The sequence below is a fragment of the Castor canadensis genome, chromosome 3 (assembly GCF_047511655.1).
Source record: "Castor canadensis chromosome 3, mCasCan1.hap1v2, whole genome shotgun sequence".
Lineage (NCBI taxonomy): Eukaryota > Metazoa > Chordata > Mammalia > Rodentia > Castoridae > Castor > Castor canadensis.
The window spans coordinates 27452542-27524630 of record NC_133388.1 but is presented as its reverse complement, the minus strand read 5'-3'; the positions used below and the strand labels follow the sequence as shown (position 1 = coordinate 27524630).

Genomic DNA, 72089 nt, shown 5'->3' with positions numbered 1-72089 from the left:
TTATTATCTCCTTTAATTTCTCATATCTCACTAATTTTTAAGTGATCCCTTATCTCTTTCATTCTCTGAGGGTATAAAGAGATTTGACTGAAATTTTCTTCTATGTCTTAGGAGGTATGTGTTATTCTAAAGTGTACTTTCATCTGCCATTGTAATGTTATTCACCTTTGGACATTAGCAGTTCTAAACTTGCTTACTTTTACCAAAAGAATACAATAAGGAAGGTCCAGATGTGTGACCTGCATCGACTGGTTTGTCACCTCTGAACTCTTTCTCACCAAATCTGCTCTGTCTTCTGTCCTGAGGACATCTTTCCACAGTGGATTATCCAGAATTTCTATGTGACTTGCAATGAAGCATCTTATCACAAAGATCCTATATTTGATAATTAATGTTCTTCTTCGGTCAGCAATCTTTACCAAAAATCCTGTTCCTCAGGTTTCTCAGGGCTATTAACATCTTTACTTCTCTCTGTCCCAAGTTTAAAAAAAAGTCCACAGGATGGAACCATGAGGACACTCACTTACTTTGAGAGAAATCTAGTCTGCTTAAGGGTCACAGATATGTGTTACCCGTTTTCATTGTCTTCCCTCCATTGATCCTAGTGATCCTGTATTTGAGGGATAGTTACAACTGATAGGTTTTTGTGTGCTTCATGTTTTTGGCATAAGGTCAAAGTAAAGAATAAAATAAATATGCCTTTATTCTACCATATTTTGCCAGATATCTTTCCTTTTTAAGTTACTTGACAACAATCTGTTTCAAGGAAATTATCTTCATACAGCATTCACAAGCTGTTGTATTTAATTCAAATAAATAAGAATAGTGTTAAGGGGTGTTGTTTAGTGGTAGAGTGCTCATCTAGCATGTGGAATGCTGTGGGTTTGATCCCCAGCACTGAAAAAAAGAGATGAGTATAAATTGCTGATGTCTCTCCTATCTATATTTCTAGGGTTAGAGATGCTCTAAATACTTATAACACTTAGAAAACCAACGTTTTCTGAGGACAAAGGTAATATACTCCATTGGTTTAAGAATTTAGAAATATGTTCATTTCATAAAAAGAATTTAAACCATGTATAATTCTATTACCCTATAACCAGTACATTTCATTTATCATAAGATGGGCATTTGTTAACATTTTAACATTTCTGAAATGGTTTGCCTTACAATTGGTGGCTTGTCATAATTTAATTGAAAACATATTTTATTTTTAGTGGCATATGGAAAAATCATGTCTTACTACTGTACCACCTAATGACAGGATACATTTGATAGAACATGGCACTCAACATGTTATATTTTCTTCCATACATATGTAGTACATAGATTAAGCATCCCTAACCCAAATATCCAAAGTTAAAAATACTCCAAAATCTGAAAATTTTTGAGAGGCAACATAACATTCAAAATGTTTTGGATTTTGGAGAATTTCATGTTTGGGATTTTTGGATCAGTGATGCTTGTGATGCTCTTTTAGGGAGTAATCCCTTATGCATTATCTACAAAAGAAAAATAATTGGTTCCATTCCATTAAAATGACCTACTATTCCTATGCCAAACACTTGCTAGCCCCTGGGAATATATCACAACTCTTGCCCAGAATCTTCTACAAGTCAATTATTTTACTTCAGCACCTTGCCCATCCTCACCAGTTGAGCAGATCAATTTTCCTCTTAATATTCATTGCTGTCCACCAGCCACAGGCCAAATGTCTTTCATACACTCTATACTCACACACAATACTTGCCACTCTCCTTAGTCACTTTGGTTACTCTATTTCTACAACTCTTAGAGTTCCTTCATCATTTGGAATTCTCTTTTCCTTTCCTTTTTTTTTTCAAAAGTCTAAAACTTTTCTAACCCAAAGAATATTTTAGAGTTCAGAAAGAAGTTCTCTATAATTACATTCTGCTCAACCAAAAGGGAAGGAATGAGAACAGAAAACAAACCAGTTCACACAGGGTATTGGGCAATGGTATCCACTTGCAGCTCTCCTTGTATCTTCCCTTAATCCAGATACCCTGACATCATTGCCTCTGTGTCCATACTCCCCAGATCATTATTTGCAACATATCTTCTCACTTTCTACATCATAGATTTCTGTATTTCTCTTATTTGCCCTAAATTGTTATTTGTCTTTGTTTCCATAGCATGTAGTAGACAGCACATGTTTAATAAAATACTTTTTGTGATACTAGAGATGGAATCCATGGCCTTGTGTATGCTAGGCAAGCTGCTCATACCACTTGAGCCATGTTCCCCAGGCCTTTTGTTTATATTTGTCCTTGAGATAGAGTCTTACTATGTGTGGGCTGGCTAAACACTGGATCTTCCTGCCTCTGCCTCCCAAGTAGCTCGAATTCCAGGTGCACACCTGAAATTAATATTACTTTTGTCAGCTAACTCTTAAGACCTAACTATTTATCCCTTGAAGCAAATTACAGTATTTTATAAGTGCATATATTTGTGTATACACACCCATATGCTCATACTATATATATACAACTATATAGTTGTACATATACATAATTTTAATCTATGTTTTCCAAAGTTTCAAGAAAAAACCCAGCCATTTCTTTGTGTTCCTTCTACTTTTCCACCTCAAGTCTCATTCTCAGTAGCAAACATTTTGACTTCTGGTAACTATTCCTTCCTACTATCTGTTTCTGCATGTACAAAAAGTACAGCATGATCTTTCATAATCTTCCCATATTTTTAGGTGGAAGATGAGCATTGAGCTTTTCAGGCTTTCCCTTCCCCCACACCTACTTTTCCAATAGTTTCACTTAATTCCTCCTCAGGTCATCTGCCCTCGTGTTGCAATTAGTATTATTGTTCTTGAGGTCATAGCTTCAAATCTAGGATTTTTGCTCCACTGTCATGTATGGTCATCCTATTTAGTTCTCTCCTGTGTCAGTCAATTTCCAGTTTCCTGAACCTTAGTATCTTTAGTTTTTTCCTTATTTTGGTACATCACATCTTCAGCAGTTTTTTCAAGAAACGTTTTATCAAAAATAATATTTAGCCTTTAGGGTACTAACATTTTTAGAAACTTGGTGTCTTTTAAAAATCTTTATTGCACTTTCACACATGTTGGAAATTTGACTTAGAACGGGAATTAGAATGGACTTTAAGTTAGAGATGACTACTTGCCAGAATTTGGAAAGCATCATCTACCTAAAGAGGTCTCAATGAAGTATAGGTAAAGGATCCTCAAAGATTATATAGAAAGGTGAATTATTGCTGTCTGTGAGATAGGCACAAATCCAAGTAAGGTAACAGGAGAGCAACATTGGAGGAGAACAGGAAGAGAACAACACTGACTTGAAAGAGGCAGATTTCCCAAATCATTTACCATGACAGAGCAGGGTAAAAACTGAGGAATCCTCCTAAAACCAAAATGATAAGAACTAGAGACATTTCTGTGGTATCAGAAAAAAATGTCTTGGATAAAAAAAAAAATCAAGTAAACCATCCCGTCTCTTTCAACTTGGCACCAGCAGCTGGCTAAGCAGGAGTCTCTTCAGGGTCTGCCCAAAATTTTGACACCTGGATATTCTCTCACCCCAAATACATTTCTTAGATGAGGATAGCTCAGCTCTCATGCATTCCTATATGACTCTGAGACATGAAATCACACCAGACAAAAGGCCATTTGTGTTTTCTTATGATTGATAATCTTTTCAGTAACTAAGGCCAAGAACAAAATGGCTCACATGCTTATTCAAATTGCCCTGCTGAAGATGGCCCTTTAGTTCTGTAACATTAGGCAGCTGCTATCTCTAAAATGGGAGGATTAGAAATACTAGCCAGGTCAGTAACAACCTGTGTGCTACTGAAAGACCTGGACAGTCAATGAGTGCAGAACTGCATGAAGATACAGAATGACATCTGAAGCCTCACAACTTGAAGCTAGTGTGCACTTTTGCCCATGTCTTCCTTGATGTGTTTCTCTGGAATGGTGAAAAGTTTCTCTTCAGCATTGGTATGATATAAATATAGCTTGATCTCATGATAATTGTAGGAAGGATTCAAGATAATTCCCTAAATGGTGCTCAATGTATCCTTATCATACTGTAGTGTAATTCAACAATATTTCATACTATTGGACATCAGATAATATTAACAGTCTGAGGCTATCACCTACTACCAGCTAAAATGTACTTATTATACACTGGAATTTTAAAGTGATGAGGGTCCTTTGTTCTGTGCTTAGATGGAAAGCTGCACTTAGGCAGCAAAAATCAGAAAGTTTTATTTGTAGAAAAGAGAAACGAAAGACTGCATGCGGGACATCCAGGGGATGCTGGAAACCAGTAGACCCCCAAGTCAGATTGGAGGGCAGGTTTTATAGTTTTTTATTGCCAGTGGAAGCAGTATGTTTCCTCACAAAGATTTTGGCACAAACAGGTGTTTCTTGGGAAGGAGGGGGCATTTCTCCCCTACTAATCACCTTCTTTGGGGAATACATGAACCTGCCACAGTCCACCCTTTACTTAGATTGCTTGACCCCTCCCAAAACAGATCTACTACATACCTGCTACAAGAAACCAAAATGCATACTACTTACAAGTCTCTCACTGACAGATTTTTAGCTTATAAATACTATTTATTCGAGTATGATGCTAAGGCAAAGAAAAATCTGGGATATGAAGGGATATGAAGAACCACTTCCAACTTTTCCTATGCTGAAAGGTTGTAGGATTAGTCAACAGGACTTGATTTGCAACATGTGGCTTTCTGGACAGCAGAAGCAAATCAACAGAAAACTTAATAGAAATTCAGACTCTCAAGACCTAACCCTCCTTGGTCAGAATCTTCTGTTTAACAAGACCTCTAGGTGATAAATACAAATATTCAAATTTGACGGGCACTGCCTTTGAAGACACATTGCAACATATTAGAAGGGCCAGGATGCCAATATATTTCATTACTGGTGAAATGATTGAGGTGATCATTTGGCTACAGTCATGGTCACATCTGCAAGGTTTCTCCACTACATCAGATTTGCAGTTTTGATTTCTGTTTTCAGTAATTCTCAGTCAACCATAATCCAAAAATTTAAATGGAAAATCCTAGAAACAATCTACTTATAAGTTTTAAATTGTGTACCATTCTGAGTAATGATGAAATCTGGCTCCATCCTATTCCCATCTCATCCAGGAAGTGAATCATTATCCTTTTGTTCAATGTATTCAATTATCCACCTGTTAGTCACTTAGTAGACTTCTCAGTTATCAGATCAATTGTTACAGTGTTGAAGTGTGTTCAAAAAAGACCCCTTTTTTATTTAATAATGCCCTCAAGGTGCAAGGTAGTGACACTGGCAATTCAGTTAGACCAAAAAGAAGTTGAAAAGTGCTTCCTTTAAGTGAAAAGGTAGAAATTCTGTACTTAATAAGGAAAGAAAAAAGTTATGTGCTAAGGCAGATAAGATCTATAATAAAATACTTTGAGAGAGAGACTATATTTGCATATTTTTTATAATACATTGCTATAGTGATTCTGTTTTATTATAAGTGATTGTGTTAACTTCTTGCTGTGCCTAATGTATAAACTAAACTTTATCATAAGTATGTACAAGAAAAAACATAATATATGTAAGATTTGGTACTATCTATAGTTTCAAGTATCAACTGAGAGGTCTTGGAGCATATTTCCAATAGATAATGGGGAACTAGCGAACTTTGTGATTAGTTAAGAATTTTATGCTGAGATGTTTTAATCCTACGTAGATTTTAACAACCATTAATGGTTCTTGACTGCACCAATTATTACTATGGTATTTGTCAAATGGTGATTAAAATAATTTTAATAGAGTACTTTACATTTTTTTTCATTTTTCTTTTATTATTCATATGTGCATACAAGGCTTGGTTTATTTCTCCCCCCTGCCCCCACCCCCTCCCTTACCACCCACTCCACCCCCTCCCGCTCCCCCCCTCAATACCCAGCAGAAACTATTTTGCCCTTATCTCTAATTTTGTTGTAGAGAGAGTATAAGCAATAATAGGAAGGAACAAGGGGTTTTGCTGGTTGAGATAAAGATAGCTATACAGGGCATTGACTCACATTGATTTCCTGTGCGTGGGTGTTACCTTCTAGGTTAATTCTTTTTGATCTAACCTTTTCTCTAGTACCTGGTCCCCTTTTCCTATTGGCCTCAGTTGCTTTAAGGTATCTGCTTTAGTTTCTCTGCATTAAGGGCAACAAATGCTAGCTAGTTTTTTAGGTGTCTTACCTATCCTCACCCCTCCCTTGTGTGCTCTCGCTTTTATCATGTGCTCATAGTCCAATCCCCTTGTTGTGTTTGCCCTTGATCTAATGTCCACATATGAGGGAGAACATACGATTTTTGGTCTTTTGGGCCAGGCTAACCTCACTCAGAATGATGTTCTCCAATTCCATCCATTTACCAGCGAATGATAACATTTCGTTCTTCTTCATGGCTGCATAAAATTCCATTGTGTATAGATACCACATTTTCTTAATCCATTCGTCAGTGCTGGGGCATCTTGGCTGTTTCCATAACTTGGCTATTGTGAATAGTGCCGTAATAAACATGGATGTGCAGGTGCCTCTGGAGTAACAGTCTTTTGGGTATATCCCCAAGAGTGGTATTGCTGGATCAAATGGTAGATCGATGTCCAGCTTTTTAAGTAGCCTCCAAATTTTTTTCCAGAGTGGTTGTACTAGTCTACATTCCCATCAACAGTGTAAGAGGGTTCCTTTTTCCCCGCATCCTCGCCAACACCTGTTGTTGGTGGTGTTGCTGATGATGGCTATTCTAACAGGGGTGAGGTGGAATCTTAGTGTGGTTTTAATTTGCATTTCCTTTATTGCTAGAGATGGTGAGCATTTTTTCATGTGTTTTTTGGCCATTTGAATTTCTTCTTTTGAGAAAGTTCTGTTTAGTTCACATGCCCATTTCTTTATTGGTTCATTAGTTTTGGGAGAATTTAGTTTTTTAAGTTCCCTGTATATTCTGGTTATCAGTCCTTTGTCTGATGTATAATTGGCAAATATTTTCTCCCACTCTGTGGGTGTTCTCTTCAGTTTAGAGACCATTTCTTTTGATGAACAGAAGCTTTTTAGTTTTATGAGGTCCCATTTATCTATGCTATCTCTTAGTTGCTGTGCTGCTGGGGTTTCATTGAGAAAGTTCTTACCTATACCTACTAACTCCAGAGTATTTCCTACTCTTTCTTGTATCAACTTAAGAGTTTGGGGTCTGATATTAAGATCCTTGATCCATTTTGAGTTAATCTTGGTATAGGGTGATATACATGGATCTAGTTTCAGTTTTTTACAGACTGCTAACCAGTTTTCCCAGCAGTTTTTGTTGAAGAGGCTGCTATTTCTCCATCGTATATTTTTAACTTCTTTGTCAAAGATAAGTTGCTTATAGTTGTGTGGCTTCATATCTGGATCCTCTATTCTGTTCCACTGGTCTTCATGTCTGTTTTTGTGCCAGTACCATGCTGTTTTTATTGCTACTGCTTTGTAATATAGTTTGAAGTCAGGTATTGTGATACCTCCTGCATTGTTCTTTTGACTGAGTATTGCCTTGGCTATTCGTGGCCTCTTGTTTTTCCATATAAATTTAACAGTAGATTTTTCAATCTCTTTGATGAATGTCATTGGAATTTTGATGGGAATTGCATTAAACATGTAGATTACTTTTGGGAGTATAGACATTATTACTATGTTGATTCTACCAATCCATGAGCATGGGAGATCTCTCCACTTTCTATAGTCTTCCTCAATCTCTTTCTTCAGAAGTGTATAGTTTTCCTTGTAGAGGTCTTTCACATCTTTTGTTAGGTTTACACCTAGGTATTTGATTTTTTTTGAGGCTATTGTAAATGGAATTGTTTTCATACATTCTTTTTCCGTTTGCTCATTGTTAGTGTATAGAAATGCTAATGATTTTTCTATGTTGATTTTATATCCTGCTACTTTGCTATAGCTATTGATGATGTCTAGAAGCTTCTGAGTAGAGTTTTTTGGGTCTTTAAGGTATAGGATCATGTTGTCTGCAAATAGGGATATTTTGACAGTTTCTTTACCTATTTGTATTCCTTTTATTCCTTCTTCTTGCCTAATTGCTCTGGCTAGGAATTCCAGTACTATGTTGAATAGGAGTGAAGATAGTGGGCATCCTTGTCTGGTTCCTGATTTTAGAGGGAATGGTTTTAATTTTTCTCCGTTAAGTATAATGCTGGCTGTAGGTTTGTCATATATAGCTTTTATAATGTTGAGGAACTTTCCTTCTATTCCTAGTTTTCTTAGAGCTTTTATCATGAAATGATGTTGGATCTTATCAAAGGCTTTTTCTGCATCTATTGAGATGATCAAGTGGTTTTTGTCTTTGCTTCTGTTAATGTGGTTTATTACGTTTATTGATTTTCGTATGTTGAACCACCCCTGCATCCCTGGGATGAAGCCTACCTGGTCGTGGTGAATAATCTTTTTGATGTGTTGCTGAATTCGATTTGCCATTATTTTGTTGAGGATTTTTGCATTAATGTTCATTAAGGAGATTGGCCTATAGTTCTCCTTTTTGGAGGTGTCTTTGCCTGGTTTTGGGATAAGTGTAATAGTGGCTTCATAAAATGTGTTTGGCAGATTTCCTTCCCATTCTATTTCATGGAACAGTTTAAGGAGGGTTGGTATCAGTTCTTCTTTAAAGGTCTGATAGAATTCAGCAGAGAATCCATCAGGTCCTGGACTTTTCTTTTTGGGGAGACTCTTGATTGCTGCTTCAATTTCATTTTGTGTTATAGGTCTATTCAGGTGATTAATTTCCTCTTGGTTCAGTTTTGGATGATCATATGTATCTAGACATCTGTCCATTTCTTTTAGATTTTCAAATTTATTTGAATATAGGTTCTCAAAGTAGTCTCTGATGATTTCCTGGACTTCCATGGTGTTTGTTGTTATCTCCCCTTTTGCATTCCTGATTCTACTAATTTGGGTTTTTTCTCTCCTCATTTTAGTCAGGTTTGCCAGGGGTCTATCGATCTTGTTTATTTTTTCAAAGAACCAACTTTTTGTTTCATTAATTCTTTGTATGGTTTTTTTGGTTTCTATTTCGTTGATTTCAGCTCTTATTTTTATTATTTCTCTCCTTCTATTTGTTTTGGGATTTGCTTGTTCTTGTTTTTCTAGGAGTTTGAGATGTATCATTAGGTCATTGATTTGGGATCTTTCAATCTTTTTAATATATGCACTCATGGCTATAAACTTTCCTCTCAAGACTGCCTTAGCTGTGTCCCATAGGTTCCGGTAGGTTGTGTTTTCATTTTCATTGACTTCCAGGAACATTTTAATTTCCTCTTTTATTGCATTGATGATCCATTCTTCATTAAGTAATGAGTTATTTAGTTTCCAGCTGTTTGCATGTTTTTTGTCTTTACTTTTGTTGTTGAGTTCTACTTTTACTGCATTGTGGTCAGATAGTATGCATGGTATTATTTCTATTTTCTTACATTTGCTGAGACTTGCTTTGTGCCCTAGGATATGATCTATTTTGGAGAAGGTTCCATGGGCTGCTGAGAAGAATGTATATTGTGTAGAGGTTGGATGAAATGTTCTGTAGACATCTACTAGGTCCACTTGATCTATTGCATATTTTAGATCTTGGATTTCTTTATTGAGTTTTTGTTTGGATGACCTATCTATTGATGATAATGGAGTGTTAAAGTCTCCCACAACCACTGTGTTGGCGTTTATATATGCTTTTAGGTCTTTCAGGGTATGTTTGATGAAATTGGGTGTGTTGACATTGGGTGCGTACAGATTGATGATTATTATTTCCTTTTGGTCTATTTCCCCTTTTATTAGTATGGAATGTCCTTCTTTATCTCGTTTGATCAATGCAGGTTTGAAGTCTACTTTGTCAGAGATAAGTATTGCTACTCCTGCTTGTTTTCGGGGGCCATTGGCTTGGTAAATCTTCTTCCAGCCTTTCATCCTAAGCATATGCTTATTTCTGTCAGTGAGATGAGTCTCCTGTAAGCAACAAATTGTTGGATCTTCTTTTTTAATCCATTTTGTCAAACGGTGTCTTTTGATGGGTGAATTAAGTCCATTAACATTAAGTGTTAGTACTGATAGGTATGTGGTGATTCCTCCCATTTAGTTATCTTAGTTGTTTGAAGGTTTGATTGTGTGTACCTAACTTGATGTTACTCTCTACTGTCTTGCTTTTTCTTATCCTGTTGTTTGGTGCTGCCTGCCTTTTCATGGTTAAGTTGGGTGTCACTTTCTGTGTGCAGGATCCCTTGCACTTTACATTTATTTTTAAGACAATTAAAAATATACATATATACCATACCATCTTCTACTTTCACTAATAAATCTTATATTTTTGATATATCTGTTACATTTAAAAAGTAGATATTGATACATTATTATTAATTAAAGTCCATAGATGATGATGTTTCTTTACTTTACATAATTTCCTTTTCTACTCCCAAATGCCACCCAGAACACTACATTAGTTGCCATGTCTCCTTTGTCCCCTCTGGTTTGTGGCAATTTCTCTGTCAACCCTTTCCAACACTCTTTTCTCTTTTATTAACTAGAATTCAATTTAAAGAACTATCCCTTTTCCACTACTGAAGCAATTATTTCTTTATAGCTGCATGGACTTGTGGTCATTTATTTTATTCTATATGATTTACCACCATTAGCCAATTTTACTACATAAATTGATTTCACTGTATTATTTAAGAATGCCTTCAAATTGGTTTATTGAAATCCCTCTGTTATTTCTTTAGAGCTTTCTTAATTTTGGGAATCATAAAATGCCAGAAAATCATCATGTACTTTCCTAATTTCAGCCCTTGAATCAGACATTTCCCAGAGAAGTGTGAATCCCCTAGCTGATGACAAGTATTTAGAAACCAAGACCTGGCAGGTGTTCTTTTAGCTTTTAGGATATCATTACTTTAGGCCATCTCAGCAGCAGAGATAGAAAGTATATGTATGTGTGCTAACCCATGCATACAAATGCATCTGTATTTCCAAGAACATTAAAAACTATGAATTTACATTGATACCTCTGAATTCAACCCAACAGCATGAAATTTTCCTTAAACTTCCTCTTTTATTTATTTGCAAGGTCTCTCACAATATATCTAGGTGCTTATGATCTATAAGATATTTGCTTATTTATTCAACTCTAGAATATAAATGAAGAAGTTTCAGAGTTGCTAATTCATATCCTTGTAAAAACAAATTGACTGAGTAGATCATATTTAGGTAAAGTTCTTTTCATTTCTAACTTTTAGGTCTCCAGGTGAAATTCTGTTTTTCAAGGATAGGTAAATAGACTGTTTTCTACCCCAATCCTTTTATTGTGGATATGTGGTTCATCTGTAATACAATGAGGTTCATTTACCATTGTTTGTATTCTGTCTTGGATTCCAGAGAAGGCAAATATTTTGATGACCAAAGGATCCCATCTCTAGCAAATTGCTGCAAGCAGAGCAGCCAATATTCCAGTATTTTGGCATTATGAAGCATTAGATGGCCAGTGAGGGATACTTATAGCTCTTTGATCAATATCAATATTTTTAAATTCTTATTTTAATGTAATTCTAAGAAGAGAAGTATAATCTCCTCCAGAAAAGAGAGGAATTCTTAATTTAGGCTTGCTCTAATACAATTATGCATTTTCTTTTAGTAACTTGATAGAATTTCTAAACTGAATTTATACATCCACATAAAATTTGGTTGGAGGAATGGAATGACATTCAGTAAACCATCATATTAAGCATTAAATACAATGAGATAGAAGTCAAAATGAATATAGGGAGTCTACAAGATACCTAATATTGCATGTGGCAGGCAAGGGATAAATAAGTAATAATAATAATAATTATTATTATTCAACAGATTCAGAGTCCTAAACTCTATTGAAGTATTAATAGTTATTTATCACCTTTTCCACTTAAAGGAGCTAGAAAAACCTTCCTTGACGTGGGACTCAACAGATAATGCACCTGCTACTAGAGGAGGAATGAAGGAAGTTCCATCAGCTCCCCAGTTTCCAGGCAAAAATTACAGCAACTTGAAATTCACAATGAAAAGAATTTCAAGGAGTCTCACAAAAAGAAGTCTCACAAGGTAGAAATTTTTGCACAAATTTGGTTTAGTGAAACATTATAAGCAGGGAGAAGTGGAAAAAAGGGTGAGAGGGCTGGTGGATTTGTTCAAGTGGTAGAACACCTGCTTAGCAAGCTTGAGGCCCTGAGTTCCAATGCTAGTACAGCCAAAAAAAGATGACAATTAGCAGTCATCTCCAGTTAGTTATGTTGGTCCCAACCAGTATTTGGTGCTCTTGTTTTTTTACTGTTGAGGGGGTCAAAGAATGACCTGCCATAATATAGTTCTTCAGTTGCACTGTCTCTTGCCACTATGCAGTTTGCCTCTTTTTCTCCCTATATGTATCTAGCCTATCTCAGAATGAGTACAACTGAGTATTGCCAAGAAAAGAGCAAGGGTTTGGTCAACAGCCAACCTGCCTCTACCATAGCCAACAAATTCCCATCTAATGGATTCTTATTTTTCTTTAAATTAATTTGATTTGGCTATTGCACTTGCAACCAAGAATACAGACTATATGACTCTTAGGTATAATAATATAGGATTGGTCAAAGACAAACCCTAAATCCTTCAAGTGAAAATTCAGGTAATAACAATATAGATTTTATTCATCTTCTTTTTTTGTTGTTACTATTAAAAAAGGGGGGGAGCAATGATTCAAAACATAAAGTGGTGAAACAAGTGGTACATACCAATGAGAAGGGTCACAATATCTAGCAAAATATTAAGGACCTGTAATGTTTCTGAATTAGGGTTTCTCTCTAACCTTTAACATACAATTCTGTCTTATGAAGTGACTTATTTTTGTATCACTTTCTAGCAAAATTTAAACTTAGGCACTCAGACGTTCTATAAACATTTCCTAGTCATTCTCCATAAGCTTCCTAATACACCAGTTGTTCTTAGATTTGGCCATGAATCAAAACAAGGAACTGAATTAAAGCACTAATATCTAGGCCAAAACTCCAGATACTACCAATCATCATCTAGGTTAGGGCCTGTAGGTGTGTATTTATTTAATATCACCTGTCATTCTGAGAATCACTATCATATGATATCATAATAAATGTGAATTGTAGCAGCAACCATTTATTTCCCATATTTCAAGTTAAATTTGTGATTTAAATGATTAAAAAATGGGTTCATAAGGACCACATGGAAGATGTCCAAAAATATCTATGAAAATAGTTTTCATAAGACAGATGGTAGACATTATGTATTTAAAGGAGATCTCCTTGTCTGAATGTACTTGGATCCTGACTTCATGGATAGACTCTGATAAGAGGATAGGAGAGGCCATGGCAGACAGATGAAAGAAGCAAAAACTGGGTCATATTTGGAAGTGCACCAGGCTTTCTGTGACTAGAGCAGAAACAATGAAGGAAAAATCCACAGCAGACTAACTAAATGTTAAACTGTGCACTGTGGGCTCAAAGTGCTATGGAAATTCCAAGAGAGTCATTTGGTTAGAATAGCCAAGAAGACTTCATGAAAAAAACAGAAATTGAGCTGGGTCATAAAGGACAAGTTAGATTCTGTAAACCAGAGAGGAAAAGGAAAAAAAATAATTTTTATTTTGATATTCCTAAAATCCAGCTGACAAAATGAAATACTCCATCACTAAAATATTTTTTTTCACAGATGTAATTGGGTCTTATGTATACCCTGCAAAACTATTGTCAGTGTAATCGCTAATTATTTATTTAAATGTTGATTTGCCACATAGGACTTGAGTCCAATTTGAAGAAATAGATTACATTTTTAACTATAATGTATTATTTTAAAACTAAAGCCAGGAGAAGTGACATAAAAATAGGCATTAAACAAATAGAGGGAAATTGAACACAAATATATAATAAGCATATAAGTATAGATATATAGCATAACAGGTTTATGTTAGACAAAACTTTGCTCAGGATAGTCAGAAAATGAAAACAAAAACAGAAACAGGAGAAGTTACAGAGTTTCAACATCCATGAAAAGAAATCATACTAATTTTTATGGTAAGGAAAATTTTTTAGCCTGTACCTAGCAGTAAAGGAAACACATCAATTACATTTTAAATATTAAACCATATCCTCACCAGTGGAATTGTGTATATTTTCTTTATTGCATCTTCAGAAAATTAGTGAATCACAAAAGTTGCTCAATAGATAGACCCATTACAGTCTCTTTGTTGAACTTCATGACACATCATAAGATGTAGCCCATAGAGAGCCAAAGCAAACTTAATTTTCCAAATCTTCCCTGCTGCAAGTTCTAAAACCCCGGAAGAACCAGGATCATCAGAAAGGAATGTTTCTGATGTGTCTATACAGAGTTGGTTCAGCTGCTTTGATTTAATTAATAGTAGATTCAATCAATTAACAATATTATTCCATGAAAAACATTCCATAAAAATTCAGTAATATGAGAATGAAGTAACTTAACATCTTAGATTTGTATCTATTCAGATTGCTCTGTAGGCCATGCAAAGAACAGCTTTTTTTTTTTAACTTCTTTTTTTGGTTGTTGTTGCAATTATATTCCTGAGGAGCAACTAATTATCTGATGAGAATACCTTATATTTGCACAATGCTTTCAGAATTTTTTTCACATGTGTATCCACCCTGTGAGTTGTATTTTCTCATATGAAACAGGAGATTCAATGACTTGATCCATGTCTAAGATGTAGTTATTAATAGAAAGTAGAAAACATAGCGCTATACAAAGAGCTTTGGAATCATGTTAAACATGGGTTTATCTCTAACTCCTGCATTTACTAGTTGGGTGGGTTGATGGCATCTGCTATGTTCCAAACTGTTGAGTTTCTACCCTGTTGGAGGTATGGACCAATGCTGAGTGGTTCCCATCTTTGCCCCTTCTAGAATTAGTTTTTACTTTATCACTTGAAATGTGGTTCTTGATTCTCTTCTTATGTTTTTGACTAAGCCAGGTCCATTGGACTTGACAGTTTTAGCTGCCTTGGATAAGAACACCTGCCCCACTCTCCAGCAATACAGAGCTCAACTCTTACACTGGTTCTTTGGCTGGACCAACCCCAAAGATTTCCAGGGTATCCACAGGCAACACAGCTTGCAATTCCCACAAACACTAAGAATTCACAACAAATGACAGACTAGGAGAAGAAAGGGACAGCAAACAGTATTAAGCTATATAGAGAGAATGTATATTAATAAATACCAAATACAATATAAGTCCCTTACCCAGGAATGGGTGGAGGTAGGGAATGTGTTTAGATAGGTTTCAAATGAGAGTCTGTAATATCTCATAATAAATAATATAATATTCTCTACACCTATGTTTATTGTCTCAAACAGGCAAATCATTTTCCATCAGAAGGAAGTACAATTTTAAATCATGCTACAAATTGCAGTGAAAAAATAGAATCATACAAAATTCAGTCTCTTATTCTTATACTGCAGTCCTATCTTTCCCCCTAAATCCATTCACAAGATTAGATTAAGAATATTTTTAATTAAAGTGGTAGGAATGAATAAATAGACTGGCACTGGATGATAGTGGACACAATTAAAGTAAAATTACTTTGGTGTCCTATTTATTTACCATATAGACTGATTTATGAGCTTCCTAAAAGAAGTAATTTAATGGTTCTGTAATAGAAGACTTGATAAAATACCAGCAGATGGTATTGTGGATAATGACCCAGATCATAATGATTTTACTAACGGCTTATCTTATCTATTTACCTGTACTCAAAGACTGAACTTGCAAATATACATGTGCATATGTGCACACACACAATCTTCTAGTGGATAAGGTCCCTGAAAGCTTTTATTAAAGAGAATGTTAATACAAATAATCAAAATAGATGTAAAACTCAAGAAAGGAACAGAAATGTAGATGATGATTATGGTGATAATGATGACGATGATAAAATAATAACTAATAATGATGAAATCCAAATCAAAACTACTTGGTACTCCCAATTGGACTTGCCTTGGCTTTCCATCAAAAGGTTATAGCAACTCTTATACTCTGTCCTATAGAGAATATGTCTTATAACCATTCTTAGAAAGCTTCACAGGGATCCGAAGTTATCTATTGGCAAGAAGGATGAAGAAAAAAAGATTTATTCCATCAAATAGCCCATTGACATCCATACACATTGTAGACAACTCCTATAAGCAGTAATGTCTAGCACAGGTCTCATACCAAATAACATCTCATTTTCTGATTAATTTCTCTTGGTTTCTTTTGTCTTGATTGCATAAACAGTAGCTACAGTCATGTGCTGGATAGAGTCTCCTGAACTTGCAAGAGTAAAAGTAAAATTGGGAACGTTCCATAAAGAAGATGAGCAGGTCAAGTGCAATGGCATCCTATCTACCATTTCATTTTAATATTGGCAGGGTGTGAGAGCCAGAAGACTGGGTGGAACCTAGGTGGTCAGTCAAGAATAGAAGCCAGGACACAAGAAAGAAAGTCGATGAAGGCTGGCTTGGTTGGCCATCCTAGACAATGGGATTAAGGACTCTGAAGGATTGGTTCTTTCAAATGCTTTGGCCAAAGCTGAGTCAGTTTTAGGCACCATCTATGACTGCACTTTGTGAGTGGAAATATCAGTGCATTATTTCAGGGAAGCTAGGCTGGCTGCTGTACCCTTCTCCTGGTGTCCCAGACAGTACTACTTGCCTCTGGCCATGATGAGAACGTCTGTGAGCTCATTTCTGGGCAATGTTTCTATGGAATGGAAACTAGGTCCACTGGGGCTAATATATGAGGGAAACTTCAGGGCCTTGTTTCCTAAGAGAGCTGGGAAAGACATTATTAGGTGTTGAGAAGAGTAGCCTGTGGGCTTTTTAAATAAAATAATAAAAGGAAAGCAAAATGAGAAATTCCCCAGGAAAACTTGACTTCAACATGCTTTCTATGGGTGGAGTAGCAGACACCAGCTCTGACCTTGCTGGATAGCTTTGGATAAAATCAGGAAACACAAAAAGCTTGTTTCTGGGCTCTTGCTAAGCATTATTGATCTTGATATACCCCCTTGCCTCTCCTGTGTACCGATCCTAGGTTTGTCCTTTCTGGAGGTATCCCAATCTGTCTCCATTCTCACTAGTAAAAATTAACACTTTGGTTATCTAAGCCACCCATTGCAATTGCCAATATCCACATATATCTATGGAGCACTTGAAATATTGCTAGCCCAAATTAAGCTGTAAATATAAAATAGATAACATATTTCAGGGATTTAGCACCAAAAAAGTAAAATGCCACATGAAAATTTTGTTGTGTTGAAATTAAAACATTTTGAATATATTAAGTTAGGCAAACTATATAATTAAAATTAATTTTAACTGTTTCTCTTTATTTTTTTAAAAACGTGGCTACTACAAATTTTAAAATATTTGTGGTTTGCATTTGTGGCTCACACTATATTTCTATTGGACCCACACAAGAGTCCTCAAGACTCTTATTTTTAATATATCAATTTACCCCTGACAATGATGAGTGGAGCTTTCTCATATAACAGACTTGATTTTAATAGGAGTCATTGGAAAACAGGACAGGTATGTGGAAGGACAAGTCATTCCCTTAGCCTAGAATATTCCTCCTTCTTTATCTTGGTAAACCCTTATTTATTCATCAAGACCCAGACCAAATGTCTTCTCCACCCAAGATTTCCCTAACTCTTTCAGGCACAGATAGTTACTCCCTCTTTTACTGGCTTAGCACTCAGTTCACACTCTGGCATATCACTCAACATCAAACTGCAATGTACCTTCATATACATGACTCTCCTTCTAAGCTGTGAATTCCTTCAAAATAAGAAGTCATTAATTTTAATGACATAATGCTATAGAAGTCATACTAAAATGTTTTCTTGTTCCTTAATTTATTCATTGATAAATTTATTCATTCATCCTGATATATAATCTTCTGTGCTGTTCAGTTAGCTATAGGATCTTCCCATATCCCTCATTCTTCAAATAGCCCATAATTATAGACTTTAGAGTGACATTTCCCCATATAAATTATTAGCACAGCTTCTTACAATGAATTCATCAAGAAATAACTGTTTCAATAATAAGCAAAGACAGAGGTTTAGCTATGTCTTTGACTCTCCTGCTCACATAAGGCTCCTGGTTTTATTTCCTACTACTGGTAACATATAATCTAATTTAGGCCAGCTAGGTGTCCATTCTTGCATTATTCCCTGCTCCCTTTTTTTCTAGTACTGCTCTAAAGGTTCTGTTCTACACTCTCTTTGCCTCACCCCTGTGAATACACTCCTGCTTCCAAATGGAATGTTTATTCCATTGACTGGGTGTTCACTCTCCTCAAAGCCAGTAGAATATGGGATTCATTATGAAGATGATGACTTAATGATTTAGCAAGGATTATGTCTTGTCCTATTTCCTGACAACTGCCAGCCTGAGGACTGACAAAGTCAACTTTCTATTGAGTTCAACCAGGCTGTCCTTTTGATCTTGCCTGTGGCTTTGTTGGTCTCTGTCAGGTAGAGAAGTCAAAGTCTTTGCTTAGCTGGCTAAAAGTATTTCCCTTCTTCATACAAGCCACATGGGATACCTAAGAGCAGACCTTTCTTCAGGAGCCAGCATCCCCTTTCTAAGGACTGCTGTGTAGATAATTCCTATCACCTGGCTTTTGGAAAAATAGGTTCCAGCCTTTGCACAAGAGTGATCTCAAAAGAGGAGGCAGCTTTGCTATTCTTGTGAAAGAGATATAGTCAAAATTCTGTCTTCAATTATCAAAATAAACCAGATTGCCAAGCAATTATTATGTTTGTACAAACAAACCCAATGCCATTTTGAAAAATGTCAAATTTTCTTTGGTCTTGAGGACACACTCAACATGAGTCTTAAAAGAAAAAGGAAATCTAATTGCTGCATATCTTCATCTTTTAAATATGAGATTGCACAATCATGGAACTTTAATTCTTAGCACCCTTGAGTAATTTCAACTTTTCACAACCACTGGAATAGTTTAAAGATAAAACTTCTGTCTGCCTGGAATGCTTCCAGACCTCCCACTTTGCTTGAATAACATCTATCACTTCTTCCTTCCTCAACTTGGACTTCTCTCCTTTTGGGAAATCGCTGATCTTCCACAGTGGAAAAAGAAGTTCACTACTGTATGTCTGGCTCCCAGTATAGTGCCTAAACCAGGTAGTTATTCAAGGAATGGTTGTTGAGAGAATGAAGATATGAATGATTAAAAAAAAATCTCCTACTTACAAATTATCCCTGTTTGAAGGTGATATGATTTTATATACATCAAGACCTAAAGACTCTACCAAAAAACTGTTAGGACTGATTAATTAAGTAATTGAAGGATACAAAATCATACAACAATCAATAGTGTTTACTTATATCAATAACAAACTTACTGAATAAGAAATGAAGAAAGCAATTCCATTCAAAATAGCTATATAAGTAGTGAAATAGCTAAAATAAATTTAACCAAGGAATTGAATGATCTCTACAATGGACATTATAGAACAATGACGAAGACCTTTGAAGAAGACATCAAAAGATGGAAATACCTCCCATATCCATGGATGAGAGAAATACTAGCATTGTTAAAATGTCTATAATACCCAAAGTAATGGAAACATTCAATATCCATCAAAATATTAGTGGATTTTTTTTACAGAAATAGAAATATATTCCCTAGAATTCATCTGGAACCACAAAAGACTCATATTGGCCAAAGTAATATTGAATAAAAAGAACAAAGATGGAAGCATCTAAAAACCTGACTTCAAAGCCTACTACAAAGCTAAAGTAACCAAAACAGGTTAATACTGTCATAAAAGCTAACAAATAGACCAGTTTAAAGAACAGATAATCCAGAAATTGTCCACACATCTACTGTCACTTACTACAACGGTGCCAAGAACGTATTGGAGAAAGGACCGTCTCTTCACTAAATGGCACTGGGAAAACTGGATTTCCATCTACAGAAGGATGAAATTAGACCTTTATCTATCATCATACATGAAAGTAAACTTAAAATGGATTAGTAACCTAGTTTTAAAATCTGAACCTATGAAACTACTAGAAGAAAACTTAGGGGAAATGCTTTAGGACATCAATATGGACAATGAGGGTTTTTGTTGGCTAAAGTCCCCAAAGCATAGGTAGCAAAGCAAAAATGTCTATTGGTATAATGGAATTGTATCAAACTAAGAAGCTTTTGCACAGCAAAGGAAAAATTAGGAAAGTGAGGAGAAAGCCCAAAAATATGAGAAAATATTTGTAAGCTATTCAGTTGGCAAAGGATTAATACAGAATATATAAGGGACTCAATAGCAAAAAAAAAAAAAAAACCAAAAAACAAATAATGCAATTAAAAATGGGCAAATGATCTGACAAGACATCTTTAAAAAGAAGATATTCAAATGGACAATAAGTATATAAAAATGCTCAAAATTACTAATCATCTGAGAAATGCAAATTAAAACCACAATGAGATAGCTATCAACTTGCACCAGTTAGAATGACTGCAATTAAAAAAAATTCAGTAAATGCTGGTGAGGATGCAAAAGAAGATGAACCCTTATACATTGATAATAGGAATATAAATTAGTATACTCATTACAGAAAACTGTAATGAGAGGTTCCTAAAAAAAAAATCAAAGTAAAGCTATCATATGACCCACTATCCCATGATTGGATGAATACCCAAAGGAAGTTAAATCAGTATTTCAAAGACATATGTGCACCTGCGTGTGTGTTGACTGTAGTACCATTTACAATAGCAAACATATAGTATCAACCAAGGTGCTGATTAACAGATGAATGTATAAAGAGAACATGGTATAACAGTGGTACAATTCAGCCATAAAAAGAATCAAATTTTGTCATTCATGGCAATATGAATGCAACTAGAAAGCATATTAAGCGAAATATCCAGACAAAGAAAAGTAAATACTGTGTGATCCCATTCATATGTAGAAGATTTTCAAAAAGGTGATTTTACAGAAATACAGAGTAGACTAATAGTCACTAGAGGTTAAGGTATCTAGAAGATAGATAGAGGGACATCAGAAAATGGCTACTGAAAGGTAACTAAGCAGGAGGAACAACTTCTAGTGTTCTAGAGTTTGCAATGTATCATATATTTTATAAAGAAACTGAAGAGAGGAGTTGAAATTTTCCCAACACAAAGAAATGATAGTTAAGGATATTGAAATGCTAATTATCCTGACTTGATCATTGCACATTGTTTACATACATTGAATTACTGGACTATACTCCATAAGTAATGTACAATTGTTTGTCAATTAAAAATTAAAAAACAAACCTTGACCTTGAGATCAAGTTCTATCTCTGCTATTTATCAAAGTCATTAATAAATATTACATGTTCTCTAGACCAAATAAAAATGACATGAGTGTAAATTGGGGATTGTTTGGATGGTGGCAGGTGAATGGAGAAGGTGATGGGGGTATTTGATGGGAGTGATTACAGTTGAAATACTTAAGGTGTATATGTGAAAAGGAATAATGAAAACTATTAAAATTGGCTTAAAACATGGGGGAGGGACAAGAAAGAACAACGAGGTGGTAAATTCAATCCAAATACATTATATTCATGTATGGAAATTTCACATTGAAACCTCTTTGCACAACAATTAATATACACTAGAAGCAGAGAGAGAGGAAGTGGGGAAGGGAGGGAGGGCAAAGAAGGGAGGGAAGAAGGGAGGGGAGGAAACAAAGGAAGGGGGGAAGGGAGGGAAATAGGGAAGGGAGGAAGCAAAGGAAAGGAGGAAACAAGAGAGGGAGGGAAGGGAGGAAGGGAGGTAAGGATGGGAAGAAGGAAGGAAGGAGGGGGAGGGAAGGAGAGAGGTAGGAAGGAAGGGAAAGAAAGGGAAGAGAAGGGAAGGAAAGGAAAGGAGGAAGGAAGGAAGAAGATAGGGAGAGAAGGAGGAAAGAAGGGAAGGAGGGAGGAAGAAGACAGGAAGAGAGAGTGGTGCCACACAAGAACAAGAGGTAGAACTGTAAAGTCCAGGGTGGGAAGTTTCTCTTGGATACCATGGCCATCTGTCTTGGTTTCTCTGCCTCCTCATCTTTTTGGACCACCTTTATTGCATGTGATCCAACATGACATCTCAGACAATCTACCATTCACTACTTGCTAGCACGTGAGAACACTGGCCCTGGTGCCTCCCCTTGATCCAGCCAGCTACAACCATCAGATGCAAGGCCACATGATAAACAGTGAAGTGGTGTTGCAAAGGTCACTTAAATAGCTAACTCTACCCTTTGAGAGCAATGATGAAGATGTGAAAGGAAGCAGGGATGGAGACAGAGCACGGGAGCAATGTTCTTTATTTAGTTACCATGCCAATAGAGCTGAAAACCAGGGTAGACCAAAGTGTGATACATCTCCTCCCATTTCTTGTGTTTCTCATCAACAGACTTCCAAAAGAAATGGTGATTTCAGTTTGCTGTGAGTCACAAAGGGATGGGAAGATTTCTTATGTGAGCCTCTAGCTGTGGTTTGGGAGAAAGCCTTGTTAACAATCTGTGCCTCATTTTCCCCTTGCCAGCCAGTATGCTCAGCATATTAGCACCCGTAACCAAAATATTAAAATACTTCTAGATTTCGAGTCTCCTTTCACTGCCTTGCTTATTGCCTCTTTGTGCCTTTGCAGGGTGGAATGACCCTTATGGATTGTGTGATTCAGAGCAATCATTTAAATGAAAGCACCACACTGTGGGCCACCCATGTTTTCCTACACCTGCCTCTATCTTTCACCACAAAGAACTTTAAGTACATGCAATAGACTCCCAAATCTGTCTCAAACCATATTCCTCCTCCAAAATAATCACCTCTTGGCCTCCCTGTGAGTCGAGAGAGATACAGCGAACATGTATCTCATTCTTGGGAGCATAGTTTGAGAAACAGTGCTGAGCAAGCCCAGAGAATTGGCTTCTACATCTTAGCTTCCACAGCACTACGGAAGTGGGGGTAGGAGGTGGCTCTGAGGACTCTTTACCTTCTGGGAGAGGCCAAGGTTTAGAAGTGCTGATCCCAGGGCTGCAGCTTTAGTTGCTAGAATCTAAAAGCAGACCTTGCTGAAATGTCGGAATTCACCAGTGAACTCATCGACCTACATAGAGTCTATGGAATGGGAGCCAGAGGTATGTTTCCAATTTCTTGATGAGGCAGGAAGAAAGCATTGTGTGGGTCGTTGGCCATGGAGAAGTGGAAAATCTTTGTTTTTCCTGCTCATACTCTATCAAGGAAGGGTAGAATCATTCAATGAGAACATTGCAGGTCCAAAAGAGTATTTCCCAGGTGGAATCTAGTTACAACATGAGGTTCAAATGTGCAGCTGTTATTCCATAAAACCTCCAAAGTTGTGCTATCTCTTCAGTATCAGAGATTTAATGTATTAAAGGATATCACTCTCCTATCCCCAAATTTTTGACTGCTGTCTCTTTGGCTTCTCTAATTCCTGCATTCTCTGACATAGAATATTGTTACCAAGTCCCCTTGACTGTTCTTCTCCATCAAGTATCTACTCTCTCCTTTCCCTGCTGCCAAGATGTAGTTCAGGCTCTTATCACTTCCTGTCTAGACCATTACAATAAATTCCAGTAGATATTTTATCCACATCCAACCTAAACAATAACAATACTCCTATCTTAATTGTCTCAAAATACAATTCTGTTCACACTACTTCTCTTCCTTAAAAGCTTCAGGGGTTTCTTGTTGAATAAATCATATATACAAATCCCTTAACCTGGTATTCAAATCCTACCCAACCACAGCCGATCCACTCTCTCCATGGCATTTATTTATTGTTTGCTTATTTGGGTTGGTTGTTGTTATTTCTGAAAATAACTCCAGGTAATTGCAAAAATTTTGTGTAAAAATATGAAAACAACATAAACGTTCACCCTACTTTTACCATTCAAGGATATTTTGGTCTGTCTACATAATCCTTATTTACTAAAGTAGAAACATTCTGGTTTTATTTTTCTTAATAATATTATCAATAACATTTCTTCCATGTTTACAAAGAATTTTTTACTTGTTTTCTATCATTTGCTCCCATAACTCAAAAATATAAGTGGTGTGTTTTTTTTAAGCAATTAATGCTTATTTATTATTAAAAGTATGTAAGAAATAGACAAGCATATATAAAAAAGCAAGTAAACTTACTCCAAACTTAGAAAACATGAAACTAACCATTGTTGACACTTTAGCATATATAGTTATTGCTTCTTTTTATTTAATTATTGTCATGACATTTGTTTTGATATCTTTTCTCTTTTTCTACAGTGATTTCACAGGTTTATTTCATGTTTTAGCTACTACATTAAAAATATATTTGCACCTAATTTCTCTAGTTATTGGTATCAAGAATGAAAAGTATCTATTCTCACAGTATGTGATATAACACAATTTTATTTATCACTCTTCCATTTCCTCATCAAATTATAGTTTTTGTCAAAATAATCTGTGCTGAATATTTGAACTAAATTTGTATTTTTTATATACAAAATGTTTCATTACCCAAGAAATAATTTCTGGTGTTCAAATAGTTCTATTGTTCAATACCAAAAGTTTTTATCTTTAATTATGAATTTCTTATTTTTGAGTTAATGGTCTTGTTTTTCGAATTGCCTTCCCAGAATTCATGCTCTCATAAATTTTTTAAAGAAGTATATAGAGACACTATGTCATACTCTCCTAGATACTGCAAATATGAAATATTTTTTCTTTCTCAGACATATATATGACAATTTTGCTGTAAATAGGATTCTTGAGTAAAAATCTGAAAATTCAAAACACTTTTGCTAATTCTCTATCTTTATTATCTTTAGTATTTTAGAGAACTAAGACAAAGTCTCTTCTGATTTTTTTTATCTAAACTGTTTTAATGTTTCTAAATTTATTTTATCTTTGATTTAAAATTTTTCAATATAGATGTTGATAAACAGCCATTAAATTTAACTGAATAATTGGTAAATCCTCTCAATTGAAGACAGATATTTTCAGTTCAGAATAATTTCATTTTTTACTTTTTTAATTTATTCTTTGTTATGTCACTCCAAAATTTCCATTCTATGTGTAGATTTTTTTTTTAAATATGGAATGCTTCACGAATTTGCGTGTCATCCTTGCACAGGGGCCATGCTAATCTTCTCTGTATCGTTCCAATTTTAGTATATGTGCTGCCAAAGCGAGCACTATGTGTAGATTTTTATTCCTAAATCTACATTAAATTTTCTCTTTTTTTCTCTCTCATATATTTCGTTTTATTACTCCCTATGTTCTTGGGGAATATGTTCAAACATCATTATTCAGTTTCACAGTGTTCAATCAACTTTTCACTACCTCCTCTTAATCATTTTATAAAATTTCTATGAAATTTTTCTTAATTCCAGAATATTCCCTTTTCACAACTGCTTGCTCAATTTTCTTATCTATGACAACCAATTGAATAAGGTTAATACTAAGAATGAGAATACTTCAAAAAATTTTTCTGCCACTCAAGAAAAGGTAGTCTTATCTTTTTGAATTATAATATAATTTTTATGTACCTATTGATCTATCCTTATTTATTTCTCCTCATAGAAGAAGAAATGAACTCAATTCTACCCAGCTTTTGTAGAATACTAGAAGCTAAAACAGGTGTGACTTCCTCCATTTCTCTAGGATGAAAACTTTTAACCTTCTGGTTTTAACTTCTTGTTACTGTTGACCCAACATGCCATTCTTCTGAGTTACAGTTCCATCAATATGCTTTGCCAGGGTCTCTTTTAATCTCTGTTTTCCCAAATATACATCACATGATGCTCCTTATAGGATAAGAAGTTGTGGGTCACTCTTCTAGACTTTATTTAATCTGCCCTTTTTGAAATCTATTTACCTAAAATTTCTTGTTTACTTTTAGAAGGTGGTATGTTGATCATCTTTCCATTGCTATAACAAAATACCTGAGATAATTAACTTATAAAAGATTTATTTTGGCTCATGGATTTCCAAGGTTCCATTCCATTATCAGTTGGCCATACTGCTTCAGACTTGTGGTGAGGCAACATATCATGGCAGGAGCACACAATGAAGGAAAACTGTTCAACTCATGGCCAGGAGGCAAAAAGTGAGAGAGGAAGAGGACAGGGTCCCACAATCCCCTTGGGGGCACACTTCCAGTGACCTAAGGACCTCCTACTAGGATCTATCTGTCAAACTTTTATCATCTCCCAATAGCACCATCATGGGGATGGAGTCTATGACACATGGGCCTGTGGGGGAGAGATATTCAAGGTCCAAATATAGCAGGTAGATTTCACAATTTCTAGTTTTCCCACATTTTTACATAATCTTAGCTATCTCTTGAAATGTAGTGATGGGGGGTGTGTATTACTTGTGCTAATGCCACCATTTTTCCAAACTCTTTCCTTCCAATCTTTTTTTAATCTCCTCCATCATTTTCCATCCGTGTCTTCACTATATAGTCTATGCTTTCTGGTAAATATGCATTTTCTCATGCCACTTCCTTCTGGAAGTTCTTTCAAACTATCTCCTCTCAACCACCTCTTCCTATTGAAATAACAAAGACTCAAACAACTACCAACTATAACAAAAGTGTCCATGAAGAAGGCAATATGGAATTCTTTCTTGTACATGCTTACATGATTTCTGTCTGTTAATATTCATTGTGGTGTACCCTGAATCATAGTCACCACTTAGAGCATTAAATATTGGAGAGCAGGATAATGTTTTGTTCATGCTTATTTCCTTTGCAGAGCACAAAATTTCATATAACAGGGCCCCCAAAAAGAAGTGTGCTAAGTTTAGCTTAAGTGTAGTTACCTTTTTTATAAAAACCATATCAGTATATGTACTATTCCCATACCACTAATGAACCTCAGAAGTATTATTATTTTTTTGGTAAAATAGCTATATGAAACATGAGATTAACAACTTTAAAAGTCATCCAGTTAATGACAAAATTGGATTCATGCCCAAGACTGATTCGAATGTTCCTGTGTTCTGGTTTTTTTTTTTTTTTTATTTGGCCACACCATTCTGATTCAATTAGATTCTAAGTAAGTTGAGATGACCTCACCAGGGATAAAACTTTTAGAATGAATATAATTGAGTTAGGTGTGAACCAGGATCTCATCCTTAAGTTTTTATCTTCTCTCTCTGATTGAGAATGGGAATGGATGTCAAGGTTTCCACTGAACAACTGGCCTCATCCTTCTGAAGGACTTTCCAAACATCTCATTTCTTCTCCTAAATAATATGACATTTTCTGAAATTTTTTTCATGCCTTGGAAATCTGAATCAAATTTTACTAAGAATATAGTTTTCCCCATGTTGGAGTTATAGTTTCATCCTATAACACCTAACCTACACATTGTGTAAACCAGTTCTGCTGGGCACAATCTATCCTTTGTGGAGGCAATAGAGAAATAGTGTGCAGCATCCATTGTTTACTGACCAGAAAAGTAGTAATTGAAATGGTAAGGGTGAAAGAATAATCTTTAAAGCATGAACTGACAGCCCCGTGAGCCAAACTCAATTCACATTTGTGTTTTGTTTGGATCGAACAGAACTTTAAAGCTATTTGACTTTATAGCCAATATTTAAAAGTTTGAAATCCTATAAAAGATCCAAATTTCTGACTTCTTTGAAAAAAATATGAAGGTCTGATCACACTGGACTTATAGTCTTGCATGAAAACTATCTACTCTGTGACTATGGGCCAGGGAATTTAGAACAAACAACAAATGTGGAATAAATATCAACATGAGAGTGGGAAGGAATCTTAGCAAAATTAACTCAACCTTGTTCAGTTTTGATCAGGGAATTAGACCAGAAAGATAATGTAAGATACACCAAGGTGATGGTTAGTAGCAGAATGACATGAAGCTAGATTCTGACCACTCAGGCCATTATTCTACTTATCAATAAGCTTTAATATGCATAAGGACCTCTCATAAAATCCTACCCTTGGTAATTTTAAAATACCTGTCTTCTGTTCCTAGGTTCTCTTAACTCTTCCTTTCCTCTATATTTACATTCACACATTACCTTATTGATGAACAAATAAATCTTTTGAGATAAGGGTGTCAATTTACCTGAATGACTATATATCAATATTATTCTGAATGTGAAGAAATATACAAAGTCCACCTTGTATATACATGCAACCTTATCATAAACACATTATTCTACTCATTTTTCCAACAAATATTTATTAAGTACCTACTATGATCGAGAAATTGTATTGGGCATGCTATAGATAAAAAAAAATGAACTGGTTAAATAAGGTTTCTGCTCCTGCAGTTGTAAATTAGCAGTGTTATCCTCAATAGAACGTCCAACTGTTAATAATCTAGACGTGTTTCTCCAGCCCTAAGACAGAATTTCTTATGGTTTATAGAGTACAGAAAATGCAATATGCATAATCCATGATTTTTAAATTTTTCAATTTTAATATTATTAGTGGTAAATTAGAGACTCAAACGAAGTCAGTAAATTCATTAATCAAATAATAGAACTTTTTCTGGAACCAAGTAAAAACAATAACTTTTAATGATTCATGTTCCTTGCCAACAATTAGGTGGTTTTGTTTGAAGCATATTTTATAGCACACCTATGACACAAGAATATGTATATTTGAAAAAAAAGTTGCTGGCCACCATAAAATCACAAACTGTCTTCCAAATAGTTGTTTGAATCAGAAACTACACTGCAGTTGGTGGCAACTGTAGGACAAGTGAACAACTTTTTTTCTCATTTCCCAGGGAACAGTCCTCTCTCAGAAAGTTCAGTCTAATAAACGTGTATTAAACACTATCAATTAAGCATCATCTTATCACTGGAAGGATAAAAAGAGGATTATAAGATTTTACTTTCTCATATTAAGAGTTCATTAAAGGTAGGAATTAAGAGAGAGAGAAAATAATTACTGCTGTGGTTTTATTTTGTGGTTGTTTTCTAAAAAGTAGAAAACAAATTTAGTAGCTATCCAAACAAGGAAGCTAGCAGTAAGAGGAAAGAAAGCTAACAACAAAAAGAGTCCAGACAGGCTTCAAAGGGGCAATGACTCTTTGGGAACCTGAAGTAACCATAGAAGACAAGAGGAAGGACATGGGCACTCAGGGTACAGCAAGTTCAAAAAAAAAAAAGGGAGAAGAGAACTGGGATTCTCTTTATTATAGATATTAAATCCCGACTAGAACTCTAACAAGGAACGCAAGATAGCTGGAATTAAATATTTGATTTTAAAAGGAGAAAAGGTTAGCAAGAATACATTAAAGAAAAAGAAAAGAAGAAGAGAAATTTGTTGCTATATTTATCTAGACTATGTTCAAGCTTGGACAGATGTAGTTCTAAAATGATGTCATCAGGAATCCCTCTCTCCCAGCTCAAAGTTCCACTTTCCTTGTGCTGTCTTTTTTTATTATTATTATTTATTTATTCACATGTGCATACATTGTTTGGGTCATTTCTCCACACTGCTCCCCTTCTCCCCCCACAAGTTCCAGGCAGGTCCTGTTCTGCCTTTATCACTAATTTTGTTGAAGAAAAGACACAAGCATAGTAAGGACTGCTAGTTGAGTTAAGGATACCTATACAGAAATATTCCTAGCATTGCTATTGTGTACACATGTGTTATAACCCATGTTGATTCATCTCTAACTGATCTTTACACTGGTTACTGATCCCCTTCTCATGATAACCTCTGTCACGTTAAGGTTTCTGTATTAGTTCCTCTGGAGTGGAGACATCAAACGCTTTCATGTTTTGGGTTTTCTACCTATTCCTATGTCTCCCATATGTGCTCTCCCCTTCTCTTGTGATCCAAGTCCAACCACATTGCCGCATTTGCCCTAGATCTAAAGTCTACATATAAGGGAGAACATATGATTTTTGGTCTTTTGAGCCTGGCTGACCTCACTCAGAACGATGTTCTCCAGTTCCATCCATTTATCTGCAAATGATAAGATTTCATTTTTCTTCATGGCTGAGTAAAATTCCATTGTGTACAAGTACCACATTTTCTTGATCCATTCATCAGTAGTGGGGCATCTTGATTGTTTCCATAACTTGGCTATTGTGAATAGTGGCGCAATAAACATGGATGTGCAGGTGCCTCTGGAGTAACCTGTGTTGAATTCCTTTGGGTATATTCCCAAGAGTGGGATTGCTGGATCATATGCAGGTCTATGTTTAGATTTTTAAGAAGTCTCCAAATTTTTTTTCCAGAGTGGCATTCCCACCAGCAGTGTACCAGGGTTCCTTTTCCCCACATCCTCACCAACACCTGTTGTTGGTGGTGTTTTTGATGATGGCTATTCTAACAGGGGTGAGGTGGAATCTTAGTGTGGTTTTGATTTGTATTTCCTTTATGGCTAGAGATGGTGAGCATTTTTTCATATGCTTTTTTGCCATTTGAATTTCTGCTTTTGAGAAAGTTCTGTTTAATTCAGTTGCCCATTTCTTAATTGGTTCATTGATTTTAGGAGAGTTTAGTTTCTTAAGTTCCCTGTATATTCTGGTTATCAGTCCCTTGTCTGATGTATAGCTGGTAAATATTTTCTCCCACTCTGTGGGTGATCTCTTCAGTTTAGAGACCATTTCTTTTGTTGTGCAGAAGCTTTTTAATTTTCTGAAGTCTCATTTGTCCATCCTTTCTCTTAGGTGCTGGGCTGCTAGGGTTCTATTGAGGAAGTCCTTGCCTATACCTATTAGTTCCAGAGTGTTTCCTGCTCCTTCCTATAGTAACTTCAGAGTTTCAGGTCTGATATTTAGGTCCTTGGTCCATTTTGAGTTGATACTAGTACAAGGTGATAGACATGGATCTAGTTTCAGTTTCTTGCAGACAGGTAATCACTTTTCTTAGCAACATTTGTTGAAGGGGCTGTCTTTTCTCCATCGTATATTTTTGGCACCTTTGTCAAAAAGGAGGTGGGTATAGTTGTGTGGATTCATATCTGGGTCCTCTAGTCTATTCCACTGGTCTTCATGTCTGTTTTTGTCCCAGTACCATGCTGTTTTTATTGTTATTGCTTTGTAATATAGTTTGCAGTCAGGCATTGTGATACCTCCAGCATTGCTCTTTTTGCTGAATACTGCCTTGGCTATTCACAGTCTCTTGTGTTTCCAAATGAACTTTAAGGTAGATTTTTCAATCTCTGTGATGAAAGTTATTGGGATTTACTTTTTTATTAAATGTTTTTATTTTATCAATTGAGATCATTATATAATTTTACTCCTTTAATCTGTGAATATTATATTGATATTTAAAAAGTCATTGGGATTTGATGGGAATTGCATGAAACATGTAGATTGCTTTCGGTAGTATAGCCATTTTTACTATGTTGATCCTACCATTCCATGAGCAAGTAGTTCTTTCCATCTTCTGTAGTCTTCCTTGATCTCCTTCTTCTGGGGTTTATAGTCCTCCTTGTAGAGGTCATTCACATCCTTTGTTAAATTTACTACTAGGTATGTGATTTTTTTTTTTTGAGGCTATTATAGATGGAATGGTTTCTATGGTTTCTATACATTCCTTCTCAGTTTGTTCATTGTTGGTGTATAGAAAAGCTAATGATTTTTGTTAAGTTGATTTTGTATCCTGCCACCTTACTGTAGCTGTTTATGCTGTCCAAGAGTTTTTGGGTAGAGTTTTTTGAGTCTTTAAGGTATAGGATCATATTGTCTGTAAGTAAGCATATTTTGACCATTTTTTTTACCTATTTGTATTCCTTTTATTTCTACTTCTTGCCTAATTGCTCTGGCTAGGAATTCCAGTACTGTATTGAATAGGAGTAGGGGTAGTGGGCACCCTTTTCTTGTTCCTGATTTTAGGGGGAATGGTTTCAGTTTTTCACTGTTAAGTATGATGTTGGCTGTAGGTTTGTCATATATAGCCTTCACAATGTTGAGGTACATTCCTTCTATTCCTAGTTTTCTTAGAGCTTTTATCATGAAGTTGTGTTGGATCTTGTCGAAGGCTTTTTCTGCATCTATTGAGATGATCAAGTGGTTTTTGTCATTGCTTCTATTGATGTGCTGTATTACATTTATAGATTTGCATATGTTAAACCATCCCTGCATTCCTGGGATGAAGCCAACTTAGTCATGGCATATGATCTTTCTGATGTGTTGTTGGATTCAGTTTGCCATTATTTTATTAAGGACTTTTGCACTGATGTTCGTTAAAGAAATTGGCCTGTAGTTCTCCTTTTTGGAGGTGTCTTTGTCTGGTTTTGGGATGAGAGTAATATTGGCTTCATAAAATGAGTTCCTTCCCTTTCTATTTCATGGAACAGTTTGCGGAGAATTGGTATTACTTCTTCTTTAAACATCTGATAGAATTCAGCAGTGAATCTATCAGGTCCTGGACTTTTCTTTTTTGGGAGGCTCTTCATGGCTGCTTCAATTTCTTCTTGTGTTATAGATCTATTTAGGTGATTAATATCTTCTTAGTTCAGTTTTGAGTGGTTATAAGTTTCCAGAAATCTGTCCATTTCTTCAAGATTTTCAAATTTATTTGAGTATAGGCTCTCAAAGTAGTTTCTGATGATTTCCTGGATTTCCACAGTGTTTGTTGTTATCTCCCCTTTTGCATTTCTGATTTTACTAGTTTGGGTTTTTTCTCTCCTCATTTTAGTCAGGTTTGCCATGGGTCTGTCAATCTTATTCATTTTTTCAAAGGACCAGCTTTTTGTTTCATTGATTCTTTGTATTTTTTTTTTCCTATTTCATTGATTCAACCCTTATTTTAATTATTTCTTTCCTCCTGCTTCTTTTGGGATTTTCTTGTTCTTGTTTTTCTAGGCACCTGAGCTGTAGTTTAGGTCGTTGATTTGAGATCTTTCTGTCCTTTTAATATATGCACTAGTGGCTATAAACTTTCCTCTTAGGACTGCCGTTGCTGTGTCCCATAGGTTCTGGTAGGTCGTGTTTTCATTTTCATTAACTTCCAGAAAACTTTTAATTTTCTCTTTTATTTCATCAATGACTCATTCGTCATTGAGCAATGTGTTGTTCAGATTCCAATTGTTTGCATGTTTTTTACTGCTGCTTTTGTTGTTGATTTCTAGTTTTAATGCACTGTGGTCAGATAGAATGCATGGAATTATTTCTATTTTCTTATATTTGCTGAGCTTGCTTTATGCCCTAAGATATGATCAATTTTGGAGAAGGTTCCATGGGTTGCTAAGAAGAATGTATATTGTGCAGAAGTTGGATGAAATATTCTGTAGACATCAGCCAGGTCTATATGATCTGTGGTGTGATTTAGTTCTAGGATTTCTTTATTGATTTTTTATTGGGATGACCTATCTGTTGGTGATAGGGGAGTATTAAGGTCTCCCACTATCACTGTGTTGGAGTTTATATGTGTTTTTAGGTCCTTCAGAGTATGTTTGATGAAATTGGGTGCATTGACATTGGGTGCTTATAGGTTGATAATTGTTATTTTCTTTTGATGTATTTCCCCTTATATTAGTATGGAGTGTCCTTCTTTATCTCTTTTGATCAATGTAGGTTTGAAGTCTACTTTGTCTGAGATAAGTATTGCTATCCCTGCCTGTTTTGGGGGACCATTGGCTTGGTAAATCTTCTTCCAGCCTTTCACTTTTAGCCAGTGCTTATTTCTGTTGATGAGGTGGGCCTCCTATAGGCAGCAGATTGTTGGATCTTCTTTTTTAATCCAGTTTGCCAATCTGTGTCTTTTGATGGGAGAATTAGTCCATTAACATTCAGTGTTAGTATTGATAGGTATGTGGTGATTCCTGTCATGTAGTTGTCTTTGTTGATTGTTTGATTGTGTGGAGCTGAATCAATGTTACTCTCTACTTTCTTGCTTTTTCTTCTCCTGTGGTTTGGTGCTGCCTGCCCTTTCATGGTTTTGTTTGTTTTCATTTTCTGTGTGCAGAATTCCTTGGAGAATTTTTTGTAGTGGTGGCTTGATGGTCATATATTGTTTTAGTTTCTGCTTATCATGGAAGACTTTTATTGTTCCATCTATTTTGAATGATAATTTTGCTGGGTACAGTATCCTAGGATTGAATTTATTTTCATTCAGTGCTTGGAAGACCTCACTCCATGCTCTTCTTGCTTTTAATGTTTCTGTTGATAAGTCTGCTGTGATTTTGATGGGTTTACCTTTGTATGTTATTTGTTTTTTTCTCTCTTACAGCCTTCAATATTCTTTCTCTAGTCTCTGTACTTGTTGTTTTAATGATAATATGCTGTGGAGTAGTTCTATTTTGGTCTGGTCTGTTCGTTTTTCTTGAGGCTTCCTATATCTGAATGGGCATAGTTTTCTCTAGATGTGGGAAATTTTCTTTTATTATTTTGTTAAATATATTATGCATTACATTTGCTTGCACCTCTTCTTCTTCTTCAATGCCTATGATTCTCAGGTTTGGTCTTTTGATGGAGTCAGTGAGTTCTTGCATTTTCTTTTCACAGGTCTTGAGTTGTTTAACTAATAGTTCTTCAGTTTTTCCTTTAATTGCCATTTTATCTCCAAGTTCTGAGATTCTGTCTTCTGTTTGTTCTGTTCTTCTGGAATGGCCTTCCATTTTGTTTTACATTTCTGTTTCATTGTTTTTTCTGAGGTTTTCCATATCATTGATTACTTCCTCTTTAATGTTGTCAATTTTTGCCCTTAATTCATTTATCTCTCTGTTTATGTTGATATAGTTTCAGTTTGGTGTTTATTTAGGGCTTCTATGATTTCATTTATTTGTTTCTATGTTTTCTCATATTCTCTGTTTTTGTTGTCTTGGAATTTCTTGAGTGCCTCCTGTACATTTTGGTTGACCATTTGTGCTGTCTTTAGTCTCATTTTCTAACCCAAGGAGATATTTTAGTCTCTTTATTGTCCTCATCCATACATTTCCTACCTGACCCAGACATTTAGGATATTGATTATACTTAGCCAATCCTTAATTAAATAACAATACATATGAATTCAATAGGTAATCTCTTTTTATTTGTCTTGTAAAACCAAGAATCTTAAGGAAAAGGCCAAATAATATTTGTCTTTTGTATAATCTGTAGCAAGCTTGTATATTACCTTTCACAAAGCAGATGATCAACAAATATTAGCTGTGTTACAATTACAACAAATCATAAGTGAGGTGGTTAGGGTGTTATATTTTATGTAAGGTTAGAAATAATCATGTAGAATACAGGTAGTAGGGCAGAGAGGACCCAGTGACAGACAATGATAAGAATATGAAGGTGCAAGAATCTTTTCCAGCATTTTCAAAGCTTACATGCTAAAAACTAAGACTAATACTGACATGTTTTAAAAACAAAATAGCAACATTTAATGGAAAATCAGTAAAATTAATTTGTGGAAGAAGGAAAATTCTGTTTTGGACACCTTGAGCTTTAACTGCTGATGAATGTGGCTGACTCACATTTCCAAAGGCCTATAGAAAATAGAGAGCAGGTAAGAATTTAGGCCTGAAGGTAAGGATTCAGGAATCACTGTCATTAACATGGAATAGGTGATCCTTAAATGGAAAACATTCCAAAGAAATGATTGGCAGCAAGTCCACTTTTCAGCTATAAGATGGATTAACTATTCTGAAGAAAACAATAAATTCTGTATAAAATAAAATTAATACACTTTAAAATACATACATGATGGAGGGGGTGAATTCTACTATGATATATTTGAAATATTGTGAGAACTTTTGTAAATGCCACAATGTAATCCCAGTGTAATGATATAAAAGGATTAGTTTTTCTAAAGAAAAAAAATACCTAGATGAACAACAAAGAAAATAAGATAAATTTACATTTTTAAAAAAATGTCTAAAAGAGCTGAAACTGAATATAAGCAAGCTCTAAAGTCACTTAATGCCCAAGGGCATCTCTGCCAACAGGCAACTAGATGATCAGGTTTTAATGGTTAGGACAAAGGAAGATGGGATAGACCTCATTCTGGCTCAAGGTAATAAGTCAAATCTGAAACACTGATAGAAAGTCAGGTTACTTAGAGAGATAACTCCTTCATAGAAATGTTGTCAGAAAAGAATTCATCTACTGAGAAAGAGAGCCACAGAGAAACCAGTTTACCTTAGGCCTTGGTAGAGAAGGGAAAAATGAGTCTCCCCTGGAAATTCATCATGACAAGCCTGCCCTCACCACAGTAGGGATGTGAACACTGTTATCTTTGCATTCTAGTAGATTGCAAGCCGAATTACTTTTTAAAGGCTTCTAGGCTGTGAGTGATACCTAGCAGAAAGAAATATAGATTCTATCTAGAGAAACATTTCATTCATTTAGATTTCAAAGTAACTCCTTAAATTAATATCAGCCAAAGGAAGAAAATAGTAGAAATGTATCAAAAAGATAATTAAATAATGCCCTAAGGATAAATCAGCAGAAAAACCAACTTCAGATTTTCCAATGTTAGAAGAATCAGGTACAAATTATCTAAAGTTATACTTTAAACATTTTGGGGAGAATTAAAAATAAGAGCATAGAAGATAATTTCAAGGTTTGACCAGGCACATCTGAGAAGGACCTCAGAAGAATTTTCACAGATGAATGATTTAAATTTTAAACTTCAAAACTCAGTGATTAGCTAAACAGAATAGATACACCTAAGGAGAAAATTGGAGAACTCATTAAAAAAGATCTAAAGAAACAATAACAAAAAAAAATGCAAGCTTTGAAATAAAAAAAAAAAAACAGTGTAAGACTTGGAGAACAGAATGATAAGGACACACACATACCTTTTTGGAGTTAACAAAGAATAAAATACAGAAATTAAAGAGAATTGACATTCAAGGAAATAATGGCTTTGAACTTTTCAGACTCCATTAAAAACATGTATCTTTGATTCAGGAAGCACAATAAACACCAATAAGAGTAAATAAAAGAAAGGTCAAACTCACACTTTAGTACATGGTAGATAATAAAATTTCAAAATAGACAAAGTACAATGTAGTCAGAGTAAGAGGAGAAAAAAACAATATACAGAGGCTTAACAGATTCAACAGTTTCTCAACAGCAACCTTGGAAACACCAATAGAGGAGTATCTCCAAATGATTCTGAGAAAATAATGGTTAATCAATTATTTTATCCCTCTCTAAACTTTAATTCATGAGCAAAAGTGAAATGAAGATATCTGTAGATTTAAAAAATAGATGAGAAAGAAACATTTGTTATCAACACACCCTCACCAAAGGAAGACATGAAAGAATGTACTTGAGGAAGAAAGAAACTAAGTTCACATCCAAATAGAACTGATAAGCAAGTGAATTGGTAAGAATGTAGGCAAATATGAATGACCAATGATTGCATATGAAATAATTTTGTAATCTGAAAACCATGAGACTAAAATATTGCACCAAAATAGTGTGTTTGAAGATATGGAAGACATGTATTAAGGAAATGGCATAACTTCTTGAAAAACATTACAGAATACCTAAGTAAATAGAAATGTGCACTCAGAAGACTGAGACAGGAGGTTAAGAAGTTTGAGATCAGCCTGGGCTACATCATGAAACCCTGTCTCTAAATTACCTCCCTAGCTACTTTTGCATAGGAGAGAAAAGTAAGGTTGTCTTGTTTAAGTGCCTATCATATTAGGTCTTTGTTTCTCACAGTCAAACCTAATGGTAACTAGTAGAGTTGCAGTAACATTCATTCCTCATTTCAAAAGAACTGCAAGAAAGAAAAAACAGAATACATAAACATAACTCTATAAGAAATTTTTAACAGAGCACATTTAATGGAATAACTGGAAAGAGGGTAAAATAAAAGAGAAGCTGTAAGAGTTAGAAATGCCAAATTCTGTTGAAATATGGAGAATGAGGACAGAAAATAATCGTTCCTAGGTTGGTATAGATTAGAAGGAGGTCATTTATGACTTTACAGGGCTGTTTTCCAGAGTACGTAAGAAGCCAGTGAAGCAACCCAGCATTCAAGGGACTATTGCCACTTACATGTTACTTGGCCTACCAGCTCCACATCAAGCCAGAACAGAAGCACATTTCATTTTTCTGGGCTATGGTGTATTTAGATGTACTGAATTATCAAGAAACAGAAATAGCCCTTACCCTGGATAATTTCTTGATATTTTTTCCATAATCATAGCACACCCAGTAAGAATATGTATGGCCTACTCTATCTGGTCACTAGATTCAAGGCAATTCAATTGTAGTCCACCCCAACTTTACCCTAAACTACATGAAGGAATTCCTTTTCTCTGTAGGCTTTAGATGGACAGACCTTTGCATGCCTTGGAATGAACTACATGTACTACTATCAGTGATATATTTTTGTAAGCATATACAAGCATTTAACATGTAATAAAAAATGTCAAATCTCCTAAAGATGCAACTAGAAGGGGGGCTATATATTAATCAGCAGTCTCTGTACAGAAGCTATGAGCACCAGAACACAGGAAGCAGAAGTGGATGTAGGTCAGAACTTTGAACTTTGTGATGTCCAAATACAAGGATGAATATAGAGTTTATAAACTTGTTGAAACCACCATAACAAGGGGACTAATGTAGAAAGAAAAAAAATCGAGGAGATGAACCAAGTCAGGCCATAATACATAGATACATGAAAATGTCACAGGAAATTCCCTGTATAGCTATCATAAACAAACAAAAATTTCACTTTTTTTTTCTTTTACAAAATCAGAGAACACAAAGGTGGAACAGGTCCTGCCTGGAGGGGTTGGTACCGGTGGGAGGGGGGAGGAGATGGAGAGAGGGTATGGGAAGGTGAATATAGTGTAAATACTATGTACTCATGTATGTAAATGGAAAAATGAGACCTGCTTAAACTATTCCAGGAATAGGGAGTGGGGATAAAGAATAGTGGAAGGGGTGAATTTAAGTATGATTTATTTGATATAGTATAAGGACTTTTATAAATGCCACAATGTACCCCCACCCAGTACAACAATAAAAAAATAGAAACTCTTTGACATACTCAAGAAAGGTGCTTTTGAAAAAAAATGTACACAAACTAAAATGAAACATACCAAAATAATTTTTTCATAAAAATAGCTACAAAAATGAATTCAGGAAATTTCAGCCATTACAATCTATAATAGCTTGTATTTATTTGTCCAATTGAAAGCACACGTAATTTGGTAGCTTTAGTAATGCAGTTGTAAAAAAAGGAAATAATTGTTGTTGGGTTTCAGAGAGGAGACTATAACAAAAGCAGGGGAGATTTGTCTCCTCTTACAGAGACAAACAAATTCTATTGATAGCTATTAGAAATGAGGGCCAGCTTCCCAATTAATTCTCAAAGAGTGGTAATTACTAAAATTTTCCTTGGGATTTTCTTAAAGTCCTTTCTATGTCACACATTTATGAGGCCTCCCTCCCATTAGAATTGGCAGAGCCCTTAAATTTCAAACAATTAAGGTAACACATGCAATCTACATGGTACAGACAAAGAGAAACACAGGAGGGAACACCTAGTAGCTAAAGCAGGAACATTTGATGAGTAACTATACTGTGGCATTAAGAGAGAGATCAGTCTTTTCTGGGACTGGTGTTTGAGGATACCTAGGCCTATAGACTATACAAATTATTAAGTTCCTTAAAATGCCTTATGTGTTGTCTAAAATGAATGAATTAAGAATTTTACCTACAGCTGGGTGTGATGTTTCTCGTCTATAATCCCAGTTACTCAGAAAGGCAGAGATAAGGAGGGTCATGGTTTGATGCTAGCCCAGGCATCTCAACAAACAAGTTGGGTGTGGTTACCTGCCTATAATCCCAAATACACTGGAGACAAAGGGAGGACAATCATTGTCTGAGGCCAGCCTTGGGCAAAAGCAAGACCTTATCTGAAAAATAATTAAAAACAACCAAAAAAAAGCTAGGGAGCATGTCTCAAGTGGTAGAGTACTACCTAGCAAGTTCAAGGGCCTGAGTTTAAGCCCCAATACTGACAAAAAAAGAAAAAAAGATTGCATAAACTCTATTGAAAATATATTCCACTCTATGGTATCCAATCTCCATGATCACCTAGAACTGTCCTTTTCTTCAAGGGAAAATATGTAGGGGAGATCAAAATCAAGAGGAGACAGACTTCAAACTTCCTTTTCCTGAAGCAAGAATTAGAACTCCAGCCCTTCAAAATCTCCATCTTCTACTAGTTAAAATGACTACAATTTATCAAAAGGTATCTGGAGTTAACCCCTACGTGGAGACAAAGGCAGCTTCAGGAACTAGAATTGTTCCTCTAGATATTTAAACTACAAGGTTACAAATATCCACATACTCCACATGAAGAAAAACTGCAGCCATTTTGCTCTAGCCAGCCTGTGATCATTCTGATAGATATCTTGAACTCCCACAGGTTAGATATGTAGGCTCACCCAGAAATCTCATGAACCTCACAGTAGTAGAGTCTGCATTTACCTGATTGACAGTTTCCAAAATTTTGCACTAATATATGGGAAGGATGTATTCTATGCCTCTTACACTAGCTTATTTTCCTTTTGGCTATTGAACAAATCTAAGACATATAGTTGACTAAGTTGACTAAACCACAATGAATCCTTACCTATGTGAAACTGGAAAAAAAGCTTGTGGATGCCCCCAACACAATGCATTATGCTAAGGAATTTTTTAATATAACTGCCTGGGATACTTAAGGGCTCAATGCTAGGCAGAAGACTCCTTTCCTTTTTAATGACTTTTTCTATATGTTTCCTCTCCATTTTCTTTTAAAGATTTTTCTTGATGGAGTTAAATGTCAAAACATCAAGGTTTTAAGGCACTGTATAATTGTAAACCTATATCTGGCACATTCAAATGTAAATCTTTGGATTTACATTTTTTATTTTTCAAATAGAATGTAAAATCTTATATTGTGGGAAACTTTATCTGTATACCATCTCATACCATCCACTGAATGGTAACTTATAATGACCAGTGGTTTATTTATGAGCTAATAGATCCTTGAAACATTCATTGTTGGTTGTACTTTAATTATTTAAATGTTTTCTTACCCAAGAGATATAGTAATACAAAGAATTGTAACACAGTTCATTCATATTCTTGGTTCCCTTAACTTTTACTGTATTAAATTCTCCATTATAAGGTAGTTAACACATTAAGTATCATTGTCTTTTGATTTATCTGGTCGCTTTAGTCACAACCAATGAATACTTGGTAAATACATGTTGACTTTCTAAATGGAAGACAGTGTATCTTTTCTATCCACATTTCATAGGTGTATTTGAGTCCCTTTAAATTCTATACAGTCATCTCTGAGAGATTTATCCATATGGCCCTTCCTTTCTTTGGAATATATATTGATTAAATATATATTTATTTAATTGCTTGTCAAGGTACCCCTGTACTCATTTAATATTTATTATTAAGCAGCTAAAATAATGACACCTGTGACTTATCCATAACTGAGATATGGACACAGGGCAAAACACTGTCCCCAAGACTGGAAGGACAGACAAGCAAATACAGAGTGCCACAACTTACCAGAAAAGAGAGTCGCAAGTAGAAACGACTGGGGACCACTGCCTGAGCATGAAATCCTAAACTGTAACTGACTAGTTGCTGCAAGCTCAATGTGAGCAAACCTGAGGTTTAAAATTTCCAGGATGACCCAGTAATGAGGTTCCTACGCTTCTGTGAGCTTCCCTTGAAGGAGGTGGACTATGTGCTCAGTACATACTACAGAGGAATTCTCTCCAGCAGGAGGAAGGCAAAAGACACAAAACACAGGAAGCCTGTTCTTTTAACAAGGCTGCCCTCAGGAGAAACTAGTTAATCAGAAACTAACCTGCTACAGTAGTTTCAGAACCCAAATGACTTCAGGAAAGGAAAATATACAACTCCAGTCAATTCTAGTTATCCTGTCCTAGCTAAAGGGAGAGAAAAGCTGGAAAAATATTTGAGACGTTCACAGTTGAGACCCATTCACTCACTAAAAGACTGAGGCCTAATAAAAGTACTTAGCACACTTTCCCTCCTCCATAACTTGCCACTATATCACTATAAGTCTATTTACACTAATTTTTTTTTTACCTGCTACATTATGTCTGCCTATCGAGAAAAAAAAATTACAAGTTATGGTAAAAAGTTTAAAAAAAAAAAACCCACAATTTGAAAAGACATAACAAGCATCAGAACTAAATATGGAAAGAATGTTGAAATTATCAGACTAGGAATTTAAAACAACCATGATTAATATGCTAAAATTGCCAATGGATAAAGCACACAACACACAAGAAAAGACAGGCAATGTAATCATACATCCTAAGAAAGAACCAAAAATAAATCCTAGAGATCAAAAACATTGTAATAGAAACGAATGGCTTTGTTGGGCTTATTAGTAGATTGGGCACAGCCTGAGAAAAGAAGCTCTGAGCTTGAGGAAATACCAATAGTCAACCCCAGAACTGAAAAGCAAAGAGAATAAAGTTAAAAAAAAATGCCAGAATAGAATATCCAAAGACTGGGGAACAAATAAAAATTGTGTAACATATGCAAAATGGGAATACCAAAAGGAGGAAAAGGAAAAAAGGAAAGAAGAAATGTTTGATTCAACAACAGAAATTTTCCCCAAATTAATGTCAGACACCAAAATACACATCTAGGAAGCCCAGAGAACAACAAATAGGATAAATGAAAAAAAAAAAAAAGGAAAACTACATCTACATTTACATTTTCAAACTACAGAAAAATCAAGGAAAAAAGTCCAAAAGAAACCAGAGGTGGGAAAATATCTTACCAGTAGAGAAACAAAGATAACAATTATATCTAGGTTTTCTTCAGAAAATATACAAGAAAAGAGCAGAGTGAAATATATCAAGTGTTGCTAGATATCAAAGAAAACATTAACCTAGAATTTGAAACTATTCAAAACTGAAGAGAGGTGGGGTGCAGTGTCTCATATCTATAATCCCAACTACACAGGAGGCAGAGGCCAGGTAGATCATAAATGAAGGCCACACAAGGCAAAAATTTAGTGAGACCTCATCTGAACCAATGAAGCTGAGTATGGTGGCAACATATGTCATGCCAGCAACAAGGGAGGCATAAATAGGGGGACTGCAGTCCAAGACAGTCAGAGGAAAACTGCAATGCCCTGTTTGAAAACTAACACAAATGAAAAGGTCTGGGGGAGTAGCTCACGTGGTAGAGCACTTACTTAGCAAGCACAAGGCCCTGAGTTCAAAAACCCAGTCCCCACTACAGCAGAAAAATAATAATAAAAGAAAGAAAACTGAAGGAGAAATAGTCCTTTTATAACAAACAAAACTTAATGTAATGTGTTGCCAGTAGACCTGCCTTGCAAGAAACGTGGAAAGAAATTCTTTAGTGAGAAGGAAAATTATATAGGTCAGAAACTCAGATCTACATAAAAATAAGAACAGCATTGAAAGTAAAGGTGAAATAAAAACTTTAATTTTTCTTATTCTTAACCTAACAGAAAGTAGTTTGCTCAAAATAATAACAGCAGAATATGTGCAATTGTGTATGCTTACGTATCTTATGCATATATGTACTAATATATACTTATGTATAAATAAAGTGAGTGACAGAAATAATACGAGGGATAGGAAAGAGAAAGTAGGATCGTTTTCTTATTATCATGTGCTTACACTACCTGTGAAATGGTACTATGTTATTTGACAACGGAATTGGATCATAGTTGTGTATTGCAAACACGAGGACAGCCACCGGAAAAGTAAAAATAAATCAACACCAAATAAAAAAATAAACAGATATACTAAAAATGAAAGAAAATGGAATCCTATAAAATGCTCAATTAAAATCACAAAAGGCAGTGAGTGGAAGATTAAACTAGGCACAAAGAACAAGGGCAGTAAACACATGACAGTAATAAATATTATAAACATTAATCCAACTCTCGGTAATCACATTGCATGCCAATGGTCTAAATGTACCAATCTATAATAATAGATTGAAAAATGAGATCAAGCTAGATTTTTTTGTAAGAAACTCATATTAGGTATTAAATATTTGAAGAACATGGATGTGGTAAAATATATCATGCTAACACTTATCAAGAAAAAGACCGAATGAGTAAGCTAATGTCAGACAGGGCAGACTTGAAAGCAAGTAAAGTTATTAGAGTTAAAAGTTATTATGCTAAATCAGTCAATTCTCCAAGAACATATAACAAACTTTAATATGTATACACCTAACGACAAAGTATTAATACACATGAAGAAAAGTTATAGAACTACAAGGGGAAATTGAAGAATCCCCTAGGGTAGCTGGATATTTCAACACCCCATTTTAATAAGTGGATATATTCAGACAGGCAAAAAACCAATAAGGCATCGGTAAATTCAGCAATACCTTCAATCAAATGAATATAATTTATATCTACAACCACTTCATCCAAATGCAAAATTATACCTTTTTTTCTCAAGTTCATAATCTTTGAACAAAAAACTCACTGTCTTAGAATATTTACCAAGATAAACAAACATTGTAGGCCATAAAACACACCTGAACAAATCTGAATGCCTGTTCTTAGGTCACAAGGGAATTAAACTAGACAGAAATAACAGGACAGCTTAAAAACCCCGAAGTACATGGAGATTAAAAAAATATACTTCAAAACACATGGATCAAAGAAGAAATCTTAAAAGAAATTAAAATATATTTTGAACTAAATGAAAACAAAAATAAATCCACACTTGTAGGACGCAGTGAAAGCATTACTTAAAGGGAAATTTATAGTATTGAAGGCATACATTAAGAAAAAACAAAGATCTTGAATTTCTACCTTAGGGAACTAGAAAAAGAAAAGAAAATTAAACCCAGAGTAATTAGTAGAAAATAAACAATAATCAATGAAAATAAAAACAAGAAACCCAGAGAAAAATCTACAAAATGTGTTTTATTGATCTTTGAAGAGACAAAAGAATAGACAAGCCCCTAGCTGGGCATCACAAGAAAGGAAGAGGAAGGATAGAAATTACAAATATCAGAAATGAGAGAAGGGATATCATTACATATACCATGAACAGCAAAGGGTTGATAAAGCAGGACTGTGAACAACTCTGTGCTCACAATTTGGTAACCGAGATGAAATGAACTGATTCCTTAAAAGACATATCTACCAAACTCATATGTGAAGAATAGAGAATGTGACTATATTTATTAAATAAATTAAATCAACAATTAACAACCTTCCAAAACAGACATCAATCAAGGAACTAAGAGAGATACATCATCAGCCTGGAAAGGAAGACTCAACATTGTTAAGATCTCAATCCTTCCCAATGTGACTTGTAGATTAATGCAAATCCCAATCAAAGTCTCAGCAAGTTATTTTGTACATATAAACAAACTGATTTTAAAGTTTAAATGAGGAGGCAAAAGACTCACAAAACCCAACGCAATATTAAAGGAAAAGTCAGAGGACTGGCATTATCAGACCTTAAGAACTACTGTAAACCTGGGTAATCTTGACATTGTACTGTCAGTGAAAGAATAAGAAAATAGCCTAGAAATATACCCACAGAAATATAATCTACTACTCTTTGACCAAGAAGCAAGAGCAATAAAGGAGCACAGGTAGTGTTTTTAACAAATGATACTGGGACAACTAGACATCCATGTTAAAAAAATAAAAGAATAAAAGAAAACTTAAAAGAAAAACCTTACACCCTTCACAAAAGCTAACTCAAAGTAAATCATAGACCAAAATGTAAAATACAAAACTATAAAACTCTTAGAAGATAACATGGAAGAAATCCTAGATTGCCTTACATATGGTGATGACATTTCAGATACAACACCAAAGCCATGATCCGTGAAAAAATGATTGACAAGACAAACTTCGTTAAAATTGAAATTTCTACCATGTGAGAAACAATGTCAAGAGAATGTGAAGATAACACAGACTAGGAGAGAAAATATTTGCAAAAGACATATCTGGTAAAGAACTGTTATCCAAAGTATAAAAAGAATTTTTAAAACTCAACAATAAGATAACAAACTGACAGCACCAAATGTGGGCAAGGATGTACAACACAAGCAACTCTCATTGCTGGTGGGAAAGTAAAATGACACAGTCACTTGGGAAGACAGGAATTAAAATAAGCAAAGAATATTGACAAGACCAAATGCCAGTGAGGATATAAAGCATCAGAAAGACAGTTTGGTAATTTCTAACAAAACCAAAAATACTCTTACCATACAATCCAGAAATTGCACTCCTGGGTATTTATATAAAGAAGCTAAAAACTTATGTCTGCCCAAGAACCTCCACACAGATTTTGTAGTAGTTTTATTCCTGATTGCCAAAACTTGGAAGCAACCAAGATGTCCTTCAGTAAGTGAGTGGATAAATAAACTGTAGTACAGCCAGACAATTTACTATTATTCATTACTAAAAAGAAATGAATTATTAAAAGACATGGAAGACCCTGGAATCTATACTTCTATGTAAAACAAGTCAATCTGAAATGATGCTGTATTGTTCCAACTATTTGACACGTTGGAAACAGTAAAACTTGGAGACAATCTTAAAAATCAGTATTTCCAGGGTTGGTAGGGATAAAATATGTAGAACACAGAATTTTTAGAGTGATGAAAATATTATGCTTCTGATACTATACTGACATGCCATTGCACATGTGTTAAAACTCACAGAATGTGCAAAATCAAGAATGAACCCAAAGGCAAACTATGGATTCTAAGTGATAGATGTCAATGTAGGTTCATTAATAATAACAAATGTACCATTGGGAAGAGGAGACATGTTTATTATAGGGGAGATTATACACGTGAGAAGCAGGAGATGTATGGGAAATATTTGTATCTTCATATAAATGTTGCTGTGAGTTATAAACTTCTCTAAATAATTAAATCTCTCTCTTTAAAAAATTCACGGTTAATTTTTTTTACCTTTGAATATCCCCAGCTCTTTTTGCTCTCCTGACTTGGTAACAGACCCTACCTCCCCAGCAACAGAGAGGGCAAGTACTAAAAAAAAGAACAGATAAAAGACCTAGCAAGTACTAAAAGTGTCTGAATCCCTGGACCCAGCTGTTTCTGAGGCAAGTCTCATCCCAACCATTTTCTAGGTTTGGTTACATCAGCCAATACACTCACTTTTTTGGACTAATTTGAGTTTGTTACTTGCAAGGTTTTGATGAATCCACAATGGGCTCCTTGAGGAAGTCATGTCTTTATGAGTTTAGTTCTTCTGTTTGCACCTAACACAGGGCCCTAGAAAGAGAAGCCCAACAAATAGTTTTCAAAGTAATGATTCTTTTTTAACTAAAATTCTAGGTTATGTAAAATGCTACAAATATTGATGAAATTACTATGTATAAAAAATTGTGAGCAAGTTCAGAGTCTCAGAAAATACTAATACTTTGGTTACTAGCCTGTTTTCAGGTACAAAAAGCCCATATTTAACCAGGCTGCAAATACATTCCTTGTTAGTAACAGGCACTGCCTCTGTATTACACTCATATGCTTATGCCTTCTCATGGTAGGAAGTGCTTGACAAACGTATGTTCAAATGTAATTTTCTTTACACATTAATGCACTAATAACATAATAACTTGTGTGTATATGGTGTGCATGTGTGTCTGTATGTATGCCCATGTGTGTGTGTCTGTGTGTATGCCCTTGTATGTGTGTGTGTGTGTGTTGCTCTTACCAACTTTCTGGGAAGGTTTTTTGCACTTAGAAAACTTGAGATGTAAATCTAAGATAGTTTGCTCCACAGACTCTTAAATAGGTCCCTTTCCATGAATGCTGTGTGTGACTTGTTGGTAAAAATGGAAAGTATCTGAAGGTTTTCTGTTAACTTGTCTTGATTTCCTTAAAGACTCTGGCACACAGCACAAGATTAAAATAATCTGGCATTGCTGCCTCCTTTGCCCAGGAATACCAAGGAATAAATATTAGAATGATGGATTCGCTTTTCCTTGTCAACCATGAATGTGTTCCAGCCTAAGGCAAGGTCTGGAAAGTAACAAAAATAAACAAAGAGAATCAAAGAGTATTCTTTTATTCAAAGTTTATTAAAATACAAGAACAAATTGTAAAAGCACACATACCACTCAGCACCAATATAATAACACTCTTTCTACCGATAAACTCCAAAGCATTTCTTTTTTCTGCAACTGAAAAGCAGAAATATGCACACATTCATTCTCACCACATTGACCCAGTACTCTTCACATTGTGTCCCGAATAGTCTCCTTGCTAGGGAGACAGAGATGAGGAGAGGCAAACTAATGTGACTACATCCAACCACTAACTGAGCGGGTGGCTCTTTCGTTAGTAGTTATCATTCGCACACTGGTAAACTCTGCGCATCTCAGCCTCCCTCTTCGGGTGCCCGATTTACTTGGGCTAGTGAGTCCGGAGATCATGTGATACAAAACCAAACAAAACTGGCCAACATTCCCTACCCAATACCTTTTATTGCTTTGGTTATAAAGTACTGGATACTTATGTCTTCACATCCCCCTATCCTAACACACATAAAAACCACACTGACCAGTGACATGGCCTGGAGCGGCCGTAAGAGAATTTTATTTATTTCCCATCCCCTTCTGTAGGCTGCTTTCATTTTTGTGTTTACCTGTTTTCTCTTTTTCCAAGACGGAGTGGAGAGGTCAGTTTGAGCCAAAATAGTGACTTCATTAAACATCTGCTGGGTCTTCAATGTCTCGGTAAATATTAAATAAACTCCCTGGAGATCTAGCACTGCTGGCCAAGACAGGCAGCAAGCCCTAGCTTGCATGAGCAGTCTTGTTTGGATATCTGTATGTGTTTGCTTTCTGTTGGTTCAGACTCACCCTTGGAACACAGTGGGGTCTGTCAGGTATGAAACCTTGTTTCTGGCACCATTTGGAACATAGGGCATTAGGAAGTGGGCCAATGATTTGCTCATCCTAAAGTCATTCAATGACACTCAGCAGCCTTCCTTCACCAGAAGGAATTGCTCTTCAAATGTTAGCAAATCAATAGATGAAGTCTTTAGGAATTAGGTCTTCCCTGTTGCCTTACCCAGGCTTAGTACTTCCCTTTCATAGAGGGCCCCCGAACATGACCAGGACAGTGCAATCACCAACAGCGATTGTACTCATGTCCCATTCTGGAAGTACACATAAAGAGTGGGTTTGGCTTCCATTTTTAAGGCAAAGGAGGAGGTTGAAATACAACTAAACATACTTTAGCCCTGATTTTTTGGCAATATCATTTTTTTAAGCTGCTGAAATTAAAAGACTCACTGTTAATCTCCACTACTGAGAGACATGACACTGGGAATATTCTGAAAAGCGGTAAACATTAGTAGAGGTTTTCACTAATCTTTCATTGGGACAGACGTCTGAGCCTACCTTTTCCCCTTTCCAATGGCACGGGATTCTAATTAAACTTGTTTTCCAAACCATCAGTCAGAGGTCAGGTGAAACAAATGTCCAGATTTTGGGAAGTCCTATAAATCAGTAAATTCCTCTTGCTGTGGACAGAGCCTACAGGGTATGCCAATAGCAGCTGTATCCACCTGAGAATTTTCCCAAAGGCACAAATATACTTTTTAACTTGTTCCTCTGGTGTTTGATGCAGCAAGGCAGTTCCTACACATGACCTTACCACGTTTTTATAATTTTTATTCAAGAACCCAAAAAGTAAGACACACTCAGGCAGAATAATCAGAGAATAAGCATCTCTTAGATACTGGGAGAAGAATTTAACTAAGTCAATAGACCACTTAAGACTCTGATATTATAAACAATCATGGATACATTCCATGCATGAGGTGAAGACACAGGACCCTTTATTCTACATCCAAAATATGAATATAGAGAGTCATGAAAACTGCCCCTTTAGCTATACAAAGCAAGGACAGTAACTAGTTTGTCCCCAAGAAGGTCAGTTGCATTTTAATAACTGTATGAAATACTTCTACACTACTGTGCAGGCATTTTATTCATGCCCATTCAAAAAAGTCATTGTCCATTCCACTAATACTTTCTCTAATAAAATAAGTTTTGGATAGCTCCAAGACATCTTTCAAACACTAAATGTTTGAGTAAATCCAGGTGCTATGATAATATCTAAAAGTTCTTGGAAACTATTTCAATATTAGAGAAGCTAATTCAATTTAAAAGGCTAAACTGATAGCTCCAATGAAACACAGACTATAGGGGTTTAGGTAATAAGAAAAAGAACTCAGAGTTATACATACTACATGTTTCCCTCGTGAGAATTAGAGCTATAGCTCTTCAAAGGAATGTGCCTTTGAAGGTGAGTATTGGGTATTGACAATCTAATAGTTTCTCTGAGCATATCAGCTAAGCATTTTCTTCTCTCTCAAAGAATGATTTATTGTTAATTTTATTAAAGGCACACCATAGGAAATCAATAAAGTTTATGTTGAGATAAATAAGTCACATAATTATCATACCCTGAGAAAAGACCATACCATTCTACATATTGTAGAATTTCTGAGCTCTGTCAATCCACCTTCTCCATTGATCCTTCAACAACTTTTCTTCCAGTATCTCTTCCATGTTCTACTGAACATGTCTTTCTCCATGGTTGTCAGCCTATGTCCTTTAATGTTTACTTTCTCTGCCTCATTCCTCCATTGGACTATCATCCAGGAGAAGAATTGCCTGCGTGCACACACACAACCTTCTCTGTCTTTAAAAGTATAGCACAACTGGGTGATTTTTTTCCATCATCCTTTCTCCCCAGACAAGTAGCATTATGGCAGCCAAAACTCATCCCCCCACCAGCTTCTCTGACATCCTGTTCCATTATCATACATATAGAACAAAGGGGAAGTTTAACGACAATGATGTTGGTGTGCTGTAGGATACCACATAATCTCAACACCATTTTGAAGATAAAAGTCAATGAGGTCACTGACAAACCTTGACTGTAGATGCATCTGTGGTTGAATCTGAAATAATCTAGTCTCAATTTAATTTTTCAGCAATTCTTTAGATAATATCACATTCCTAAAAATCTGCTGTTTGTGTTTTTTTCAAATAGAACTTAAAACACTAGAAAGCTTAGATGTTGTCATAAGAAAAACGTCATTCACAATGGAACATTAATATCTGAACAGTAGACCAGCTAGTGATAGGACTGATTTGTTGCTCCAGTTTAAAAAAAAAATCTTATGTTTTTTGCACACCCAGTTCTGACTTACTTATCATTTCAGGCAATTAGTTTAAGAAGATACTTTCAATTTTAGATTGACTTTTTCTATTAGTTTAATTTTATGATTCCGTTATTAATGGAATGGACATATGGGCCTTTGATTGTGGCTTTAAATACAAATATACTTTGATAATAAATTCAAATTTTAAAATAATTATGATGCAAAATTAGCCAGTATATTCTTTCAAGAGTTAATGATCTTTAATTATTACGTATGAGTAAAACTTAATTGTTTTTATTTTAAAGAGAAGCATTTTATATATATATATATAATATTTATATAAAAAGTCATGATCACTAAACCTCAGCTAATGGAACTAAAGGAAGACCCAAGTCTAAATTCAAATGTCAATATAAATTCCATTTTACCAAATTCCCTGATATTAAGGATAGCCTTCTGTCAAAGCCTCCAAAATTACTGACAGGAATTATTTCAAGCTAACTTTCTATTTTTCAACTGAAGAAAGCATGTTTGTTTGTATCTATCAGTCATTATAGGAAAAGAGGACTGTAACTAAATAGCAAGGGTACCTGCCTCCCACACCTTTCAGCTCAGCATTCGAAGAGAACATTGCTATAGAGACCAACACTAGCAATGAATGGAGCCACCTCACAATTGTGTAAGTGGGGAAGGAATACACCAGCACCACCAGGCCCACTGGCTTCCCCTTTAATAGGTATCATGATGTGCATTTCACCCACTAAAAATGTACACACCACATACATGTTTCATAAGGTAATATTTCCACAAACAATAATTAGTACAAATATTTAGGGTTTTTTTCTCTTTCATCCCCTTTTCCTCCTCAGTCTATAAGCATGTGATGAATACCTTGTTTTCATATGTATTTTCTCTATGCTATTTTTAGTTGAACTTTTTCTTTTTCTGGCTTTGTCCATGTTTCTGTTTCTGTGACCAACAAATTAGTTTCACTTTCTACAGCTTCCAGGTGAAACACTATGAAGTTTCCTAATCATTCTGCCTCTTCTTTCCTGGAGTGTCAATTTAATTTTCTTCTAGTGCTTTCTCCATTTGCAAGATTTCAGTTCAGCATTCTAACCCTCCAGGTTGAGGGATCATTCTTGGTGTCTGCAAATGCACCTGGGAATTGTGTGCTACAGGGGCTGGCACAGCACACTGCATGGCTAGAACTACTCTGACACATTAAACACCATGGTCCTAACCACATGATCTGGGTTCAAGGATGCATTATAAGTAACCATTTGGGAATTTTCTAGTTGGGCTTTATCCATGCTGACTAAAGGTTAGGCAGTACGCCATCTTAACAGAGACAGCAGTTTCCCTAACATAGTAATTATTCACATAACTCTTCTTCTGGTCCCAAAGCATGCATCAGCAGTATCACATCTTTCTCAAGGAAGAATGAACACACGCCAAATCAAGGTTTCTTCCTTTCCAACTCAGATCTTTTCTCTCAGGAATTTTTTTCCACTTAAAAAGAGGTAATAGGACTACTAGTTAGCCCAACGCCATTTGTGTAGTGAAAGAGATGTTACAGGTTTATGTTCTTCCAACAGGTAAATTTCTGTCTTTTGATGAGGCAATGGGACTCAGTTGAAATAGTGGATACAGTTCTCCATTTCCTTTCTTTTACATAATTTTTAAAATAATAAATTCCTTTACAATCATACCTTTAACCAGCTAATCTAGAATTCATCTCTTGTTGAAATTCTTCTCCAGCCAATGCCGGACTTCTTGAAGGTTGTAGCAGAAGGGGCCCTTTCCTCCTAGATAAGCAATTTTCTGTCTCTGTACAATGCACACACGCTCAAAGGCTACCCCATAAGCTACATTGGCATTATTGTCCATGCAGTCAGCCACAACTTGGCACTGGGGCGGCAAGGAGAAACGCTCCAGAAGCTGGTGGGCTGCTGCACATCTATCTTCCAAGTTCCGGTGCTTCTTCACCTCAAATGACAAAGAGGAGTCCCCAGGCACTGCCCAACCATCTGAAGGATGAGCCTCATCAATGTAGACCAACAAGAAGTCAGCCACTGATGAGAACTCTTCCACCAGTTTGCGGAAGGCTGGCAGCTGGCTAGTAAAAGGTGGTCAAGTGGCTGATCCGAAGTTGACCACCAGTGGTCGTTCAGCATGGGCAAAGTCAAGAAGGTGACATTCAGCTCCATCAGCTGTCTTCTCCGGGGCACCATTTCCACTACTGATACCTCCTTCAGGACTAGACACATGTACCACACTGGAATTGGGGGCATCTTCACCCAATTTCACCTGATGGTGAAAACAGAAAGATAATATCACATTAAACACATTACTGCTTTAATTCACTCTAAATAGATACAATTGGCTGTAATAAAATGTGGTATTTCCTTTAGAGGATGTGGCAAATGCATTGATTTGAGTAAAAAGGTATCATGGCAGATAATGTAAAGAATGGTCAAAAGAGAATGAAAGTATTTTTCATTCTGTGTAGTTACTAAAGGTAATTATTTTCATCATTGAAGCCACTGAAGCTAACTCTTTTCATAATTAAATTGAGACTGGTTTGCATCACTATCCTTACTTTGCTGTCAATACTTGGCAAGCATTATATAACAAATGATTAATTGACTTCATTTAAAAAGTTAGAAACAAATGGTCTACTTTAAGACAAATGATCAGAGTCTTTGGACAGAATGCCTCTTTTTGAATTCTAAAATACTCAAGCAGGACCTGAATTTTCATGCATCATGCTAAATTATTTCATCTCAACCAATGGACAGGGATATGAGCATACTTTCTCTTGCCAGATTTACACAACCTGGAATCCACCATTTATAAAAAGAGTTACTCCCACTTAATCTCTTCAGCCCTTTCCTGTTTGTAAAATGAAGATAATAAAGCCCAATTCCCTATATGGTTAATGAAGGACAACATAAGGAAAAAGAGAGCTCATTGTACTATAAATCACTACATGGGTATACATTGCCATTATCAGATGCCACCTCACACATGAAACAGAATACCACTTTTCATGGGAAATTCTGTGTTTCAAACAAATAAATAAATTATCCTGAGAAGAGATTTGGACTTTCATTTTTATGTTACCCTTCCTGCTACTGCTTCTATTATGGTCCCTATGAGTAGAACCTCAAAATTCCCATTGAACAAGGAAAATAGATAAGCAAACAAAGAAAAACATAGTTTTTCCAGAATCTCACATTTAGTTGATTTCTCATTTTTCATGTGTTTTTGTTTGTTTTCTCCCTTTTATCTAGGAAATCACAAACCATTTACTCTCTACCATATAATTTATTAATGAGATACCTGATAAAATATTTAGATAGAACAGGTAAGGAAAAATGGCTCCATTTGCCTACTTTGCACACAGTTTAAATAGTTGTACACAGAATAATGAAAGAAAGTCTGTGGTCTTTGGATCTGTAAATTGATAATAAAATGCAGCCAACATAAAAGAGCCAATTACTTCAGTTTGAATTAACACATTTAGATCTCTCCCTAAAATGGCTTAATCAAAGCCAATAACATTAGGGACAGCTTACGACCATACAATTGATTTTTATACACTATCCTTAATATTACAAAACATTTCCAACAGGATCAATTTATTTCCCTCATATAAATACAGCCACATACACACTGCTGTTAATTGAGACACTTAGAAGGAAATTGCTAAGGAAGCACAATCTAAAGTAATATAATACACTCAAGGGCTTTTACTTAAAAACTTCTATCTAATGTTAATGCGTAACTCATTTTATTTTTTCCATATACTTACTTTTTATTGAATTTGTTAATGTTACAGAATTCTTGCACTGCCAAGCCATGCCTAAGAATCCAAAGACAGAACAGTACAATGGACAGCCCCATCCACCCATCAGACAGTATATTAAAACTTGATTTGTGTGCATTTTGATAATTTGACAAATTTTTAAAAATTAGAGCAAGAGTTGGAATTTAAATATGCTTCAGGTCTTCAGATTTCCAGTACAGTAGGCCATTAAATAAACCCCTTCATATTTGCCTTGCTTTAACAGAAAAAGAAACAAGTGTCTTCCTCTCCCTTCCCTCCCTTCTTGAAAAGCTTAGCAAGGTAGGTTTGAAAGAGATACTATTCGTTTCCAAAAGAAATGTTAAAATAATAATCTTCCTTCTTAGAAAAGAAACTTTTGATATGATTTAAATAAATATACATGGTTTCAGTCACCATCAGGGAAGAAATTGCTAACTTATATTAATTTTCTTGGCTAACTTGCAAGTGCTGTTAGATGGAGAAATCTAATCTAAGCCACTTGTAACTGGATTATTTCATGTGAATGGCACTAGTCTTCAAGATACTGAAGCATAATTTACACTTAAAGATTTGCATTTTAAAGGTATTATAAATCTTTTAACTTATGGGTTCTCTTGGCACTTCTTTGTAGACCTGGATGGTAAATATCATTCCAATCACCTTTCATTACATCTTTCCTACTTAAGCTAGTAATAATGATGCTAGGAAGGCTGCTTTTTAATAATATCTGTGTGTGCTGCATCTCCCAACATATTGTGACAAGAAGAACTGAATGTACTCAGATGAGTGGCTACAGAGATTTCATGTTAAGTATGCATACACACACACACACACACACACACACACACACACACACAAATAATCTCTGCACTAAAGACTGGTAAATTCATAGCAGGTGAAACCATCCATCTGCATTTTGGAGTCATTGCTGAGACCTATGGAGAATTGTGTGGTCTTGATAAATGGGCCTCTGACCTCCCTGACTCTCACCAAGCAGACCTGTTGATCCATGTGTTATTCTTGACTATTCACCTGAATATTTCAATCTGATGCTTCAGTCACAGGTGTTATCTTGTTACCTACAATTAAATTTCTTGAAAAGTTAAGGCATTTCCCTTCTTAGAGACAACATATAGTCCAGCCACAGAATTCTTTCCAAAACACAGATTAGCTTGCCTTGAAAAATTTAGGACACATACCACACTATCACACTAAAGTGAAAAACTAGGCAAGTTACCAAATACATAGTGGTGGAAGGGTAGCATTTTGTTAGTCTGAGAAATATTTTAAACATTTTTTTGAGTGAATTGTTGAATAAATGCTTGTTGTTACAATCCCAAGCCAGTGAAAAGGTCTACACTTAGTAGTAATCTTGACCTGCATAATCATAGTCAGGTGATGGATAAGCTCACTGAAGCAGAAAAATTGAAATCCTGAGCCCTCCGATGGAGAACTGCCACAATCACCTCCCACTGTCACTCATTTAGTCTTGATTATCTCAGTGAATAAACCAAATGTGGTCAATTCTCTTTACTTTCTTGAGCAGCTATGGCACCTTATTGAAGACTAGAATGACATAAACATATACCCTTATTCATGAAGTTGACCAGGTAAGAGAAAACGCTGTTAATAAAACTAAGAAAGAAAATCAAATGCCTATAATCTATAAATACAGATGTGAATAGACTAGTGGTCTGCTTTTATAAACATCATATAACCAATCATAAATGTGTCCATCTTTGCTAAAACCTGATGGAGAAGAACTTAGCTAAAAAGCAAAACACTTAGATTTGCTGTAACCTAAAAAACTCTTTGAAAAAAATATCACTCTTTATTCTCATTTCTGTCTTTGATCACCATGAAAATTAAATTTCTATTAGACCAGAATTTCAAATGGAGAATCTCTCGTGGTTTGCTTGGTTAGCAACCCTGCTGAGATGGAATGGGAGAATCACCATTGCTTCAAGGATGGAAGATTCTTTGCTCTCCCCAGGAGCAAAGCATTCCTTGACACAGAGCCAAAGTGATGAAGAAAATACAGTTGGTCCCATAATAACATTTAGGTTGCAGGAAAGAAGCCCAACAAAAACAAGTTATCCCCTAGTAGTCCCAAACTTTGTTTTAATTTCCCACAGTGGCACAGAAAGTCTCCTGGCCACAAGTTACCTATCATCTTGATTTCTCCTTCTTAGAGGGTTTGTGTTTGGTTTTTGTCCTTAATGAGACATATTTGCCAAAGAGGCATTCAAAAGGCATTTTTTTACTCTTGCGGAAGAGTAATTAGGTCGGTACCTCTTTCCCTGCCAGCATTAGCCGCTCTAAAGAGAACCCTGCCCAGTATTTAATGCCCAAACACAAGAAGCATCATTTCCACTAATTGGTCTTGAAGTTCCGATGTTCCCAAAGGGTCCCTTTATTTTGCAAGGATCAGAAGGGACATACATAAAATGTGATATCGTCATCACTGACTTTTATCTCTCTCATCTGCATTATGACAGTTGTCTTTTCTTATGTTTTTGCAATCAGCATGAATACAACACCAACAAAGGGGGTGAACAAGCATTTGCATCTTTACAACAGATGGCATCTCTGGGCCAAGTTCAAAGGTTACGATAGACATGTTTATAAATACTAACATGAGCGTAAGTCGGTAGCATGTACACATATTTGATTCCCTTGGTGTGGGATTCCATTTTCTGACGGTGTTGAGTGCATGGGGAAAAGGGTAATGCCCCCTTAGCATATGGACTATAAAATGCAGGGCAGTGGGGTGGGGCGGGGGCTGGGGGGAGCAAGCCATTCATCAAGTGAAGCTAGAAATAGAGCATATACTACTAACCTTTCCCCCATACACACAGGCTGAGAAAAGATTTTGGATAGAACACTCTCACAACCACATGCTAAAAAGCAAAGTAGATGATAAAAACAGGGGAAATATGTATATGGCAGAGTATTTACACATGCTTCTTGCTACCCAAAGCCATGGAAATGGTCTTATTAACTATCAGGAAGTTTCAAATTCTTTACATAATGACCAGGCTACATCAATGTCCTTAGAAACACAGCCAAACAATCATTAAGCAGAGATTTAACCATTTGCATTCAGATCAGAGTTGAAGAACTGGCTACCTACTCCTTTTGAGCTCAATTTCCTGTTTGGCTACTCTCTTTCTGATCTGTACCTTAAAAATGTAGCTCAAAGCCTTATCATTCCCAGTGTTTTATCCAAGTAATGGACAAGCTCTGGCAGTGGCTTCTTTGTGCACTTTTGAGGCAGTTTCTCTCTTAAAAGAGCCATTTTTCCATTATAGAAAGTAGTGTCAAAGGCTTGAGGTGAATGAAGAGGAGGAGAAGAATGTTAAAGAAACCCTTTCAAAACCAAAATTATATGTTCAAATGAATATGTTTTCTGTGCTACTGCAATATTAACCATGCAGAAACTAAACTGCTTGTCAGCATCTATAGTGTGTGTTTACTTTTACACTTCATTTAGGTAAGAGCCATGCTCCCAGACAGGACAGTTTGCTTATTGGTTGTGTTTTTAAGTCTTCAAGCACCAGCACAAAGATACGGTGTTCAGATCAATGACACTGTCTGAAGAAACATAAGTAACAAATATCTATTTATTGCAGACTTTCTCATGAGTTTCTATAGACTTTCTTTTCATAATCATTGTATACAGAACCCCTCCCTCACAAAACCCACATGACCTCCATAAAGTTAATTTTAAATCCCTGTCAACATTTTAATGAATAAAGTTTTTTTGTTTCACTTTGTCTTTTTTTATGTCTATGCTGCTCCATGTGGATAAAACACAGGGGTCATATTTGTATCCCACTATATAGATGTCTTCCCAAGTATGTGACATTCCATGACCAGGAGGATAAAGAATAACAAATGCCATGTCTAATTATATCACCTATGGTCTTGCCCCTCCTCCTTCTGGGGTATCAGCCTCCAAATAATGCAGTCAAGATCATGAAATCCAGTGATGCCATCTCAGACAGAGCCTTCTCCAGTGTCTCTAAAAATGGCCACACCCAAAGTCAGTGGCACAGATGACAACAGCAATTGGTAAAGTGATTCAACCTGTTTGAGAAGTTCTGAGTGACCCTCAAATGCCACCATAGCAACCACTACCCTAGCCATTCTTAAAGACAAAAAAATATAAAATCCAACTCCAGTTGTTTCTACAACATTTCTATTCATCACATACCCACTACAGTCTTGTCTCTGGATATATGATTCGCAGGGTTGCTTCTGCACATGATAGCTGTTATATAAATCAGTAAACACAAAGACAGTAACATCAGTCATGAACTTGGCCACTAATCAAATCAGGAGGTAGAGACAAAGAAATACAAAAGAAGAATACACAAATAATATGCCAGAAGAAAAAACTAAATCACTCTTCTTCCTTCCCAATTTCCTGGAATGTGAATAACAACATATCACAACACAATGGGACACTATACCTTAATGAAAAAAATTTTTAAAATTTATTATAGAAGCATTTGTTTCCTTTTCCATTTCTATTTCAATAGGCTGCTTAACTATTACTCACTTAATATCTGTGAGTAGTATTACTGCCCTCATAGCTAATGTGAGAGATGATATTTACATTACATATTTATGTATATAAAATTCTCTGAAAAAGTTTTCTAAACAAAAGTCAATTGTCTTTCAAAAAAGTAAAACTTTAACAATCTGAGATCAAAGCACTGATATTTACATGAAATACAGATGTACATGAGGGAACTTCCTAATTAACAATATTTTTATATATGCGTGCATTCCCCTGCTTTCCTTCAAATTCTCTACCCCTAAAACAAAACATAAAAATTTCACATTCGATGTACACAATTGTGGGACTAGAATGATCATTTCACTATCCCTTGTCCCCACCTCTCATTCGTCTCTACATACTTGATATTAATGAAATTGTACTATGATGCGTCCATTCAATGTTCTCAAAAAGGAATTCCCATTTGCTAGTCTAACTATTAATATGCCTTTAAGGAGATAAAGGCAAAGCTTCTGCAGGTTACTCTCAATTAATGACCTGAAGTAGGTAGCAAAACTTCCCTAGTTCACAGTAGATATTTTCTCCCTGAACATCTGATTTCAGTAGAATAACCCTGTTCTCGAGTCTTTATTTCTTGTATTGTCCTGGTACAGAGCTGTATTTTCCTAGTGTTCACATATAGAGGACTCAGTCTCTTTCCTCCCTATTATTTTGAGTTTCCATTGGTACTTGGTACTTCCAAGGTTCTGCTAGTCTAAAATGTGCCACTTCACTGAACACCTGACTTCAGTATTCCTCTCAAAGTTCCTTCCCTGATATCTTGTGCAAGGTCTCCCAATACTGTTAGGGAAACCAAGACTGTCTGCTTTGATAGCAGCTTTTGCCACCTGAGTTCATTCTACCTAACCCCAGGGTACCTTCAGGGGTCATATGGGAATAGGCGATGGGAGCAAATTGACAAAGGACCAGGACCAAGGTGTTCTGCTTTGTCCCTTAAAATCTCAGTAGCAAATGCTGCACCAGACTCTCCCAGCAATGAAAAGGCTGGAATACCAGAATTTTTCCCTTAAAAGCAAAAATCACCAAATCTGGTTTTTTAAGAGCAACAGGGTCACGTCTTTCACAGATAAGAGAGGCCACTGCTCTCATGTTGAAGGCATGAGATTGTAATGAGTCACAGACCCATCCACTTTTTCTGAGACAACTTATTTTACTTCTGAGAAACTAGATTTGTAGGTTGGCTTCCCTTACAGAGTGGATTTCTCTCAGTCAGTTCTCAGATCTTTCTTTCACAAATTGCTATCTAGTAACCAGGGATTCACAAATTTTGATCACAAGGCTTGCTTTCATTAACTCTTACCTCTACCAGAAGAAACCAAGTGGCTATGGTACCCAGTTTCAGTTGTGACCATTTTGTTCTTAACTATGGCAGTTTCAGCAATAGAAGAAAAATGCTATTCAAACTTATCTCCTAGTGCACCTGGCATGACGTCCCACCAAGCAAAACATAATTTCAGCTATGCCAAGAGCAGAACAAATGCAGCAATCTCCCCTCCCCCAACATTTTCTGACCTTGCCTAAAGTTATCCTACCAGCACAAAACCCTCTACTCTCACATCACAGCAACCCTTCTTTAAAAGATCCTGACCAGAGTCATTATGGCTTAATAGCTGTCACTCCCAAGTCTCACCTGTACGCAGGTGTAGAAAGTAAAGGCAAAGGCTCATTTGAACAGAACTACTTAGCAAGCCCCCAGATGGGGCTCCCCAGCTTGCATCCCAAGGCTCCCCATGGCTTCCAGTCCCCAACCTTGGAGCACCTGCCCATTGACATAAGGAGAAGCCCTGATGGGTGCAGCTCACCTGTTTGTAGGCATCCAGGAGAAAGCTCTTCCAGACACAGCGCAGTCCCTCTGAGGTCAGCATACGCCGCCACTCTCCGCGAGTGGCCTTGGAGCGGCTCAACAGCAGCACCACGTGCTTGAGCAGAATGACCGAGTCATAGAGCGCCAGGAAGAGGCAGTTGGAGAAAAAAACTGGCAGAATTTGCAATGTGATCAGCAAGTCTACGCTGAGGATACCCATCTTCTCTGCCTCCTGAGTCAGTCCCCTTGTGCGCTCTTCTGGTTCCCCTTCACCCTCTTATTTAAAAGGGGGTGGTGGTAGAAGGGGTGGGGGGGAAGGGGAAAGGCTGGGGGGTTGGGGGGAGAAGGAGAAAAACTAAATTAAAAGGAAGCCCAAGTTGTCTCCTCTTTCACAGAAGCAGAAATGGCAAGACCAAGTTCAGTCTCTCCAGCCCAGCAGTTGGAGTGTGCCCATCAATTCATTCAATTCAGAGCTGCTGGTCTTTTTTTTTTTTTTTTTTTTCTGAATTTAAGATGTTAAAAAAAAAATTTAAAAAGAAAAAAGAAACAAAACAAAACTGGCGTACCCGTCCCTAATTCAGTTACCCCTGTGAGAGTCCGTTAAAGACAGGCAGTTCTACTTTCATTTCCAAGCACCTATGAGACTGTGGCAAAGATTGCAAAATTTTCTTTAACTTTTCATTGTCTCTATATTCTTTAAACGCAGCCTGTTTCTTTCTTGAGTTGCCAGAGTTTTTAAAATGTGCTTTAAGGGTAGGTTTTTTTCTTTCTTTCTTTCTTTCTTTACTCCGTTTTAAACACACTTTCTGTTTCCTTCCCCCAGCCTGTCTCACTCTGTCCCTTCTCCAGGAGAGACTGACTCTTCCTTTTCTCACTCCCCCTGGCTTTTCCTGCGTGCTATCTTTCCGTGGTGCAAAGTGCCTCTCTCTGAAGCCCAGGGAGTCTCCCTGAAGCCTTTTATACATTCCCTGGCTAATTGCTGCAATAGAGAAATGAAAGCCTAATCTTGCTAAAGATCTTGACGTCATTGAGAAAGAGGGCTTTACTTTGGCCAGAACTGCAGTGAATAGAAAAGCAAAACTCGACAACTTTTTTTTTTTTTAAGAAGGGGTGAGGGAGAGACAGTGGAATTTTGCTTTGTGATTTAAAGACAGAGAGAGAAAAAATTAATACCTTTGACAGCTTTCAGGAAATGCTTCCAAACTTTGGGAAAAGTAATTTAATATGATGTGTAGAATAAGATAGTAACACACACTCCTCTGATAATCATTTCCCTTAATCTATCAGAATTTGGGGAAAGAAAGGCACCTGGCAAGCAGGTAAAAAAGAGGAAGAGGAACCACAGGTGGTCTTTGCTACAGTTTTGGAAGAAATAAATGTTTATATGTGATGTTTACACATATATACCATGACTTTTTTTGTCACATTTGTAATCTAGGTCCTTCAAATATTTTTAAGTCATAATCTTAATTTAAAAAACACAACATGAGTTGTAAGGTGAAAAATTTACCACAGAATTTCTTGAAAGCTTCTTGAAGAAATGTAATACAAGTTTTCAGTTTTATGGAAGCTTCCAATCCAAAAAAAAAAATCCTCCACACATGGAGGGAGTTAAGTGACCAGACTTTCTTTTCATTCCATTTTTGCTTCTATGCAGATAAAACTTTGCATTGAATGGTATTAGGATGCCATAAGGCTGAGAAATATACTATTTATAAGAGTCCTTTGAGTTTAGCACTTGCCTTCCTGTTAGCATAACCCCTGAGAGATCTGTAGCTTTAAGGAATCTTCCTTTTTGCTTGAAAAATAATTAAGTGTACAGGTGGCTCAGAGCAAACTCTGTATCATTGAAGATGCCACATTGACCTACAGGACTTGCCTCTCCCTTTAGTCTCCAGGACAGTTACTAATGCTTTGGCAGAATGCCTTGGCCCCCACCTCATTCAAGTTCTCCTTCCTCTTATACCTAACAGTTCACCTCTAAGAACTATGTTTTCTTGGAAGGAATGGCAAGTACAGACATTGGGTGGTGTGTAAAATTTTAATTGAAAATTAATTAGCTGAGTTTTCTATGTCCAGAGAGCACTCATTAAGCATGAGTAAGTATTAGGTGCAAACCTGTAGTAAGTCCATTACTGTATTTTGGTCCCTGTGGCTGTTTGTGCAAGATCACAGAAATAATTTATAAGCCTAGAGCACAGACCATTAATTGGTGGACATATGGGCTAAATTCTGTATTTTTATTATTTTGTTTGGTTGGCAGGGTGTTTTTTGCCTTTAAAACAAAAATCAATGAAGAGGCCTTGAGATTTTGTGTAACCAAAGATTCTTGTCCACTTTGTTCATTGTGGTCTCCCTTGCACTTTAGAACCTTGCTTGGCATCTGTTAAAGCTCACTGAGGATGTTCTGAATGAATGAATACATAAGGCATGTAGGGGCCCTCTGCTTTTCTCCGCACTAGGGGGCGCTATTCACATACATCATGATATGAGATGGTGTGGCCTGAAATTGAAAAATGTGATGGCATCCGGCATGCCCACCCCCCCCAATGACACAACCCTTACCACTTCACACAATCATCAGATTCCTTCATTTTAATTATCAGCGTGGCCTATTATAAGTTTTGGATTTGCATCCATGGACTAAATTTTTAGAGAAAATAACAGAGGTTAGAAAAATTAATATAAACCATGTAGAAAATTTGCCCCAGAACCAACCAGCATGCATTGTTAGCAAAAGAATATCATTCGTTCACTCTCTCCCTCTTGCTCTCTTTCTCTCTCTCTCATTTGTTCCGTTCTTCCTCTCAAACTTCTTAATATTCTTGTGGGAAAAAAGAAAGTACAAAAAGAAGGAGGAGACAACATGATGTTCTAGCTAGTGTAGATGGGAAAGCCTAAATGCCAGACCAAGTCTCAGCCAACAGTGACAGAGAAGGTGTGGGCACTCACTGCCCAAGCTCTAAACTCTCACTCCTTCTCAGACGTTCATTTCACTGCCTTTGAATTAAACACCAGTGCTCCTTTAAGGTAGAGACTTTGCCAGCTATAAACCAATTCTCCCTTACTTGTCATTTGCTCTCAAGAACTTAAGTGTATTTGAAAATGGCCAGCTAAGCACAAGGATTAGTAGAAAATCAGATAGGTTTTCTTTTTAAATGCAGAGTTCAAAGCACATACAGACTACAAGTGGTTTTAAGTCAGAATTACAGCTCTGGTTGGGTCCTGTTTGTTTATATTTTTTTCTTTTCCTTTTCTTTCTTTGCTTTTTTGAGATCAGAGTATTTGAGAGGAATTAAGAAAAAAGTAGGAAAACAAATAGGCATAGAGCCAACCTGGTTGTGCCTTTTGTCAGATTTCTTTTACTATTTCTTCTAAATAAATGATTCAAAAACTAAGAGCTATTCTTCTATCAAATAGACAATCTGTCTGTCCATCTTAGAAATTATAGTTCTCCAAAGCTACTTCTCTAAAAAGAACACATGGTTCACAGTTGCTTGTCATAATTATTAACAATATTTATCATTTTAATCTTCAAGTAATTTTGTACTCATGAAACAACAACATAATCATAAGGTCACAGAGTATTATTTTCCCCATCACATAGAAAAAGTAGATCAGCACAGTTGGAGAATCAAGTGGTATGGGAAATTTTTCCAAACTCTAAACCTCACTTTTGTCCTTAAGGACTGTTTTATGGGTCCTGCTTACTGCTCCGAAAACCAAAACTTGCTGAAAGTGGTTGAATGGTAATTTTATCTTCTAAATTGCAAAGGGTATCTGGGATTTAACATCTGTTTAATATTGTCCCAACTCAAGCTCTTGGTTCAGACTTCATATGACCATTTAAAAGGCTCGAATAGCTTCTTGGTCATGTAAGTGTTTTTAGCAATCAATATTGTAATGAGTTAAATGCAAACCAGCATGTGGCATGTTGGTTGAATTTCCCCATACAATGTTGTACACAGGTTTTAAATTCCAAAGACACACAGCCCAGGGCAAAATGCTTTGGGCTTTTTTAATAAGTACAGAACCACTGCAAAATTGTTTAATTTGTTTTCCTCTTTCCATAGTTAAAGAGCATCATATCCTGCCATTGCCTCCTTCTGGTTGGAAAAATAACAAGTGACGAGTCTTCCTTTAGTCTACTTGCTTCTTGGCTCTTAAATTGAGATTAAGAAAATAAAATTGGGTGACCTGAAAGCAGACTTGAAAATTTAAAGCATGGCTGCTACCACTATTATTTCCTTACTCTTTTCTGAAAGAGCAAAAGACTACCCAAAGAATTCTGAGAAGTTAACAAGTCACATTGTAGACTTTGGAGTAGTCATAAAATTTTATTTCTTCTCTTCTCATTCAAGTGATTTGTCAAACATATAATTTAAAAAATTGGGTTTACTTTTTACTTTATTAAAAAGTATAGATAAATACAACAATTATAAATCCAAAAATGTCTGGAAAGGGAGGTGTACTGACAAGGGGCTTGCAAATATGGCTATACACACACACACACATACACCCTGAAAATATTGCAGCTCTTATCAGAAAAAGGAATCACAAACTGTACAACCTTCTGCTTTTAGTGAGCCCTGGTTGTGCCTTAGAGGGACTTATGATGAAAGGTTTATACCACAAGTACTGAATCATTCCAAATTCCCTGTGGGCCCATCCATTCCACAAACACAGCCATGTTTTCTGTCTTGTGAGGGAAGGAGAAGCTCAGTGGATAAAACATACAATCCCAGAGTAAACCCTGACACACCTTGAGCAAAGCAACAAAGCAACTCAGGGTTGAGATAGGGAAAGCCTGTACTGTGAGAGGTGAGAAATTCTCTCCCTTCCCTAGGTCCTAAGCAGGCACTTTTTGCCTAAAGCACAATCAGGAGGTGCTAATGCATCTTTCTCCAGGAACTGTGGTTGCTCTTTTGTTCAAGCCACCTACTGGCAAGAAGAGGGATGAAGGGATATTTAAAAAGACAGAAAAGCAAAAACTGAAGAAGAAAAGACAGATGAAGATAGTTGAGAGGAAGAAAATAAAGAGGGAGAGCAAAAGACTCACTGAATTGCCTGTGGAGGCTGCCACAAGAGAGCCAATTAATGCCAATTGTGGTGATGCTTTTTGTGAAAAAGACTGCTGTCCAGAACCTGGATGGCAGCCACCACCTCATCTCAGAGGCCACTGAACAGCTGTTAGGAGGCAAGAGCCTTCATTTGCTATTTACCTACTCAGGTTCAGAATTGATGGTCACTTCCCACTCCTCACTAAACAAACTCAGAGCCATGAGGCTCTCTCATGAAAAGTTTGTAAACCTCTAGAGACATCCAAATTTGGGGTCTGTGGGAAGGGGAGGTGTAGGAGGTCCTAAGGGAATGAAGCAGAAGATCCTGTGATTCATGTTATATATGGCACATTCTTTCAGGACAAGACAACCTTCAGAGAGAACAAACTGAGTTCACCCTTTCTTTTTTGAAACTATGACTCAATCACTTCATCCACCCTAAATCCTTGACCCAAAGTATTAGACCAAAAGAAACAAAGGAAAATGGTCAAAAATAGTCTGTCGCCTTTGGAATAACTTTCCCTTTACTTTGTTTCATTCCATAGCTCAGAGGAAACCACCAGATGATGTTCAGTTTTAAAATAAAATAGGTCATTCTTTATAAATGGCTTTATAGCAGGTTTTAAAAACATCACTCAGAGGCTGAGTACACGAACACATAGCATGACAAAATACATTAAGATACATGCTGGCTCATGCCATTCCAGAGGCAATGGTGGAGTTCATTCTCATTGACAGTGAGGGATGCCTGCCTCCTGTCTCAAGAATCAGTAGACACTAATGGGTAGAAGAAAGAAATATTCTATTCCAACCTCAGTGCAGATATAGAAACTAATAGAAATAGCATGACAAATTCATGTTTCTTTATGGGGATAAAATACTTGCAATGAGGATGATTGTTCAATGATGTATGTTACCCAGGGAGGCTATGAAAATGTTATCAGTGGACTGGTTCTCAAGGTAGGAAGGAAGACTAATAAGGTAATTTCTCAAAACCTCTTTAAGCCTATGTGCTATTAAGATAATGGTTTAGAAGAGGTTACTATATAACACATACATAAAACCATGTAACCAGGCTAATGGCAGAATGCTATATTAATAAATTATTGTTCTGCTTCCATTTCAATTTTAAAGACTACATTTTTATCAGATTAAATGAATCCTTTTTGCTTTTCTAAAAGGTGTAGGCAGGAAAGGATGGATGTGGCTTGCAAGGACAAAATATAAGGTACAAAATTTAAATCTAGTTTTAAAGCCAATCTCATTTATTAGATGGACATCAGGAATCTTTTATCAAGATGATACAACCACTTAGCTAAATGATTATTTTCAAAATAAATGCATAAACAAATTCCTAAAAGTCACACTGCTTTCCCAGGGGAATTTTCTATCATATTTTAAAGACTTTAAATCTGCCTTCACCCCAAAAAACCAATATACTTTCTGATTTTTGCATTAGTAATGAATTAAATGATATATAAATCTACAACCTCAGGGAAAATATCTGTATTGCTTCCTCAAAAATGTTAAGTAATAACAGCACACTCAGCAATTTGACATTCACTTCTTATCAATAGATGTCCTGTTCTTATGGACTTCAATCAAAGAGACACAGAATCTATATCTGGAGCATACAGGTCCTTAAGACTAGAATCAAACCTCTGATTTTCTGTCTGTAAAAAGGGACTAAAATGTTTTGTCATATTTACGCAATGTTGCTGATGATTAATATATTCAGGATTATAAGAAATTTAGTCTTGTGCTAAAACTACTCAAAAGCCATCTTGACCGATAATTCGATTCAGACTTGCCTTAGTAGACCTTCTAAAAACATCTTGCCAAAAAAGTAAAGAGCAATCCCCTGCAAAATGGACATCATTTTAGTATGAATTACAAACCTACTCTTGCTAACTTGATGAAAACTTTGCATGTAGTAGAAAACAGGATTACCTATAACTGGATATGGTACATAAGAGCACTATAGGTGCCTAAGGAATAACAACACTCTTCCTTATCTTTGCCCTAACTCAACTCTGGTTGGTCCCAGCTACTAAGGAGGTGAACGTATGAGGATTGAAGTCTGAGAAAATTTAGCTTGAGACCCTATCTGAAAAACAAGCTAAAAGGAAAAGGACTGGAGACCTGGTTCAAATGATAGAGCACTTGACTAGCAAGTGTTTGTTTAGATAAACAACAACAACAAAACAAAACCCAGTGGTTTCTTATATATCTATGTTCGTAATGTTTTACCATAAACCTCTTTTAGAGGAACTCGCATAGCATTTTTTAGCCTTAGTTAACCTTAAAACCTAAGTTATTTAGAATGGATAATTCCTCATTAAATATAAAGCTGTCACAGAAAGATTCCTCATTTTCTCCATCACTTCTGCTTCCCCTCACTTTTACCTTGATTGCTGTCACCACTACTACCCACAAGGAGTGGCAGCTCTGCTCCACCATTTCCTTTCACTATTGATACTGCTGTAATGCTGTTACCACTGTATTGGCTTTGATCAGCCACTGGTATCAGTTTTGCTGCTGAGATGGCTCCAGCCACCCCTGCCATTGTTCTTACCTCTACCACTGCTTCTGCTCCTTCTTTTTTCTTTTCTTTGTGTTACCAGCTTAGTTGATATACTAATGGTGAAAATCAAAACTAGGCAAGAAAAAAACACTTGAGAGAAGCATTTGTTGGACTTAATGTTGCAACACCAGGGGCAGAGATGTCTCCCAATGAACCCAACGGCCTGCTTACATAGCCAGAGATTGTCAGGGTGTCTACACCAATCATGTAGTCTCTTCATGTAAATGTCTGACACAAGCTACCTACTGGAGTAGTGCCTTCAGGAGCTACAAGCAAGCAGCTGTGGTTATCATACAGCTCCCTCAAGGTCAGTGGAGTGTTCAAAGCAGTGAGTGCAAACATGAGGGCAGCCTGAATGGCTGCTTGGCTGATGGCCCTTTGCTCAAAGCAGCCAGGGCACCAGGTCTAACAGGTATCAGTTATGTAGTTGAATCACCTCAGCTCTCAATATCTTGGCTTATTTAAAAGGAAAACTAAACATTAAATGGGTGTTTGTAATAATCATTTATTATTAGCAGCATTCAATGGTGCTCTAACAATACTTAACTCCTGTCTCAGTGTCCCAGGCCCCCACCATCTCTCTCATAAGTACTACCCAAGGACATGTTCATAAAACACATTGAAATTTCAAGTTAATAACTAACAGTGTAGCCTTTTGAACTTTTATGCTTCTGTGAGGGAGAAAGAGAGCCTCCTAACTCAAAATGACTTTAATACAAATTTCAATTTTTTTCAGTTCTGACATTCTGTTTCTCTTCCTGCTTCATTATGTGTGATGGTTATTATCTTCGTCCTCTCATGACAAATCATCCTAGTAATGATAAATCATGGAGTGAGATTAGAGATATTAAATATGTTTGCTTCTTAGGAAATTGTATGGGACAGTTCAAGAAAGATACAGAGATTAAGATTTTATGAAAATAGAAAATACTTATAAATTAAAGGGCCTATGGTATTTGTGCATAATGAACATTCTTGTTTTTGTATTTAAAGTATAAATTAGTACTGTGAAATAGTTAAATACTGTGATAACAAAAAATAATTTTGTTGTGGAAAAATTCAAACATATACAGAAGTAGAGAGAACTATATGAAGAACCACCCAAATTCTTCAAATGTAAGCTCATGACCAATCTCATTTTATCTCTACTACCTCTAACTACCTCCCCACTTCTTGTATAATTATGAATCAGCTTTCAGTAAAGTTGTTGATATTTTCAACACATCTTTAATTTTTAACCTAGTGAAAGTACCATATAAAGTATCTAGCTAATTGATTTATTCTCTTATATCTAACTTTTTTCTCAGTCTTTGACAATCATCTATCAAGTTGCTAAAAATAGATGAAAATTAGAAATTTCTCTCCATCATTTTTGTGCTAGAAAGCAATCATTCATCTGGGTTCCTTCATGTTACAGCAATGGAATGTTATTTTTTAGAAAACCCATAGACAAAAAATAAACCTATAACATTTTCACAAATTATTGGACCACAGTCATTTCCCTTTTTTTCTGTTCATTTTTAATGAGCACAGTACACACGCTAACTCAGAGTGAGATTACTTTTTAAATTATGAGGTGTTCTCAGTTTACTCATTGCTCATTTACATCCATCCCAACATGCAATGTACCACAAGGTTTGACATGAAATTGCCAACTAAGTCACATGAAACTTCTGCTAGAACAGAAACAGATAATAAGAATTCACATAGGTTATAAATATCAATCTAATATGTCTCTTAATACAAATTTCATCTTAAGGAAATTTAATTGATACAAGAAAATCATGTGATTTACAATAAAGAAAAATATCATGTGAACATAAAGTTTAACTTTTCGCTGGGCACCAGTGGCTCATGTCTGTAATCCTAGCTACTTGGAAGATGAAGAACATGAGGAATATGGTTCAAGCCCAGTCCAAGCAAAATGTTCCCGAGATTCTATCTCAACTAGTAGCTGGGCACTGGGGTTATGCCTGTTATCCCAGTTACTGAGGTAGGTATAAGTTGAAGAATCATGTGCCAGGCCAAGCCAGGAAAAAAGTGAAACCATACCTCAAAAATACTCCAGAACAAAATAGGGAACACACTGGATGGACCACATAGGCATAGGTAATAACCTTATGAAAAGAACTCTAATAGCAATTAAGAGAAAGGATTGACAAATGGGACTGCATGAAACTAAAAAGCTTCTGCACAGAAGTCACTAGACTGAAGAGATAGTCTACAGAATGGGAGAAAAATCATTGTGAGGTATATATCTGCCAAGGGATTAATAACTGAAATGTATAGGAAGTTCAAAAACCTAATCCCTTAACAAAACAAGAACCCACTGAATAATGGGCAACACAATTCTCAATAATAACCAGACAATTCTCAAAAGAACAAATACAAACAGCTAATAAATATTTGAAGAAATGTTCAACACCCTTCCTCCAGTCAAAATGGCTACCATCAATACCACAAACAACAACAAATACTGGCGAAGGCTTGGAGAAAAAGAAACACTTCTACACTGTTGGTAGGAATATAAATTAGTGCCACCACTATGAAAAGCACAGTGAAGGTCCCTCAAAAAACTAAAAATAGGACTACCACACAATCCAGCAATACCACTCCTGGGCATATAACCAAAGGAATATGATAGAGCCACATGCACACCCATGTTTATTGCAGCACTATTCATAATAGCCAAGCATTGGAAGCAGCCCAGATGCCCTACATCAAATGAGTTAAGGAAATGTGGTATACATACACAATGGAGTTTTGTTCAGCCATAAGGAGGAATGAAATTATGTTGTTTGCATGTAAATGGGTAGAACTGGAGGACATGTTATATGAAGTAAGCCAGGCTCAAAAAGTTGAAGATCACGTTTTCTCTCATAGGTGGAAACTAGACCTATAGTTTATATTTATATATATATATATATATTGTAAGATGATAAGATTGTATTAGTGGGTCTGTCTGAGGGGACTAC

The 72089-nt window shown here is 36.0% G+C and overlaps 1 protein-coding gene and 1 non-coding gene across 2 annotated transcripts; both read right to left on the bottom strand.

Moving 5' to 3' along the window:
• Positions 1-25209: 25209 nt before the first annotated feature.
• On the bottom strand, positions 25210-25316 carry LOC141421974 (U6 spliceosomal RNA). Its single transcript, XR_012446643.1, has one exon. It is a non-coding gene; the product is annotated as a U6 spliceosomal RNA (small nuclear RNA).
• Positions 25317-48127: 22811 nt separating this feature from the next.
• Positions 48128-62424, bottom strand: Dio2 (iodothyronine deiodinase 2). The gene is given in 3 exon segments (XM_020151679.2): positions 48128-52986; positions 52989-53559; positions 61469-62424. Coding segments are annotated over 3 exon segments (816 nt in total). The 5' UTR covers positions 61691-62424; the 3' UTR covers positions 48128-52963.
• Between the last annotated feature and the right edge of the window lie 9665 nt (positions 62425-72089).